Source organism: Coregonus lavaretus, assembly GCF_964263955.1.
Source record: "Coregonus lavaretus genome assembly, chromosome: 2".
Lineage (NCBI taxonomy): Eukaryota > Metazoa > Chordata > Actinopteri > Salmoniformes > Salmonidae > Coregonus > Coregonus lavaretus.
In genome coordinates, this window is record NC_139989.1 from 9,910,995 (window position 1) to 9,983,083 (window position 72,089).

At 40.7% G+C, this 72,089-nt stretch overlaps 2 protein-coding genes across 9 annotated transcripts in view; both read left to right on the forward strand.

Moving 5' to 3' along the window:
• Positions 1-25,008: 25,008 nt before the first annotated feature.
• On the forward strand, positions 25,009-43,258 carry LOC311148390 (myosin-7-like; the record flags this gene model as incomplete). 4 transcript variants are annotated; one of them, XM_084185347.1, is made up of 37 exons in its annotated part: positions 25,009-25,209; positions 25,550-25,693; positions 27,355-27,511; positions 27,597-27,624; positions 27,716-27,821; positions 27,972-28,064; positions 28,648-28,711; positions 28,802-28,900; positions 29,311-29,414; positions 29,514-29,652; positions 29,758-29,876; positions 30,251-30,400; positions 30,501-30,671; positions 30,838-31,156; positions 31,255-31,328; positions 31,521-31,726; positions 31,826-31,949; positions 35,359-35,495; positions 35,585-35,840; positions 36,071-36,313; positions 36,591-36,767; positions 36,878-37,023; positions 37,099-37,189; positions 37,282-37,671; positions 37,779-37,905; positions 38,004-38,122; positions 38,211-38,407; positions 38,592-38,775; positions 39,170-39,335; positions 40,523-40,647; positions 40,735-41,043; positions 41,153-41,356; positions 41,461-41,757; positions 41,902-42,006; positions 42,118-42,213; positions 42,300-42,434; positions 43,238-43,258. In XM_084185347.1, 37 exons carry the CDS (start codon positions 25,009-25,011, stop codon positions 43,256-43,258), a joined length of 5,823 nt encoding a protein of 1,940 aa, XP_084041473.1. The 4 variants fall into 4 exon arrangements, with proteins under 4 accessions (XP_084041473.1, XP_084041474.1, XP_084041475.1 ...); XM_084185348.1 differs by having other exon boundaries at positions 30,838-31,147; XM_084185349.1 differs by having other exon boundaries at positions 30,838-31,147; positions 31,264-31,328.
• A 20,051-nt stretch (positions 43,259-63,309) lies between these two features.
• The window catches only part of LOC311102013 (myosin-7-like), a gene marked incomplete at both ends in the record, with an annotated part of 20,455 nt that continues 11,675 nt past the window's right edge, over positions 63,310-72,089 (forward strand). For 2 of the 5 annotated variants that reach the window (XM_084143233.1, XM_084143234.1), the window contains 24 exons: positions 63,310-63,510; positions 63,846-63,989; positions 64,085-64,241; positions 64,327-64,354; positions 64,446-64,551; positions 64,687-64,779; positions 65,152-65,215; positions 65,305-65,403; positions 65,794-65,897; positions 65,991-66,129; positions 66,242-66,360; positions 66,509-66,658; positions 66,741-66,911; positions 67,086-67,395; positions 67,509-67,582; positions 67,775-67,980; positions 68,080-68,203; positions 69,919-70,055; positions 70,145-70,400; positions 70,612-70,854; positions 70,942-71,118; positions 71,229-71,374; positions 71,450-71,540; positions 71,621-72,010. In XM_084143233.1, the coding sequence (XP_083999359.1) occupies positions 63,310-63,510; positions 63,846-63,989; positions 64,085-64,241; positions 64,327-64,354; positions 64,446-64,551; positions 64,687-64,779; positions 65,152-65,215; positions 65,305-65,403; positions 65,794-65,897; positions 65,991-66,129; positions 66,242-66,360; positions 66,509-66,658; positions 66,741-66,911; positions 67,086-67,395; positions 67,509-67,582; positions 67,775-67,980; positions 68,080-68,203; positions 69,919-70,055; positions 70,145-70,400; positions 70,612-70,854; positions 70,942-71,118; positions 71,229-71,374; positions 71,450-71,540; positions 71,621-72,010 (3,729 nt within the window). Of the gene's footprint in view, positions 63,511-63,845; positions 63,990-64,084; positions 64,242-64,326; positions 64,355-64,445; positions 64,552-64,686; positions 64,780-65,151; positions 65,216-65,304; positions 65,404-65,793; positions 65,898-65,990; positions 66,130-66,241; positions 66,361-66,508; positions 66,659-66,740; positions 66,912-67,085; positions 67,405-67,508; positions 67,583-67,774; positions 67,981-68,079; positions 68,204-69,918; positions 70,056-70,144; positions 70,401-70,611; positions 70,855-70,941; positions 71,119-71,228; positions 71,375-71,449; positions 71,541-71,620; positions 72,011-72,089 lie in introns of all 5 variants that reach the window. The other 3 variants (XM_084143232.1, XM_084143235.1, XM_084143236.1) reach the window with 3 other exon arrangements.

Below are 72,089 nucleotides of genomic sequence, written 5' to 3' on the forward strand. Positions count from 1 at the left end.
CGGTAAAGAGGTCAATCACTGCAAACAATAATGAGTCATTGGGACGTCATCAGGATGATGTGTCATGGTCCCCTGGAGGTTTTTGTCTAGTTCCTGGTTTGTTCCGGGGAGATTACCCGATGGTCGCAAATAACTGTTATCACACCCCAGGGCACACGCACCCTAGTTTCAATGCCAAGCCCATTAAGGCCCTGATTGGTGAACCACTGATCCAGTCACAGCTCTTTGTCTTTTAGCAATGCTAGGGATACCCACACACAAACAGTGCTTTTAACATACTTGACACACTTTGACATATATGTTTACGTTGTGTATGTTTATTCATACAGTAATTATTATTGAACATGTCCTCATCTGGGATTTGAACTCACAACCCCTTGGTTCACAGCATTCCAATCTTCCTGCTTCATATGATTCATATGAGGGGTTCATGGCTCTGTTCAAATGCATCTTCGATCATCCCCCGGAGGGCAGAGAGGGGGGTGAGCGCTTCCTACAATTACGGCAGGGGGACAAGACAGCTGCCGAGTACGCGCTCACCTTCCGGACAGTAGCAGCATCCAGCGGATGGAACAAGCCGGTGCTTCGTACACTATTCAGAAGAGGTCTGCGAGAGGAGGTCCAGACGGAATTGGCCTGTCAAGATGACAACCTCTCCTTGGACGCACTCATTGCGATGGCCATCCATCTGGATAACCTACTTCGGGAGCGTCGGTACTCTCATCGCTTCTCTCCCTCCCTCAGTGAACACTCTGGATCAGAGCCTGAACCCATGGAGGTAGGGGTCACACGCCTCCCCGAGGCGGAACGACGCAGACAGCTGGGGCTCTGTCTGTATTGTGGTCAAGGAAGGCACCAGCTCCAGCTGTGTCAAGCACTTCCTAATCCGGGATCCACAAAAGCAGAAGGACGATCACGTGATCTTCCACCTCCTAGGGCAGGAGTGAGTATTCCATCTTCATCACTTTCTGCTAAACTCTTTTTGGTGTCCATCACACTAGTTTACTGTCCCTCATGTACTGTATCTACAGCGTTAGTGGATTCTGGTGCCGCTGGGAACTTTATTGACCAGACCCTTGCCTCCTCTCTTAACCTCATCTCATACCCGCTCTCCTCTCCTTTCCCGGTTCAAGCCCTCGATAATCGGCAACTAGGCTCGGGAACCATCACACACATCACCCAACCACTCACCCTCACGTGGAGTCCGTTCATCAGGAGAACATCCCCTTCTTCATCACCAGTGCACCAGGTCACAAGATCATCCTCGGCCTCCCTTGGCTTCAACGCCATAATCCCACCATCTCATGGCCGAGGATGAGAATCACAGACTGGTCACCAGAATGCCGGAGGACCTGCTTCCCCATCCCCTGTGGTTCCACGTCGGTTGAGAGTCCTGTGGTTGCCCTTCAGCCCAACATCCCGGAGGTATACTAGGACCTACTGGAGGTATTCTCCAAGACCCGCGCCACCTGTCTTCCTCCTCATCGCCCCTGGGACTGTGCCATCAACCTGCTGGCAGGGTCTGCTCCTCCACGCAGACGCATCTACCCTCTGTCAGTGGCTGAGACCCAGGCCATGGAGGATTACATCCAAGAGGCGCTCCAACAAGGTTTCATCCGCACATCCACTTCTCCTGCATCGGCTGGTTTCTTCTTCGTGGCCAAGAAGGATGGAGGGTTACGTCCATGTATTGATTACAGAGGACTCAATGAAATCACCATGAAGTACCGTTACCCTCTCCCGAAGGTGCCGGCAGCCATCGAACTGGGGCCCGGTTCTTTACCAAACTGGACCTGCGGAGTGCATACAATCTCATCCGCATGGGATGAGTGGAAGACTGTGTTTAGCACGATGTCTGGTCACTACGAGTACTTGGTGATGCCTTTTGGTTTAGCCAATGCTCCGTCAGTGTTCCAGGCATTCGTTAACTACGTGTTCAGGGACATGCTTGGACACCAAGTGGTCGTGTATATCGATGACATCCTGGTCTACTCGGCTACCCTGGAGGATCACATCACTCACGTTCGAGCAGTCCTGGAACGGTTCCTGGCTAACCACCTGTTCGTCAAGGCTGAGAAGTGCCGATTTCATCAGAAGGCTGTTTCCTTCTTAGGCTACCAAATCAGCCCACAGGGAGTGAGGATGGACGACAAGAAGGTAGATGCAGTCAGGTCATGGCCAGTCCCGACCACCATAAACGGGTTACAATGGTTTTTGGGGTTTTCCAACTTCTACTTCCGTTTCATCAGGAACTTCAGCTCTGTCGCCGCCCCTCTCACCTCTCTCCTCAAGGGTGTTCCCCGTAGGTTGGTGTGGAGCCCAGCAGCCGACGAGGCATTCCGCCTACTGAAGGGACGTTTCACCTCCGCCCCTTTGCTCAAACACCCAGATCCCACAATATCCTTTGTGGTGGAGGTGGACGCTTCAGAGGTGGGTGTGGGGGCAGTTCTGTCTCAACGACAGGGTAATCTACAGAAATTGTATTCGTGTGCATATTACTCTAAGAAACTGTCCGCTGCAGAGAGGAATTACGACGTCGGTGATCGAGAGCTCCTGGCGGTGAAGTTGGCATCAGAGTAGTGGAGACACTGGCTGGAGGGCGCCAAGGAAACATTCGTCATCCTCACCGACCATCGGAACCTGGAGTACATACGGACAGCGAGGAGGCTGAATCCGTGCAAAGCAAGGTGGGCCCTTTTCTTCACAAGGTTCGACTTCACGCTGACCTATCGCCCACGTTCAAAGAACACCAAGGCCGATGCCCTGTCCTGTCTCAACGATTCGGGAGAGGGTCCTGTCCTAAGTGCACCTATAATCCCATCCTCCCGAGTCGTAGCTCCTGTGGTCTTGTACGTAGATGTGGACATTCGCCAGGTTCTGAAGAGGGAGCCCGCACCCACTAACTGTCCTCCCGACCGCATCTACGTTCCCAAAGGGATAAGGGATCGGCTGCTGACCTGGGCACACACAGCTGTCGTCGCTGGACATCCAGGTATTTCTCGCACTACCCAATCCATCTCTGAGAAGTACTGGTGGCCCACCTTGGCGCAGGATGTCATTCGCTATGTCAACTCCTGTTCCGTATGTGCCCAAACCAAATCCCCCCGGAACGCTCCAGCAGGGAAACTCCTTCCTCTTCCCGTACCTCAGCGTCCCTGGTCCCATCTATCCATTTACTTTGTTACTGATCTCCCCTCCTCTGACGGTTTCACCACCATTTTGGTGGTTGTGGATAGATTTTCAAAATCCTGTCGTTTAATCCCTCTTTCTGGTCTCCCTACTGCTCTCCAGGTCGCTGAGGCACTATTCCAGCAGGTCTTCCGGCATTATGGCCTTCCGGAGGACATCATCTCTAACCGTGGCCCCCTAATTCACATCACGGGTATGGAGAGCCTTTATGGAGATGCTCGGGATCACGGTCAGTCTCACTTCCGGGTATAGGCCTCAGTCCAACGGGCAGGTGGAGAGGATGACCCAGGAGCTGGGGAGCTTCCTGAGGAGTCACTGTCAGGACCGGCAGGGAGAGTGGGCTCGATTCCTTCCATGGGCGGAGTACACACAGAACTCGTTACGTCACTCCTCCACTGGGTTGACCCCCTTCCAGTGTGTTCTGGGTTTTCAGCCGGCCCTGGCTCCGTGGACCCCAGGCCAGACCAAAGCTCCTGTGGTTGATGAGTGGTTTAGGCAACAGAAGAAGTGTGGAGCGATGCCCATGTGAGACTCCAGCGCTCCGTCCACCGCCAAAAGGAGCTGGCAGACCACAACCGCAGTGTGACCCCCGTGTACCACCCTGGGGATCATGTCTGGCTCTCTACCAGGAACCACCCACTCCGCCTGCCCTGCAAGAAGCGGAGTCCCCGGTTTGTGGGGCTGTTCAAAGTTCTCCGGAGGGTCAACAAGGTGACGTATAGGTTACAGCTTCCCAATGACTACCGTATCTCACCTTCTTTTCATGTCTCCCTTCTCAGGCCGGTGGTTCCTGGTCACCTAGCTGATGCTGTCCCCCACGACACCCCTCGGGCCTATTACATTTACATTTTAGTCATTTAGCAGACGCTCTTATCCAGAGCGACTTACAGTTAGTGAGTGCATACATTATTTTATTTATTTTTTCATACTGGCCCCCCATGGGAATCGAACCCACAACCCTGGCATTGCAAACACCATCCCTGCCGGCCATTCCTTCCCCTACCCTGGACGAATTGTGCGCCGCCCCATGGGTCTCCCGGTCGCGGCCGGCTACGACAGAGCCTGGATTCGAACCAGGATCTCTAGTGGCACAGTTAGCACTGCGATACAGTGCCTTAGACCACTGCGCCACTAGCCTATGCCGTCAGATCTCTACTGGACTCCCGACGTTGTGGGAGTCGGCTCCAGTACCTGGTGGACCGGTATGGCCCAGAGGAGCGGTGAAAGGTTTTGGTGGAGGACATTCTGTATCCCAACATCATCCGTGATTTCCACCTTCGCCGCCTGGACCGGCCCACTCCTCGTCCTCGGGGCCGCCCTGCGGCTAGAGCTGCGCGTCGGGGGGGGGGGGGGGGGTACTGTCACGTCTACTCCCGCTCCTCCCCTCCGGCGTTCGACGTCGTCGGTATACTAACCACCGGTCCTGGGATCCATCATTATGCATACCTGGCTTCAGTCATTACGCGCCCCAGCACGTCATCATGAGGCACATCTGGACTCCATTATCTCACTTATTACCTCCCCTATATCTGGCACTCTCTTAGGTTCTTTCCCCAGTCAGTATTATTCCTGTGGTTATGCATAGACTGCTATGTTGTCTCGTTCCATGTTTGTTGTTTTATTAAACATTGCACCTGCTTCTCGACTCACAGCGTCTTCGTTACGAAATAGCTGAAATAAGTAAATTAAATCAATGAGAGAATATTCAGATTAACTGATAACTAAAATAGCAGTGTAGATGGCACTCTTTTGCTAAGTCAGAGATGTATTATAGATAATGTGTAGGGGACTTCTGAAATCTACAGACTTTGTGGTACAGCAGAACAATCAGCATAGCCCAAATCCAGAGGTTGTGAATTCAAATCCCAGATGGGGTCATGTTGAAAAATAAGATGTTTTATTGTCATATACATCGGATAGGTGCAGTGAAATGTGTCATTTTGCAGGGTCAGCCATAGTAGTACAGCGGCCCTGGAGCAAATAAGGGTTTTACTGCTCAAGTGCACATCAACACATTTGTCACCTTGTCAGCTCGGGTATTCAAACCAGTGACTTTTCGGTTACTGGCCCGCCCTTAAGTGATAAGTGATCATGTCAAATGTAATCATATTGTCATTGATTAATTATTTTGACATTACTTTAGCTGAACAGCGTACAACTTACCTTAAAACCCCCATACCATTTAATTTATTTACTTATAATGGTTTGGGATACCTGGGACCATCATGTGACAAAAACCTCCAGGGGACCAAGACATAATGTCCCAAGAACGTACAGGGGACCTTCAGGGGACCATGACACAACGTGCCAAGAACATCCTAAAAACTTCCTCGGGGACATCAACAAGACAAACAGGGAACTAGACAAAACCTCCAGGGGATCATGACACAAAGTCCCAAGAACGTTCAGGGGACCATGACACAACGTCCCAAGAACATCCTAAAAACGACCTTGGGGACGTCTCCGGGACAAACCGGGAACTAGACAAAACCTCTAGGGGACCATGACACAACATCCCAAGAACATTCAGGGGACCTTCAGGAGACCATGACACAGCGTCCGAAGAACGTCTTACAAAAGTCCCTGAGACAAACTGGGAACTGTAAAAAGGTACCCCCAGAGAACGTTCCCTTGGGACCATCACGCGACATCCTAAGGACTAGTAAAATGAACGTCCTAAAAAGGTCCTGACATGGTCCTCAGTGACGTCCTGGGAACTTACAGGGAACTAGAAAAAGGTCCCCAAGAGAACGTTCCCTTAGGACCATCACACATCGTCCTAAGGACTAGTAAAATGAAAGTCCTGAGAACGTTCTAAAAAGGTCCTGACATGGTCCCTCAGTGACATTCTGGGAATTTACAGGGAACCAGGCAAAGGTCCCCCAGAGAACGTTCCCTTGGGACCATCACACAACATTCTTAAAACGTTCTCAGAATGTCAGTGGGATAACGTACTGCCGAAATCCTTAAGGGACCTAATGGGAAAGTCGCCAAATGTCCTCAGGACGTCCCCTGTTGGGATGAAACTCGACACAAACAATGGAAATGCCATAGAAACGCATGGGGGAAAGATGCCGTGGGGGAAAGATCCTGAATCTCCTCATTGTCGCCCAGCAAAATTATCCTACATTTAGGCTATTGTTTATATGTGTATTTCACACTATGTTGAGGTAAATATCAGAGTATAATGCTTGTATGGATGACAACCCCAACACATGTTGACGTCGTCGTCACCAATCATCTTCATTGCAGTTAAAAACAACTTTGACTACCACCACCAATTTCTGTATGCTAGCTATGCCACCAGCTTATACGAACATGAGTTAGCTTTTAACAGTCACTTTTTCTAAACCTGAAAAGGAACAACTTCAAAATGTTATGCAGCGAAAATAGACAAATGTATCCAAATCAGACTTTAGCAACCACATTGTGGGCCTGTTACAATACATCAATCATGATGGATTTGACGAATATTCACTTTGTTAGACAGATTTGTTGAATGTGCATCAATCTGGCATCCTTCTTCTATACCCCACGGTTTGCATTCCATTGACCTCTTTACCGCATCTATAGTAAATTAAAATCCGGGACACTCAAATTTGTATGATATGTTACGTTTGGTAAGACTACATAAGACAGAAGGTTACTTAAAGCTGCAATATGTAACTTTTTGGGCGACCTGACCAAATTCACATAGAAATTTGAGTTCTAGATCTGTCATTCTCATTGAAAGCTAGTCTAAGAAGCGGTATATCTGTTCAATGTGCACTATTTCAATGCTTCCCGTGCTTAAGTGTCGTTTTTGTGTCTTTTACTTTCGGTTTCAAACAGCTGAAAATACAATATTTTTGGTTATGGAAAATATATTTCACAGCGGTTTAGATGGTGTCGTATCGGATGAGTGGTGGCAATTATTGCTGATGAACAAAAGGAGTCTGCTCATACTGAACGTTGATCATAAGGTTTATTCAGATCAGAAGCTTCAGCATGAGTGACAGGTGACATGACACCCGGAGAGCGACGCCTCAGAATGGCTGCTCGTTCTGCCTTTCTTCTTCGTTTTCCCCCCTATTTATAACCAATGATGCTCCCTCTTCTGGCCAATCCCCAGTCTCCCCTGTCTACAACACACTTCCGGTCTGTTGTATGTGACGTTACACCTAAAACATTCCCTCTTGATACTAACATAAACAACATTCCATTTCTTCATGAAAAACATTTAACACCATCATAATCTTAATACACTACATATTCCCCCCTTTCGAGACAAACTAAACGTCTCGAAAACAAACAGAATAGGATTATGACCAGTAACAATTTCTTATTGAGTATCTTTAACATTAAACCAAAAACATTCTTCTCTAGAGTGTAAATACCTTTCTATGAAATATGAATAACTGTTTATGAAGTGTGAATACATTACTATCTTTATGAAGTGTGAATACATTACTATGAAATATGAACAAATCTCTATGGAGTGTAAGAGCGAAAAACTGTCCGGCAACCTTCCATCCATCAATCAAGACAGTAAAATTCTCTCACGGTCCCTCTGCCCCAGGCAACCACCTTCGGTACTCCAGATAAACTCATAACCCATGTAAATGCATTTGAAACTATGATGCAATTAAATACACATGTAAGCCCCTGCAAACAAAATCCTATCCAAAAACATCCATTGTAAGGCTGGTCAACCCATTGGACCTTACAGTGAACCTCTCCCTGCCTAGCCTCTCTGTCCCTAAGCATTCACGAAATAAACAAAAACATCTAAGATCCTCACATGTATTCAATAACATCAAACATCATTCTACAAAAATTAATCCCTAAGAATATGACACAATTATGTATTACACATGTCTATATTTCATTGCAGACACTGGAATGTAGTCCACTACACTTCATCTCCCCGTAGTCTCCTCTTCCAATGGACTTGTTGATGATGGAATCGGCCACACCCTCCTTGTTTCATCTCCTCCAGTCATATTGTCCCTTCCCATGTTCCTGTTTGAGTATTTCACTCTCCATATGTTCCCCCAAATGCTTCTGGAAGAAAAGAAAAAGACCAAACAGTATCTTTTGCAAAACAACCCTTTCAAATTAAACATCAATATCCACTAAGAATATAAAAATGATATATAAATGATGCATGAATCACATAAACCCATTCCCCCCTTTGATTCATAAATCATACTGCAAATCACACCAATATTGGAGAAAAAAATTTGAAAAATCATCAACTCATAAAAAATGATATTTATCCATTCAGTTCTACTTGTCCATCTTCCTCCAGATCAGGAACAGTCAACACTGGCATCTGAGTGTTGTCTCCAGGCATCACTCTCCAACCTATCTCAATATTATAGCTTTCTCAAAGGTCAGTAACAAATTACAAACATCACACAGTGTTATCAAAGCTGAAACTAAAATCTGACCCATCACTGCCCCTACTGGGCCTACCTGATCTTGCAACCAAGTCTTCTCAGATCTCCCAAATGCATCCCTTATATTCTTCAATGCATATATAACACTCGTGACATTATCGAACTATCTGGACTCAAAGTATACCTAATATTATCAATATGATCTTCCCAAATGTTACACCATACCATGGAAAAAGTCCCCCCTTCTCCCTTAGATTTATCCTTCAATGATAGGCTTGAAGACTATGACATGTCTTCATGTCTCTTTCATCCCTAGATTTAGCTGTGTCCGGTGCTATCCCTCTTATAATGGTAAAAACCTCATATGGAAGCTTCAACGTTGACATGTAACAACATCCTGTCTATCCATAGTGTAAGAATATATATGCTTTATCACCACAAACCCCTCTAAATATCTCTAAAATTCCCCATAGTCACATTGTCAGGCAAAAGCTAATCTTTTAACCCTCAAAGTCCTGCTGTTCCTACTAACTGGTACATAAAAAGTTACATTATATTTGTCCTCTCTAACCTTATGTTCGTGCTTATCTAAAGTCATCATATAATCATCACAATCTGATATTCCCATAAACATACCCCTTACCTCATATGTTTTATTAGAACAAACAACTTTTAGCCCTCAATGGTTACACTTCCAATACTTCAGTTACGCTGTTACCTGATTTTCTTTACCATCCAACAAATTCACACAAGTTAATTCACTTAACCCAATTACACCTAACCCTAGGCTTAAACAAATGTTTTGACAACGACATTATTTTATCTGTTACTGATTATTGTTGCTACCACAGTCATGACAACGCATAAGATTGACACATACTTGATAGAGGTCGAACGACCGTCTCTAACATGTTTGGCTCTGGAATTCTCAACAGACATGGACCCTCAAGATTCCTCACTGATCTTACAGAATGAGCTGCTGGAACCTGCCCATCTATCTCTAATTTTCACAACAGAAGAATCAAACCACTCCCTTTAGTTTCTCTCTCCCCTAACGAGCGGTACTGATCAGATACCTCTCCTTGTCTGTCATTAAAATCAAAGACCTCATCCTGTCCTCCATGATAGTATCCTTCACTATTTCAGATGAATCTATATTGACTCTCTACCATTATCTGCTCTCCTATTTTAAGTCCTTCTTGCTACCCCCTTTAATTTCAGAAAAGTTGTTGTCGGTGTCATACTTCCTACATCTGCTATTGCCATCGTATCATTAATCCCTTCCAAAGTTACCATTAAAGTAGTTGATTTAGCTGATGTATCAACACTCTTCACTACCGATATCCTATGTGTATTATTCACTGTTGGAGTGACTACTGTAACCTATTCTTCCTGAACTCCCTCAATGACTGTGGAAACGTCAACAGACCTCAAATCTTCCATTATAAGCATCACTTTACGAATTACATAGCCTTTTAATCAATAATTCTTAACCGGAACAAATTCTAATGCTTGCACTAGATAAGTATACTTCTTCTCCATAATTATCTCTCCATGTGAAAGAAACGTCCCCATCCTAACCCCAAAAACAGCGTTCCCCTAAAATGGGTGCTGGAGCTATTGATTCCCTTATAATCAAATGCGATATATTTATGGCTTTAATAACTATCAATGTTGAAAAAGTTAAATTGCTTCTCGCTGTTGTTATAATAGACTGAAGTGTTAATGTCCTTATTGTTACTTCATCCATTTTCCCCCAAAGAAAAGTTGTCTTTGCTTGTACTTCCATCTATCACCACTAGTGTCACTTTTTCCCCACTCTCAGTCCTTTCTCTAATCCCTGACTTTCAAACTTTTGATTACACAAAATACACCTATAATTACCTTGATCTTCCTACTCTAAAGTGTCATTCACCATTGTTCTCTCTCTTACTACTAACTTTGAAACTTAGCTTACTGTCTTAGAGTTCCTTCAACCTAGTCCTCCTAACTTATTTTAATCTAATCTTTTCCTCCTAACCTTTTAAAAACATTTTCCACTAATTTATTCACAAAATCCCTTTACCACCAATTTTCAGAATACGTGATTGGGAAAGTTCCCACCTGTTTCTGACTTCTTCACACACAGACTTGGCAAAACGACTAAACACCTTTTAGCCTAGCCTGAAATCTCTTGGTGTAAGAATGTAACCCAGAATAAACAATGCATCTCTTTCCAATACTGCAACAGATTTATGTCCTAATATTAGTATGTCTATTTTAAATTTCTCTTTGAGTTCTTATAGCATAGCTCAATTGGTTCCCTAAGAGTAATTAACTGTTTACTACCTCAAATCCCTATCCTAATTAGTTAATTTTACATAGTGAGATGTTTAACCTCTTTAGGCTGAACACATAAGTTTTTCCACTATTCACCATTACTTCTAATGGTCGGTTGTTTTTACTTCAATTGTTGGATATTTTCTCTTCTTCTCTAATCGGTGCTATCAGCTGACAACCCCCTTCCGGATCTTCTAGGCACTCTAGAATCTCTAGGGTTCACCTGGAGAACAGGTGATCTTGAATTGCCCCTGTATCTTCCTTAAAAATGTTCTCTGTTTTCCCTCCTGACGCATTTCCATCACAGGTAAAGTACCCAATCTGTCCACAATTATAACAGTCTTCTGAAAGTTGCTGGAAGTGTAGCTGAAATCTTCCTCCTCCTTCTATTTCTTCTCGTCCTCTTCCTCTCCAATTCTGTGTCTGTCCAGAAACTGGCTGTGGATATGGAACATTTGGTACCCCCCTTGGCTGGTACAATTGCATTTGATATTGTTCAGTTGAAGCTGTAACAGTGATTGTTGATTTGGTTCACTCTGATTCTTCATAACCAAAGCTTCTCTTCTCCACCTTCTCCAATTCTTGGGATCCTCTCAGCAGTTTCTCCTCTTCTGTATCTTCAGCTGTGTTACTTCTTCTAAACGATTTGCTTTATCCAGGCATGATAAACATCGGTCTATATCTCTATTTCTTCTGTGCCAGTCCTTGTAGGACAAACTCCTCTTGAACATAAAGCACCTTTAATCTCCAAATCTTCATCTGAACTCGAACCTCATTCTTCTCTTAGTTTCCAGACATCTCGGTTTTTCTTCCTTCTGGAGTTTTGGATTCATCTTTCTGGTCGTTTCTGCTTGTCCTCTATCTATTATTCGTCCATCTTCATCTCTGATGCAATAATCACCCTGCTGGATGATCACTGGAAGCTTCCTTCTCATAAGGTGGGTGTCTTTTTGCTGAATCCGTATGTGAGAAAGGTGTACTAACTTCTGCCATTAGTTTTTCTAACACTACTTTAGTTAAAGGATTACTATTTTTTCCCCTATATCAACCCTTTTATATTCCTTTATTGTGAACTATTTTATTTTAGACTGTATAGCCTATGGCTTCCCCCTGTAATTATTTTTTAAATAAATCAATTAAAAATCATGAATAATTAAAACCAATTTGTATTCCTATATCACCAATTTATCAATTAGTGTTGGCTATCTTACCACAACCCATCAAATGCAAGTAAGTTAGTCAACTTCAAAGCAATCCCAAAAACAAAGCCTCTAACCCTTCAATACTACAATTCCCATAAACCCCCTTGCTCTATAGGCACCTAATTATCTTAAATTTACAGAATAATGTCAGTCCTTGATTCCCAACACAACTCCCATCAAACCCCAGTGATACAGAGCCTCCAAAATGCAATTTTTAATGAATCATTTGCCAAGCCTATGTAAAATTGTCATAACATCACATATTTTGTTAGGATGATCTTGTGAACTAGCCTGATCTGATCCTCTGCCTCGTCACACCTTGTCACGTGACGCACGTCAGTCACACGTTAGCCCCTCCTCTCTCCTGTCGTATCGTATTGCTCCTCTCATATGACAGAAAAACAGAGACACAGAATCACATTTTAGTAGTTAATGCAATCACTGACTTATTTCAACCATATTCAATATTCCTTCGTTCACCCATTATTCACTCTAAGACTAACCCAGAACTAAATAGATCGCTCAAAAACATTTTTATTTTATTTTAATCCGTCATTTAATTCAATTCATTATACTCCGTCACCATATATCTAATTTATAAATTCAATAGGTCACAAAACAAGTTTCATCTTTAACCATCGCCGATGTAACAACTAGAATACTCGTGTCCAAATATCTCTTTGTCTGTGTGTTTCTCTGTCTCCCCCTGCAGCCCCCAGATGGGACCTATGACCTTTACCCATAATGCAGTGTTTTGTAGGCTTAGCACAACCGCATGTCGTAGTTTTAGCCCCGTAAAATCAAGCGCATGCGCACATCCATTTAACCCCATGCTTTTTCACCATAGAACGATAGCATTACGCTACAGCTTCACTATTTTATACCTTATACTCACACAATTACACATAACAGAGCTCACATTTGCGTAGAACTTTGACTTACACACACATATTTTAAGACTTTAATCCATCGCAATGGGGTCTCTAAGGATACGTTAGCATGTAGCACGCAACACAATTAGCATTTAGCATTAGCATTAGCCTCTATGTACCACGTAGCATGAAACCCAATTCAGCATTTAGCATTAACATTAGCCTTAGCCTTTAGCTAACTGCGGCCTACCCAGCCCTAAGTAACCTGCACCGTGGCCAAATCATTGTCCATCATTATCCATATCTCCGCCTAACTTTATGCTGCCGTAAGTTCTGGATAATCATAGAGAGGTTACCCCACACATATACTTCGTCAACTATAAAATGAGCATAACATACATATAATCCGTCCAGCTTATAATTCCCAGAATCAACCTTACCACACCGAACGCGTTGCAAGGATTTCATGGCCCATTCCTAAAGAATCGCCTCGCTTCGAGGTCTTTACCAGATTCACGGTGCCCTAAATATGCATACGTATCCCAGCCTTTATTCTCTACCAATCCATTTGTTCTAGACTTTACCGTTTACACATCAACCAAATTTAGAATATTTTTCAGACTCCCAGTCAACAACAATAACGCCACCCGAGACACGGTCGTAATGGTACATTCCTCCAGTGTACACAAGCAGTATCAAAACTAACAATCTCACAAAGCTTGTGAGGAAAAACTCACCCTGGTCTGGTCATGACTCCAGACCGAGTTAGCTTGAGTTAGCCTGGCGGCTACAAATGCAGCAGAGGAGGATTGCAGACCCCTCCTGGCAAGCTCGCCATTTGTCGTATCGGATGAGTGGTGGCAATTATTGCTGATGAACAAAAGGAGTCTGCTCATACTGAACGTTGATCATAAGGTTTATTCAGATCAGAAGCTTCAGCATGAGTGACAGGTGACATGACACCCGGAGAGCGACGCCTCAGAATGGCTGCTCGTTCTGCCTTTCTTCTTCGTTTTCCCCCCTATTTATAACCAATGATGCTCCCTCTTCTGGCCAATCCCCAGTCTCCCCTGTCTACAACACACTTCCGGTCTGTTGTATGTGACGTTACACCTAAAACATTCCCTCTTGATACTAACATAAACAACATTCCATTTCTTCATGAAAAACATTTAACACCATCATAATCTTAATACACTACAATGGTACAATGATTCTCTACACTATGTTTGCTTGTTTTGTCACAAACTGAAATTAGGCAAACTATTAGAATTTCTGCAACCAGGAAATGACGGGGCAATTTCTGCATAGTACATCTTTAAGGCAAAAATTAAAGGAGGGTGGTTGGTTGAGGTGGGTGGGTGGGTGGGCGTATAACACGAGCGTCTAGCAACCCAAAGGTTGCGTGTTTGAATCTCATCACGGACAACTTTAGCTAATTAGCGACTTTGCAACTACTTACTACTTTTAGTTACTTTGCAACTACTTAGCATGTTAGCTAACCCTTCCCCTAACCCTTTAACCTAACTCCTAACCCTAACCTTAACCCTTAGCCTAGCTAACGTTAGCCACCTAGCTAACGTTAGCCACAACAAATTGTAATTCGTTACATATCATATGAAATGGATGATGGACATGCACAAATTAATACATACCATACCAAACTTAACATATCATACTAATTTGAGTGTCCCGGATTTTCATTTACTATGTTACGTCTACCCGAGTCCAGGTTGGAAAGTATTGTGAGGGCATGTGTTGAGCATTGAAGATTGCAGTCTCTCTAGCTTGAGACCAACTTGTTATTCAGAACACCAATTGAGAATCCTAGACTATAGGGTAACACTTAACGTGATCATAATGCATTATAAGAGTTGTCATAAGTGACTATGAACTGCTTATAATGAGTAAGTATCATTTTACAATAAGCCAGAGTTATTATCAGTCATTTGGAGCCTATTGAAAAATTATCACATAGAAAGACATAACATAAAAGTTATACATTTATTTATAAAAGGGCTGTAATTGCGCCTACATGCTTTATAGCAAGTAATAATACATGATAACTGTACACCCTAATGTGTTACCACAAAACAAACCATGGAAGCATCTGTGAAAAGACAGCTCATATAAATCTGAAGTTAAGCTAATTCAATTAGCTTTTTCAGTATTAATTATAACCTAATGATTCTAAGACTGAATGTCCAATTCCCATGAAGTAAAAAGTAACTTATTTTGATTCATGTACTCAACAAACAATGCATTCAATGTGAAACAAAATGAATGGAACATCAAACTGCTTATCATTTCCGACTGCACAGGATAAATATTATTTAAACAGTGTCGATGAAACCCTGTTTTCACTTGAGGTTCTACAGAACATTTTCAGATGTACTCACTTATGTCAGAAAGTGATATTTTGAATGAAACTGTAGATGTACTGTATGTGTAGATATTCCCTGTTCCTCCCTGCACAGATTTCAGGATGGGGGGGCACATTGAGTTTGGGGCGGCAGCTTCCTTTCTGCGTAAATCAGACAAGGAGCGTATGGAAGCCCAGACTCGAGCCTTTGACATAAAGAAGGAGTGCTATGTGCTATGTAAGTCAAGGCCTCAATCACCAACAAAAAATAGGGATCAAGTCACTGTTGACACTGAGTTTGGGAAGGTAAATATTTTAATAAAAGGTTTTAACATGGATATACAATGGAAACAAAATGTACAACTCGATATAATGAATTATGCACTTTTCCTTTTACTGATATTGAATAAAATACCCCTGTACTTTGAAACAAAACACTGATTCATTGATTTCATTTATCTAATAAATTAAAATAGTAGGCTGCTCCAGCCAGAGCCAACATAAACTGTGAAAACTTATTTTACTCTTGTTTTAGGCTGTTACGGTGAAGGAGATTGACTGCCACCCCCAGAATCTGCCACAGTTTTATAAAATTGAGGACATGGTGAGTGTTACACAACCTGGAAGATCTACGTAAGTAATTACCTTACTGCTGATATCGCCATTAAATCAAACATTGATTCGAAAACCTTCCATCATATAACTCAGTGGTTCCCTTGATTTGAGGGGTAAAAAATATCAATATTTTTTCACAGGAGGAACAAGCCAATTCCAATTTGGGCAAGATTCAGCATTTTAAATTTTTAGTCATTTAGCAGACACTCTTATCCAGAGCGACTTACAGTTAGTGAGTGCATACATTTTTCATACTGGCCCCCCGTGGGAAGCGAACCCACAACCCTGGCGTTGCAAGCGCCATGCTCTACCAACTGAGCTACAGGAGGACTAAAGGATGAACTGGATGAGGCAGAGCAGAGGGCTGATATCACTGTCTCGGGTCAACAAGATGAGAGCCAAGATGATGCCGGTTCCAAGGTCAGTAGTTGCTGTTTCAATTTTCTATTAATTATAATTAGTAGAATCCCCCATGTAATGTATAGCTGAAGACTTATCGTTGAAAACTTTTAAGGCATATGATATCCAACAGCCATTATATCGTTATATTCATTATTTTGCTAGCACCCATTGTGTTCTTAAACTATACAAAACAGGATACATTTTCTCACTAAAAAAGATCTCACTTTACATTAAATGTATTTACACGGTAGTTTAATAAGAAGGTAGAGTGTAATACAACTAAGTAAAAGTGTATACTTATACCTGTTACAGTTTATTTTATTTTATATTCATTAGTTGGATAAACAAGTTCAAATTAAGAGAACTTCAATATTTTCAACCTTGTGTCTACCATGGCCTTTAGTATTAATTTCCCCCGTAGCAAAGCACTACAGCTTAGGATGTCACAGACACAGGGTAATTGCCCATTTAAGTGATAATGCCAGAGAAGCCGGTGTTTGGAGGATATATTGGCACGGGTGTTTTTCGTCACGTGCCGGCAAACCGTGCCAATATATCCTCCAAACACCGGCTTTGAGGGCATTATCACTTTTATACAACGGGTTACCAACATATTCAAATAATGATAAACACATTTTTGAATGATGAATTTATTCATACTATTTCATCCTTCTACAAGATATAGTCCCGATACAAATCTAGGGTTCATACCCAAGCCGGCTGGTCGTTCGTTCTATCGGTTCGGATGCCAGAGACACGACCCAGTCGTTAAGTCTTTTTGTTCTGTATCTATGGACGCGACCCAGTCATTAGTTCTAAATGTTCCATTGCCATGCTGGCTGGCAACGTTCTTATCCTTTGCTTGCCAGCTAGCCAACTAACAGTCACGTCAAATAGTGTAGCCAGAATACCAACAGAGTAGCTGCATTTGCATTTTTTAAAAGCTGTTTTCTAGTGACATTTATTTGGATACATCCATAACAATGAGCTAATGATGCGCGATTTCACCTGGCATAGAAAATGTGCTCTCTCGTCAGGACACTGTTGTTCGAGATCTAGCCAACAGCACAGCTAACGCAATCACTTTAAACGGAAGCTGGAAAGACTGCAAACTAGCTGCATTTCGTTTCTTTGTACCCATTTTCCATTGATAGTTATTCGTATATATCCATAAAAATGATGCCGATTCATGATTTCGACAGGATTGAGAAAAGCTGCCTGCCTGTCTGTCTCATCCCGACATGTAATTTACTATGGGACAGCTGGAGATCTAATTTTTATATTGAAACAATGTTGCAAATGTCGTTGAGCCAGACAGCAAGGTTTATACAAATCTCCGCTGTTGAAAACTGTTAGTCTAAAAGAAATGTGAGATAATGTCTAGATGCTTTTTATAGCAGAGATCAAGTTTATAATAATAATAATAATAATAATAAGCCATTTAGCAGACGCCTTTATCCAAAGCGACTTACAGTTATATAAATTGCCTGGCTGGGCTGATGAGACAGTGAATTGCATGGTCAGTTGGAACAAAGTAAATAGTCATTTTAATGTCATAGATTTAGCTGGTGGTAACTTGTGGAATAGACACCGGCTGGAATGAGGTTTTAACCAATCAGCATTCAGGATTATAATTCGTAATAAACACTTATTGGAGTTGCCCCATTAAAATGTGAAAATCCACAGTATACAGTGCATTCGGAAAGTATTCAGACAAGTATTCTGAAGTATTTTACTGTAAGCGCTACCAAAGCTGCTTCAACAAAGTACTGAGTAAAGGGTCTGAATACTTATGTAAATGTCATATTTCAGTTTTTGCTTTGTCATTATGGGGTATTGTTTGTAGATTGATGAGGGGAAAAAACAATTTAATCAATTTTAGAATAAGGCTGTAACATAACAAAATGTGGAAAAAGTAAAGGGGTCTTAATACTTTCCGAAGGCACTGTATAATACATGTTTTCTCAGAATATACAGTAGTTAATCGCAACCTTTATCCATCTTCTGTCACAGAAAGGACACAAAGAGTGAAGCTCTCAGATGGATCTTTCAGAAAATCTCCTGACTGTATTACTTTAGTTTTTCTCCATGTTACTGAGCAGAATAAATAATAAAGTACATTTAAATTGCATCTCTGTGTATTGCTTGTAATATGTTACCTTTTGTGCCAAAGGATTTTTCATGTCTGGTATAGACATCAGGGTTGGTGTTGATGCCATTATGAATAGGAATTCTAGACATTTTGGAAGAATAAAATGCACTATTATTTTACACAATTATATAAAAAACACTGGTTTTAATTAAAAAAATACCGATAAGTTACGTAAATGGTATCATAGAAAAAGACAAACATTTAACCCCTCTCTCAAGTTTTGATAAAATTGTGAGTAATAGTTACAGTATGTCTCAAATCTAAATTATATACAAAACAAAGATGACACTATGAATATGAGGGAGAGAAAATCCGTATGCTTACCATCAACAATGGTAAAGGTCTGACCGTATCTATACATTGTCTTGAACAGTTGTGTCATTACAATGTAGCCTCCATATCTGCATCATCCGAAATGTACATACATTTTAGACCACTGTATTCAAACAGTGTCTTGTTAACAGCCTTGAATACATATTACAGCATCATTCTATGACAATATTCTGTTGAAATCCATTTGAGTAATGTTAACCAGTCAGAGAACTCAATAATAATAATAATAATAATAATAATAATAATAATAATAATATAGTGAAGGCAGTGTACATTCAGAACAAGAGGTGCACTTGCTTAGCAATGCTACACTAGATACTAAATGTTTTTCTATATCAAATAAAAGTGCATTTTGATGTTTTGGCCTTAAAACCATGTAACAAGAAGTCCATTCAACGCAAAAATTCTACACAGTAAAGAGCTGGGTGCAGAATCTGTTATTGACTGGAGGTTGGGGCAACTCCAAGAATGACCTAGAATAGTGAATTGGCCATCAAAGTGAAAAGTATCAGATTGTCTTCCTTCTTAATGATTTGATTCTTGAAATATTTTTCAAGTGAGCTAAAATATACCTTTCAGAATGAAGATACATCACCTGTTATGTTATCCTGCTCAGATGCTTCTGTGGTCCCTGTGGAAAGAAAACACTATCCAGAGACTACATTGAAGGTGATCTACAAGTGTACACTGGCGTACCACAACCCCCGCATTTTTGTATTATTTGTTGGTTGGAGCCTCCTGGTTGGGGCTGATGTGCAGATGTTGAGGGAAGAAGGAAGTTGAAAGCAAAAGGAATCAACTGAAAGAGAAGAAAAGTGAAATGTAAGATAAAATGGAGAAAAAAGCTAAGGGAATCATACAGATCTGCTGGTTTAAAAGTTACCCTTTGTCCCGATGCTAATTCAATAAATATCTGGCGTTCTACGGTCAATTCTATTAAAAAAATTCAAAACTAGCTTGCAACTTTATATGAAAATAAAACGTGCAATTGTGCTTGCTGCCGAAGCGTGACACAAGCAAAAAAGGTAACTTGTTAACCAACACATCTGTTCATGGTATCAAAAGACAGAAATTAAAGACATAACAAATCTAATTAGAAGTAAATAAAACAATGGACACTATAATAGTGTTTAATCTAATGCTAACAAATACAGTTCACTTCGTACCATCTCTTGTGTGTGGTCATGCTTGCTGTGCCTGACAGGAATTCTCCCAATGCAAGAGGCTGGACCTGCATCAGTGATTCACATGCAGGAGAGATTGATGATTGATACAAATAAGGTAAATACCACACAGTAACTGCCTGCGTCCAAACAGAACACTCCTGTCATCCTGTTAATTGTTAGTAAGCCATAGTGCAGCGTTTTCCAACAGCCAGTAACTCCATAGGGAGAGCAAAAATATTTTTCAGTTACCCCACAAATAAAAAGATTCTTAAAGTAGATTGCATGTTTGTTTCCCCACTAAACTAACACAGTGTGACAAAATTCGGCATAACTGTCTAATATCCAGTATCTGCGGATATCAGCGTGACAGAGTAAAACATTTTGCCTGTCAATTAACAAATGCAGAAATCAGCAGATGAAACAATAACAAAGTGTTGCCCCCGCCTCCGTTTCAGTAAAAAGCTAAGGGATGGGGCTGGAGAAATGTAACCACTCCCAAATTCATAGATAGAGCTATGGATGCAAGGACTGTACATCCATGATATCCAAATTATGGTTTTAACCATGTTTTGAGGCTATATACTGTAGTGTGTGTTTACATTTACTTTGTTTACAAACATTGGAGTAAAACACACTTATATTTTGGGTTCTGATGGGGTACGACAGTTTAACTAAGCTTATGAGGCATTTAAAATCTTCAAGAATCAATGGGTACATATAATTAATGTATAAGTCCAAAAAGAATGTAGCAACTGCAGATTGGCCCTTTAAGCTCAACTTTCAAAATAATGATAAAACCAACACCGACCATCAGTTAGTTACATTGAGTCCAACACATTTCGATGACAGTTTTATGTTAACGTATCTACAGTATGTGAATAACACAAGTCATAGCATCAGAGTGTGAACGGCAATGCAAGGACAAAGACAACACTGAGAAGTGAGGCGAGTTCTCCATGACCTTTGAGTCACAACAGACGCATGGACATCCTAATTATAGTGCAGTCTTTGAAATACAAAGGAGGGTCAGGTTACACGTTTCAACAGCAGAACAGTGGTAAGGTGTCCAGCCATCATTCCTTCAGTCTGACAGACAGTTCTCATAACACAAGCAGACTGGACAGCTGAGTATGAGGCGTAAAAAGGAAGGTCGAGCCAAGAATAGACTGTTCAAATATTGAGACTAAGTAAGGAGCTTAATGGGGGGGGGGGGGGGGGTAGAACATTTGAGGGTCAAATCAAACAGTGCAATGAAATGCTTCCTTGCAAGCTTCCTCAACAGTGCAATGTAAAAAAACTTTTTTTTTTTTTTAAGTTAAATAATAGAGCATTGGGCAATAGTATGTAAGAGGCACTAATGCAAAATACAAGTGAATACAAATACTAATGTCAATATGTTGTGGATCATGGCAGATTTTAGAGGCTTGAAATATATTGGCTGATGGGTGGGGGGTGTGACATGTACAGCGGGGTCCGAAATGATTGACACGCTTGATAAAGATGAACATTAATGACTGTACAAAATGTCTAAATCAAATCCGGAGCTATATTGTATGCTCCAAAAAAATATATTATTTTATACTAAAACGATTCTACCACGATTACGGATAATTTATACCATGATTACGGATAATCCTGAATGAATCGTGAATAATGATTAGTGATAAAGTTACAGAGGGTCAAAGATCATACCCACAAGACATGCTAACCTCCCCTGTTATTGGTAGTGGTGAGAGGTTAGCATGTCTTGGGGGTATGACCTTTGACCCTCTGTAACTTTCTCACTCATCATTATTCCCGATTCATTCAGGATTATCGGTAATCATGGTAGTTTCCACATTAATATAAAAGTGTTTAGAAAAATATTTTATTGTTATTTATAAAAGTGACTCCAAAATGACACAATACATTATTTACCATTCATTTCTATTGGTCACATAATAATCTGAAACACGAACAAAACGAACTGCGAATGCATCCAACAAGTTTGTAGAGTCATGATCAGTATGCATTTCCTCCTGTAGTGACAGGAATTCATTTCTCGGCAGCTGGGAATTGGACACCTAACAGTGTCATTGAGGAGTAGCATGTGGAAGCTAATTAGGAAACCTTGAGGCTGAAAGCCCAAGGTGTGAAAGCTGTAGGAGTCAAAGGTCCTCCTCTATGTCTATGTCTAAGGAGGGAACTCTCTCTGGCGATGACAACCACTATATTGTCACCTTGTAGACAGCTTGTAGACAGCTTCACACTAATGCATTGACAGCTATCTTGACCTTTTACAGCGTGTTACTACAAATCAAAGACCTGATGCCCCTTGGGTCAGCACCTATATATAGTATTTTACCCAGGCTTTTCTAACCTGATTAGCCAGCACCTTACACAGGTTATTATAACAAAAAAAGGTTGAAGGTAGAAGTGACATCCTAACATTTATAATATAAGTGTTTTTTTCTTAACCTTTAATTTTAAAACAGGAATATTCCTAACATACATTGAGTCCCTCTAGCGTGACTTTCTTGAGGAAAATGACATGTATTACTCCATGTGTGGCTTTAATTCATTTACTTATGTGCACTTCATATACTGTACACCAAAAGAACAATTTCACAGGGTTATTTTTGTCCTCAAGGACAAAGGGAAGGAAACAATGCCACGTCAACAAGATGAGGTCTAGTGTTATACTTACAATAGCTGTTACTCTTGGTGACAATAGATGTGTGAGTGACCTTGTCTTGGTGAACAAAAGACAGCTGCACTTGTCTACATCATAAGAACTCTATCATGCAATTAATTTACACAACAACAACACTTTCTCATGTCAGGTATAAATCTTAACAAAAATTGACATTTATTACTTCAAACTGTTTTTGGAGCTAACTTACTTTGTGTCATTGCACATTAAAATACATAATTTGATGAATTCCCATTGGTCAAACATACATGCTTGTCATTTTTAGATGACTACAGTGCCTGAGACTGCCCTTTGATCAAGTGGGCTTTCAATGCAGCCAATTTCTCCCCTCCTCTGTCCGCCCTGGAATAGCCTGTTGTTACAACCAGCCTGATAGGTCAAAGAGGTATACACCTCTAGCCCCAAATACAGATCTTTTGAAATAATCAGTGTAATTTATGTCATGACATGACCCATCTCCATATAGGGCTGAGCAACTCTCTTTATAAAGAGTGATGGAGACCAGGGGAGTCAGACCAGGGGAGACAGAAGGCACCGGACATCCTGAAGGTAAGCATATAGAGGCAGTCTGCTGAGGCCAAAGATAATCATTCTGGACCTGATAACTGTCATTACCGCATAAAACTGGCCACTCCATTGATATTTGTCTTTGTATTTGTCTATTTCATTCTCAGTAGAGATCTTTTCCACCAAACGTATCCAAGGGGTGATCAACAACAGGTAAGAATCATAATCTTCTAAAATAGAGGTTCTACAACATGCCTCCTAGTGGTTTGCGTGAAGTCTTTAAATGTGTTTCATAAAAAGTATAACAGCTTGCCAAATTTGTATACTAATGCAAAAAGAAAGATATATATATATATATATAGTTTTATTTTCTTGTCTGTACTCATTAATCTAGTCAACTTGTTTATGTTGCATTATACATCTTTCCTATATAGTAATTACATGTTGTCAGTGTCATCACTAACATAAGCTGTATATTTCAGCTACAGTGGACCCAGCTACTTGTGGTCTGCTGTGAACCTTATTTGTTTTGGTTTATATTCAATGTGCTTTTGGTTTACTGACCTTCATATTGTTCAGATAAACTCTTATTAATATATGACTCTAAATCTGGTAGCCTACTGGTGTTCTGCTTATATTTTAAAGCTTTATTGGTCTGCCATGACCATTATGCCATGGCTGGTACAGTATACTACTCATATACAGTATATACAGGTAACTGCCAAAATAATGGAAACACTTGAGTAAATAAGGGATATAAAGTGTATTGAAAGCAGGTGCTTCCACACAGGTATGGTTCCTGAGTTAAGTCATTAACATCCCATCATGCTTAGTGTCATGTATAAAAATAATGGGCAGGCCATTATTTTGGCTACCATGGCTATGCCCCCATTTGCAGGGCACGAGTGGTCACTGAATGGTTTGATGAGCATGAAAACGATGTAAACCATATGCCATGGCTGTCTCAGTCACCGGATCTCAACCCAATTGAACACTTATGGGAGATTCTGGAGTGGCGCCTGAGACAGCATTTTCCACCACCATCAACAAAACACAAAATTATGTAATTTTGCATAGAATAATGGTGTCGTATCCTTCCAATAGAGTTCCAGACACTTGTAGAATCTATGCCAAGGTGCATTGAAGCTGTTCTGGCTTGTGGTGGCCCAACGCCCTATTAAGACTATTAAGTGTGTCCTTTATTTTGGCAGTTACCTGTACATACATTCATACTAATATCTAATGTTCCAATTCATTTAGGTCTTCAGGGTAATATTTATGGAACCATTATTTTTGTTGTATTAAGGCAAAATCAGGACAAAGTTACACTGCATTCCAAAACTGGCTGCAGAGAACAGCAAAATACAGCCCAGGAGCCCTAAAGTTGTTTATGTATTTAATATTATTTAATATTAGTGCTTTACACTGATATTAGATTATTACCTATGCATGGTTCCCTTTGTCATTAACAGAATAAAATGTAAAACTGTCAAAATATGGTTGATATTGTAAAAAAATCCTGTAAAGTATGAATATCTAAATGGTTGTAGTTTCTTAAGTTTGAGAAATGTTTGTTATGAGAATCCTGGGATACAACAAACCATGGCATCAGTGAGAAGACAGCCACATGTCAATCTGAAGTTTAGCAAATTGAACCTAATAATTGACAGACAGACAGACAGACAGACAGACAGACACTATACAGTACATACATACACTTTCCACAACAACAAATACATGGTATTATTCCAACTCAAACCTGGTGCTGTATGTAATTTGTATTCAATGCTCTGATCCTGCCTTTACAGGTTTAAGAATGGGGGACGCATTGATGGCAGAGTTTGGCGGTGCAGCTTCCTTTCTGCGTAAATCTGACAAGGAGCGTATGGAATGCCAGACTAGACCCTTTGACATAAAGAGACAGTGCTATGTGCCTGACCCTGAGGTTGAGTACGTCAAGGCCATAATCACCAGCAGAGATGGGGCTAAAGTCACCGCTGATACTGAGTTTGGAAAGGTAAATATTTTGTTGAAAAGCATTTCTAAAAATATATGACCTGGAAAATCATAAAATAAGAAATGTTTCTACTAAGATAACTCTATGATTGATGGACAATGATTTATAAACTGAATTGAGTTATGCACTTTACTGTTTTGTATTTTTTTTTTATCTTACAAGAGATACTAAAGCAGAATCCTTTAAATCTTTAACTTTCATGTAAATTAGACATTACATATTAATGGGTGATTTGTGAAAATTCTATGTTGTGTGTAATCTCAAGTTAGGGTTTGTCTCAAACTGAATAGCTCTGCACCTTGAAAATTACACAAAACAATTTAATTTGCTCTTCTTTCAGACTGTTACTGTGAAGGAGGATGACGTCCACCCCCAGAACCCGCCAAAGTTTGATAAAATTGAGGACATGGCGATGTTCACCTTCCTGCACGAGCCCGCTGTGCTGTTTAACCTCAAAGAGCGTTACGCAGCCTGGATGATCTACGTAAGTAATGACCTGTCTGCTAATATCTCCATTAAATCAATCATTCATTCAAATGAATTAAACTACAGTGGGGAAAAAAAGTATTTAGTCAGCCACCAATTGTGCAAGTTCTCCCACTTAAAAAGATGAGAGAGGCCTGTAATTTTCATCATAGGTACACGTCAACTATGACAGACAAATTGAGATTTTCTTTTCCAGAAAATCACATTGTAGGATTTTTTATGAATTTATTTGCAAATTATGGTGGAAAATAAGTATTTGGTCAATAACAAAAGTTTCTCAATACTTTGTTATATACTCTTTGTTGGCAATGACACAGGTCAAATGTTTTCTGTAAGTCTTCACAAGGTTTTCACACACTGTTGCTGGTATTTTGGCCCATTCCTCCATGCAGATCTCCTCTAGAGCAGTGATGTTTTGGGGCTGTCGCTGGGCAACACAGACTTTCAACTCGATTTTATATGGGGTTGAGATCTGGAGACTGGCTAGGCCACTCCAGGACCTTGAAATGCTTCTTACGAAGCCACTCCTTCGTTGCCCGGGCGGTGTGTTTGGGATCATTGTCATGCTGAAAGACCCAGCCACGTTTAATCTTCAATGCCCTTGCTGATGGAAGGAGGTTTTCACTCAAAATCTCACAATACATGGCCCCATTCATTCTTTCCTTTACACGGATCAGTTGTCCTGGTCCCTTTGCAGAAAAACAGCCCCAAAGCATGATGTTTCCACCCCCATGCTTCACAGTAGGTATGGTGTTCTTTGAATGCAACTCAGCATTCTTTGTCCTCCAAACACTACGAGTTGAGTTTTTACCAAAAAGTTATATTTTGGTTTCATCTGACCATATGACATTCTCCCAATCCTCTTCTGGATCATCCAAATGCACTCTAGCAAACTTCAGACGGGCCTGGACATGTACTGGCTTAAGCAGGGGGACAGGATTTGAGTCCCTGGCGGCGTAGTGTGTTACTGATGGTAGGCTTTGTTACTTTGGTCCCAGCTCTCTGCAGGTCATTCACTAGGTCCCCCCGTGTGGTTCTGGGATTTTTGCTCACCGTTCTTGTGATCATTTTGACCCCACGGGGTGAGATCTTGCGTGGACCCCCAGATTGAGGGAGATTATCAGTGGTCTTGTATGTCTTCCATTTCCTAATAATTGCTCCCACAGTTGATTTCTTCAAACCAAGCTGCTTACCTATTGCAGATTCAGTCTTCCCAGCCTGGTGCAGGTCTACAATTTTGTTTCTGGTGTCCTTTGACAGCTCTTTGGTCTTGGCCATAGTGGAGTTTGGAGTGTGACTGTTTGAGGTTGTGGACAGGTGTCTTTTATACTGATAACAAGTTCAAACAGGTGCCATTAATACAGGTAACGAGTGGAGGACAGAGGAGCCTCTTAAAGAAGAAGTTACAGGTCTGTGAGAGCCAGAAATCTTGCTAGTTTGTAGGTGACCAAATACTTATTTTCCACCATAATTTGCAAATAAATTCATAAAAAATCCAACAATTTTTTTCTCTCAATTTGTCTGTCATAGTTGACGTGTACCTATGATGAAAATTACAGGCCTCTCTCATCTTTTTAAGTGGGAGAACTTGCACAATTGGTGGCTGACTAAATACTTTTTTTCCCCACTGTAAATATGCTTCCCCCTTGTCGTCGACAGACCTACTCAGGGCTGTTCTGTGTTACTGTCAACCCATACAAGTGGCTGCCAGTGTACGATCAGTCTGTTGTCAATGCATACAGAGGCAAGAAGAGGACAGAAGCTCCTCCTCACATTTTCTCCATCTCTGACAATGCCTACCAGTACATGTTGTCAGGTAAAATATAACATTTCCTTTTCATCTACAGAAATCAAATGATATTTGGATAATTACACATTTACTGATACTTCTCTTCCAACAGACAGGGAAAATCAGTCTGTCCTTATCACGTAAGTACATCAACAAAAGGTTATATCCATTTGAGGCTATTTCAGATTAAGAGGAATTCTGAGATATCAACATTTGTATTTTCAATCCCAGTGGAGAATCCGGTGCTGGAAAGACTGTTAACACCAAGAGAGTCATCCAGTACTTCGCCAGCATTGCTGCTGTTGCCGGAAAGAAAAGTGCAGCAGAAGAAAAAAAGGTCAAGTAGAATGCAAATGTTCATTATTATCGATCCTAAATTAAACATTCTTCATGGCTGGATGAACATTTGTTGACAAAATGTAATTTTATTCATAGAGTATTGATTTTCGTTGCAGCATTTTAATACTGTATGGTTGTTGGTTTGTAGGGGACCCTGGAGGATCAAATCATCCAGGCCAATCCTGCCCTGGAGGCTTTTGGTAATGCCAAGACCATCAGGAATGACAACTCCTCCCGATTTGTACGTTTGGTCTTTGTTTGTCAAATATCATTTAAATCTTATTATACATGTTCAGTGTTTCCCATATATGGACCACCACTGTAAAAAATATGTAATTTAATATATATATATTTCTGCCGAGACACGCTTTTAAATGGAAAGTCATTAGCTCAATGACTGGGAACAGCTAGCATTTCATTACACTAATGCTAGTAGCAATGCACTTGAATGAGCCTATTTACAGTATAATACACAAGGTGCAATTTCAAAATTGTGTAGAGAAAAGGTTGCAGTTTTAAAGCAAGTTTGCTGCCAATCTACACATTTTGGAAGATTGAGCCATTTCATAACTAATTTTCAGTTTTAACAGCTAATATCCTGCAATTCTACACATTTTGCCATAGGGTGGAGAGAAATGTTTGCAGTTTTTAATATGATATTTGAGTGAGAGTGACTGGCCTCCATCCCCATCAAAGTTGTCCATCCCTGCATTACACCATGCAAGCTCAATCAAGTGCACCTAAAGTATTCAAAAAGAAAACAAATACTACTTGAACCAAGATCTGGTGTGCTCAATAATTTCTGCTTTAACAATCATTTACAGGGTAAATTCATCCGAATTCATTTTGGAGTCACTGGGAAGCTTTCGTCTGCTGACATTGAGACTTGTGAGTACAATACTCAATTTGTTCAGGCTTGAACAGATCTATTTGACAGGAAACACATTAATACCAAAATAACTTTTCCATACTTATCAGATCTTCTGGAGAAGTCACGTGTAACTTTCCAGCTCAAGGCTGAGAGAGACTATCACATCTTCTACCAGATCCTGTCCCAAAAGAAACCAGAACTGCTGGGTGAGTATTGAATCATCAAACTGAGTAGGGTTGAGGTCAATTCTGGATTAAACTGAAGATTTCTGATGAAATCAAATTAAATTCTTATGATGTAGCCAGCCCAGGCAGTGTGCTACCCCCATCCCTCCACTGTAAAACTCACAACACAATATAGCGTGATTTATGTTGGAACATTTCCTTTGTCCATAAAAAGTTGCAATTATTAAAAAGTCATTTAAGCACACAACACTAAAACTGTATAACAATCTCCAACAGTTTATTTTAAACGATCCTGTCTATTTATAATATTACTGTTTTCTTATTGCACAAATCATTTTTAATTGACCCCAACCCTAATACTGAGTAGATTATGTTATGACCTATACCACAGCACGAACACAGATTAAAGTGTGCTGTTCAATTCTTTTCAGAGATGCTACTCATCACTAGCAATCCCTATGACTATGCCTTCATCTCCCAAGGAGAGATTGCTGTAACTTCCATTAATGATGCAGATGAACTAATGGCTACTGATGTGAGTAAAATATGTACATATACTGTATATGCAATAACATTTCACTTGTATCCAACTCTCTCTCCAATACAAATCAATGGCCTTTTGTTTCGGAACTAGGATGCCTTTAATGTGCTTGGCTTTGCCCAAGAAGAGATTAATGGCATTTATAAGTTGACTGGTGCCATCATGCACTACGGCAACATGAAGTTCAAGAATAAGCAGCGGGAGGAGCAAGCAGAGGCAGATGGCACTGAGGGTGAGTGCTGAGGATTTAAAACCTCCCTTCAATATACAGTCATCTTTTAAAAATCTGACAATCAATCAGAGTGCCTCTTCCAATCATAAAACGTTGCCTTTCCAGATATTGACAAAGCTGCATATCTGATGTGCCTGAACTCTGCTGACGTGGTCAAGGGGCTGTGTAACCCAAGGGTCAAAGTTGGAAATGAGTGGGTCACCAAAGGTCAGAATGTCAACCAGGTGAGTCTACAATTTTTTAAAATAATATTAAGCATAAAACGTGTCTATAAAGTTGCTAGCTAAGATGTTCCTACGTGTCATTCCCCATTGAGCATGCTTTTTAGTCCAGGACTAGGCCTAATCTGTGTCTAGGAAACTGTCCCTATGTGTTTATGTTGAGGCTATGTTTTGGTATTTTATTTTACATTTACATTTACATCATTTAGCAGACACTCTTATCCAGAGCGACTTACAAATTGGTGCATTCAACTTATGATAGCCAGTGGGACAACCACTTTAAAAAATATATATATATGTTTATTGGGGGTGGGGGAAGAAGGATTACTTTATACTATTCCAGGTACTCCTTAATATATTTTCTCAATATTTTGTAGGTGTACTACTCTGTTGGTGCACTGGCAAAGAAAATTTACGAGAACATGTTCCTCTGGATGGTGATAAGAATCAACCTTACTCTGGACACTAAGAACGCTCGTCAGCACTACATTGGTGTGCTGGACATTGCTGGCTTTGAGATCTTTGATGTGAGTGTTTGATGTATATTTGATAAAAAGGACATCATAAAATGATTTATCTAAAACATCACAGCTGACAAAATAAAGTACCTGTGAACTTCTATTTCAGTTCAACACCTTTGAGCAGCTGTGCATCAACTTCACTAATGAGAAGCTGCAGCAGTTCTTCAACCACCACATGTTTGTGCTGGAGCAGGAAGAGTATAAGAAAGAGGGCATCGTCTGGGAGTTCATTGACTTTGGCATGGACTTGGCTGCCTGCATTGACCTCATTGAAAGGGTTGGTGTCTTCAGTTGTGCAGTAGTTTATATGATGTGTACAGAGTATTCTTTGAGATTTTAAAGGCAATCTTTATAAAATGTGCTTCCATGACAAATTATTCTGATATTTATTCACAATGCTTTTCCCTTAGCATTAATTTATTTTAATGAATTCCTTCCACTAGCCCATGGGTATCATGTCCATCCTTGAAGAGGAGTGCATGTTCCCCAAGGCCAGTGATTCTACATTCAAAGCTAAGCTGTATGAAAACCATCTGGGCAAAAATGCATGCTTCCAGAAGCCTAGAATGATTAAGGGTAGGCCAGAGGCCCATTTCTCCCTGGTTCACTATGCTGGCATTGTTGACTACAACATTGGTAACTGGCTGGTGAAGAACAAGGACCCACTGAATGAGACTGTGGTCGGACTGTTCCAGAAGTCAAGTCTTAAGTTCCTGGCCAACCTCTTTGCAACCTATGCTGGTGCAGAAGCAGGTACTATGTGTTTCTATCTGCAAAAAATCCCTAAAATAAATAGCAATCCACAGCATATGATAGTAGCAATAATAGTATATTTGAATTGTTATTTTATTATCATACAGCTGCTGAAGAAAAAGCGGCTGGAGGAAAAAAGAAGAAAGGCTCTTCCTTCCAGACTGTGTCTGCATTGCACAGGGTAAATCTGAGCTTAGATCAATATATTTAGGATGTTTTCACATGGAAGATTATTAACAAATGTATTATATTTGCGCAAAATTTTAGATAACATGTGGTGGATTGGCATGTTAGCATTAAATGCCGTTATGACTCGTGAGGTGATTGGAAACTCATTCACTGATGGAAAATTCTACATTTGTCATACTCACAGGAGAACTTGGGTAAACTCATGACCAACTTGAGGTCTACTCACCCTCACTTTGTACGTTGCATCATCCCCAACGAGACCAAGACTCCTGGGGCCATGGAGAATCCTCTGGTCATGCACCAGCTGCGCTGTAACGGTGTTCTGGAAGGCATCAGGATCTGCAGAAAGGGCTTCCCCAACAGGATCCTGTATGCTGACTTCAAACAAAGGTAAAAATAATTATTCATTTCCTTTCCAAAATAAATTAAACTGTTTAACTATTCAGGTCTTCCATTATTGAAGATAATTGCTTTCTGATTTAAATTCAGATACCGCATCCTCAATCCAAATGCTATCCCTGAGGGTCAATTCATTGACAATATGAAGGCAGCTGAAAAACTCCTGGGCTCTCTGGACATTGACCACACCCAGTACAGATTAGGACACACTAAGGTAAGTTATTTAAATAGATGAAAAGCAATAAGACCTGTTGGACCAGGATGGAAAAATAGCAGCAATTATCGGGGCCAAGCAGTATATTACCAATACACCACCATCCAGCCAACCTGAGCAATGCCTCTTGAAAGAATTGCTGCTATATGACTGATCATGCTTATCTCATGTCATCTGTCTCTAGGGCAAATGGGTCAAGTCAACATATACACATTTATACTTGGTATAGCGCCACCATGTAGTAGATCCAGATCTACAGTAGCAATTAAAAGCCTAGTGGCCATGATGTTTGAGATAGACTTCAGTGTTAATTTTGTCCCCTATTTTTTAATTTAGTTTTAGTCTTAGTTTTTATGACTAAAATACGTTTTAGTCTTAGTCCCATTTTAGTAATTTCACCCTTCTTAGTTTTAGTTATTATCAGTCGACTAAAATTCTGGACAATTTTTTTCTTAGTCACAGTCATTTAAGTCACATATTTTTCAGTGCATTCTTTTTCCATGAAATAATGAATATTTACCTCTAACTTCCATCACATGCAAATTCAGATAGCCTTGTCCAACTAGTCCTACTATCCCATCATATACAGTGGCTCGCGAAAGTATTCACCCCCTTTGGCATTTTTCCTATTTTGTTGCCTTAAAACCTGGAATTAAAATTGATTTTTTGGGGGGTTGTATCATTTGATTTACACAACATGCCTACCACTTTGAAGATGCAAAATATTTGTTATTGTGAAACAAACAAAAAATAAGACAAAAAAACTGAAAACTTGAGCGTGCATAACTATTCACCCCCCCAAAGTCAATATTTTGTAGAGCCACGTTTTGCAGCAATTACAGCTGCAAGTCTCTTGGAGTATGTCTCTATAAGCTTGGCAAATCTAGCCACTGGGATTTTTGCCCATTCTTCAATGCAAAACTGCTCCAACTTGTACAAGTTGGATGGGTTCCACTGGTGTACAGCAATCTTTAAGTCATACCACAGATTCTCAATTGGATTGAGGTCTGGGATTTGACTAGGCCATTCCAAGACATTTAAATGTTTCCCCTTAAACCACTCAAGTGTTGCTTTAGCAGTATGCTTAGGGTCATTGTCCTGCTGGAAGGTGAACCTCCGTCCCAGTCTCACATCTCTGGAAGACTGAAACAAGTTTCCCCTCAATAATTTCCCTGTATTTAGTGCCATCCAGCATTTCTTCAATTCTGACCAGTTCCCAGTCCCTGCCGATGAACAACATCCCCACAGCATGATGCTGCCACCACCATGATTCACTGTGGGGATGGTAATCTCGGGGTGATGAGAGGTGTTGGGTTTGCGCCAGACATAGCGTTTTCCTTGATGGCCAAAAAGCTCAATTTTAGTCTCATCTGACCAGAGTACCTTCTTCCATATGTTTGGGGAGTCTCCCACATGGCTTTTGGCGAACACCAAACATGTTTGCTTATTTTTTTTCTTTAAGCAAAGGCTTTTTTCTGGCCACTCTTCCGTAAAGCCCAGCTCTGTGGAGTGCACGGCTTAAAGTGGTCCTATGGACAGATACTCCAATCTCCGCTGTGGAGCTTTGCAGCTCCTTCAGGGTTATCTTTGGTCTCTTTGTTGCCTCTCTGATTAATGCCCTCCTTGCCTGGTCCGTGAGTTTTGGTTGGCGGCCCTCTCTTGGCAGGTTTGTTGTGGTGCCATATTATTTCCATTTGTTAATAATGGAGTTAATGGTGCTCCGTAGGATGTTCAAAGTTTCAGATATATTTTTTTAACCCAACCCTGATCTGTACTTCTCCACAACTTTGTCCATGACCTGTTTGGAGAGCATCTTGTTCTTCATGGTGCCTCTTGCTTGGTGGTGCCCCTTGCTTAGTGGTGTTGCAGACTCTGGGGCCTTTCAGAACAGGTTTATATATACTGAGATCATGTGACAGATCATGTGACACTTAGTTAAATAAAGTCCACCTGTGTGCAATCTAACTATGTGACTTCTGAAAGTAATTGGTTGCACCAGATCTTATTTAGGGGCTTCATAGCAAAGGGGGTGAATACATATGCACGCACCACTTTTCCTTTATTTATTTTTTTGAATTTTTTTAACAAGTAATTTTTTTCATTTCACTTCACCAATTTGGACTATTTTGTGTATGTCCATTACATGAAATCTAAATAAAAATCAATTTAAATTACAGGTTGTAATGCAACAAAATGGAAAAACTCCAAGGGGGATGAATACTTTTGCAAGACACTGTAGCTGGCACATTGTTATTGTGGCAGATTGTAACCAATGCCAGCCATGATTTACCATATAGCCTAGGCTACAAAGTCTTGGCTACATTAAACAAGATAGGTATACAGATATTTTCTTCCCATAATACATTTAGGATGGTAGTGAATTAACAGTGATTCCTATAAAAAGGGGAAAAATCTTTACTTTCCAACAATGCCAGAAATATTACTGCACTGCTAATATTCAGCAAATAGGACTAATATTTCTAATAAAAAATTTAAAAAACTACACTCACATTTGCGGAAAGCAAGAGCGGCAACACAGATGTTTATGAGTGCACAGCCTTCATGAAAGTAAGAGAGGTTAAACATTATTGTTTCTAGTTTAGGTTAGTTACAATTGAAGTGTCGTCGCAGTCTATCAGTTCAAAAGATTGAGGAGTGACTGAAATGACTGCCGAGAGCTGTGTGGGAGAGCCGGGCAGATTAGCTCAATCAGACCGCGCAATCAGTCCGCGCAAATTTAATGCCCATTAGTCTCACGTGAAATTCAAGTCTCGTCACATTTTCAACTAAAATGAATCCTCATTTGTTACAGTTTTATCGTCTTTTGTTTTCTTCAGGGAAAATAGGTAATTGACAAATATTTTTTGTCATAGTTATTGTTAACAGAAATGAACACGGTTAGACTTTCTGTACATGTTTTCAAAGACCTTGCCAAATTTTGTAACTCTCGGGTCAACATAATGGGACTGAAGTTATAAAATCAATTGCACATGACAGGGCCAACTTGTGGTCAATTTGTGACATTTTTGTACAGAGACAAGAAATCAGCAATCTAAACATGACTACCAAGTTTTGTAAATCTGGGGGATTCCACATTCAAGTTATTTATGGTCAACTGAGTGGTGCAGCGGTCTAAGACACTGCATCTCAGTGCTTGAGGCGTCACTACAAACACCCTGGTTTGATTCCAGGCTGTATCACAACCGGCCGTGATTGGGAGTCCCTTTGGGCGGCGCACAATTGGCCCAGCGTCGTCAGGGTTTGGCCGGTGTAGGCCGTCATTGTAAATAAGAATTTGTTCTTAACTGACTTGCCTAGTTAAATAAAGGTAAAAAAAAAAAAGAAAAATACAATCCTACCAAATACGAGACAATCCAAGCACCACATTATGGCCTTTGTGTATCTTTAGGTGTTCTTCAAGGCTGGTCTCCTGGGTCTACTTGAGGAGATGAGAGACGATCGTCTTGCTCTTATCATCACTGGCCTCCAGGCCCGATCACGTGGTCTAATTGCCAGAATTGAGTTCCAGAAAATGGTTGACCGCAGGTTGGAATAAGAATAAACAAAACTTCTGCAGACAATATGGTGAAGGTGGAAAAGGTTGTATAACAAGCTAATTATATTCAATTTCACAGGGATGCCTTGCTTGTGATCCAATGGAACATTCGTGCCTTCATGGGTGTCAAGAATTGGCCCTGGATGAAGATGTTCTTCAAGATCAAACCTCTGCTGAAGTCAGCAGAGACTGAGAAGGAGATGGCCAACATGAAGGAAGAATTCCTGAAGCTTAAAGAGGCTTATGCTAAAAGTGAAACCCGTAGAAAGGAGCTGGAAGAAAAGATGGTGTCCCTTCTCCAAGAGAAGAATGACCTGCAGCTCGCTGTCCAAACTGTGAGTAACTTTAACTGCATTGCAGTTGGTGCATTCACATCCTTTGTCAAAATGGCCTTTCCTAGTTAGCTTTTTACTAGAGAAATTGAAAAAGAAGAGACATGATTTGCTAAATAGATACGTACAATCAGCATTTGTCGATCATTTGTAGTGTCCAAATATTTTGCCACCAAACTAACTTTGGAGCTTTGGAGAATTTTATGTACTTACAATATATGACACATCGACAGTCAGAAGACACTATTGGTGATGCTGAAGAGAGATGTGAGGGTCTGATCAAGAGCAAAATCCAGCTTGAGGCCAAAGCCAAAGAGCTGACAGAAAGACTGGAGGATGAGGAGGAGATGAATTCTGAGCTAACTGCTAAGAAGAGGAAGCTGGAGGATGAGTGCTCAGAACTCAAGAAGGACATTGATGACCTGGAGCTCACTCTGGCTAAAGTGGAGAAGGAAAAGCATGCCACAGAGAACAAGGTAAACGTTTATCTTTATTATTGTGTTGTTACAGAGTCTGGTGTAGCGGTTTAAGATCCGGACCACACATGCCCCCTTGGTTCGAGCCCCAGCTTGGTCAACTGTCTTTGCCCTTAACTTTCTGCACCCCTCTCTATGTCTATCTCTCACTCTGTATTTATATCTGTCCTGTCAATAAACACTCAAATACGTAAGATCGGATTTCTTATCTCCTAAAAATAAAAATCGAATTAAGTGGCTTGGAGGAAAGTGTAAGGACACTGTTCTGTTTCCTTAGGTTAAAAACCTGACTGAGGAAATGGCAGCTCTGGATGAAATCATTGCCAAGCTGACCAAGGAGAAGAAGGCTCTGCAGGAGGCTCATCAGCAAACGCTGGATGACTTGCAAAGTGAGGAGGACAAAGTCAACACGCTGACCAAGGCCAAAGCCAAACTGGAACAGCAAGTTGATGATGTGAGTATCAAATAGTAATTCATAAAAATTACAACAAAATTAGTAATATCCTAAATATAGACTACAGTAAATTGCTTACTCAGAATATTGTTTAATATATCCTTTATCAGCTTGAAGGGTCTCTGGAGCAAGAGAAGAAGGTGAGAATGGACCTTGAGAGAGCCAAGAGAAAGCTGGAGGGAGACTTGAAGTTGACCCAGGAGAGTCTAATGGACCTGGAGAATGACAAGCAGCAGCTGGAGGAGAGAATGAAGAAGTAAGATCACAACCCACAAAATCTCATGAATAGTTATTGTACAGAAAGTGCTAAAATCTTTGCTTTACTTATCAGGAAGGACTTTGAGATGAGCCAACTCAACAGCAAGATTGAGGATGAGCAGGCCATGAGTGCCCAGCTTCAGAAGAAACTGAAGGAGCTGCAGGTATTTCAATAGCATTGTTGAAAAGGGAATATTTCTGTTACAACTGTTTATGTTCTGATCTTACCAGAAAATTTGAATTCCTACCATTTCAGGCCCGCATTGAGGAGCTGGAGGAAGAGCTGGAGGCTGAGAGGGCTGCCCGTGCCAAGGTGGAGAAACAGAGGGCAGATTTGTCCAGAGAGCTAGAAGAGATCAGTGAGAGGTTGGAGGAGGCTGGTGGTGCTACTGCTGCCCAGATTGAGATGAACAAGAAGAGGGAGGCTGAGTTCCAGAAGGTGCGCAGAGACCTTGAAGAAGCTACTCTGCAGCATGAGGCTACAGCTGCAACTCTGAGGAAGAAAAATGCTGACAGTGTAGCTGACCTGGGAGAACAGATTGACAACCTTCAGAGAGTGAAGCAGAAGCTGGAGAAAGAGAAGAGTGAGCTCAGGCTGGAGCTGGATGATGTGGTCTCCAACATGGAGCAGATTGTCAAGTCCAAAGTATGTGGTATCATTGGTAAATCTAAATAAAATGTTTTCTATACATGCTTTTTAAAGATGCAATCTAGTGACGCTGTTCTGTCATTCAAAACCAAATCTGTTTTTAGACAAACTTGGAGAAAATGTGCCGCACTCTAGAGGACCAGATGAGTGAATACAGGACGAAAGCTGAGGAAGGACAGCGATCCATCAATGATTTCACCATGCAGAAAGCAAAGCTTCAAACTGAGAATGGTATATTAAAAACAAACCTGGACATTCACATGAACAGCCACAATAAATAACCAGATTAAGTAATATAATTTAAAATAATTTGAATTGCATGAAAACAGGTGAATTTGCCAGACAGTTGGAGGAGAAGGACTCTCTAGTCTCCCAATTGACCAGAGGTAAGCAGTCCAACGTTCAGCAGATTGAAGACCTCAAGAGACAACTGGAGGAGGAAGTCAAGGTATTGATACAAAGAATGCAGTGTCCTTTATCCAACTACATCTATCCTCAGGCATAATTACAGATCCTTTCTCAAATGTCCTTACCAGGCAAAGAACGCACTTGCCCATGCAGTGCAGTCTGCTCGCCATGACTCAGATCTGCTGAGGGAGCAGTATGAGGAGGAGCAGGAGGCCAAGGCTGAGCTGCAGCGTGGCATGTCCAAGGCTAATGCTGAGGTGGCTCAGTGGAGAACCAAGTATGAAACTGATGCCATCCAGAAGACTGAAGAGCTTGAGGACGCAAAGTAAGGAAGTTTTCTTACTTTCTCTTACTTTTCAGGCTATTGAACCTTGGCTGATAGGGCGATACACAAATGTACATGATGAATAAATAATACATTGATTACCTGTTAAACAACCATTATACTTTATTTCAGACAGAAAAAAGGTAGCTGTTCTGAAATGTGTTTCTCATCTATGCCAATCTAGGAAGAAGCTGGCTCAGCGTCTGCAGGATGCAGAGGAAGCTGTGGAAGCTGTTAATGCTAAATGTTCATCCCTGGAAAAGACTAAACACAGACTCCAGAATGAGATTGAAGATCTCATGGTGGATGTGGAGAGATCCAATGCAGCTGCTGCCTCTCTGGACAAGAAGCAAAGGAACTTTGACAAGGTAAGAAAAAAACATATGTAATATGTAATAACATATGTAATACACAAGTCCTATTAGCCTTCATTATAGTACATGAGGGGCGACAGGTAGCCTAGTGGTTCAAGAAGCATCTGAATCCCAGCTCAGATGAGAAAATGTGGTGTTGAGTGAGCTAGCAACCAGAATGTTTCTGGCATCATCTTACATACTACCATCGCCTGCCATTGTGCAATTGAACAAGGCACTTAACCCCTATAATTGCTCCAGCTGCACTGCGGCTGACCCATTGCTTCAGACCCTGTGTGTCTCGGGGGGTTGGGTTGTGAGTTCTCGTTAAGTTAATGGACAATAAAGAACATCTTATCTTAATCATATACTGCATTCTAACTACCTAAAATACCTGTATAACTTCCAGGTCCTGGCTGACTGGAAGCAGAAGTTTGAGGAGTCTCAGACTGAGCTGGAGAGCTCCCAGAAAGAGGCCAGATCTCTCAGCACTGAGCTCTTCAAACTCAAGAACTCTTATGAGGAGTCTCTGGATCATCTGGAGACCATGAAGAGGGAGAACAAGAACCTCCAAGGTCAGAGCATGAGCATTATTAGCCTATATAACTAAGTCAACGAAAGATCGATATGTAATAGAGATTATGGATGTGAATGTTTAAAACGGAATTGAGATCGTTTACGTTAAGTTAAGAAAAAAACAACAAAACGAAAAACAAGGTTTGTGTTTTTTTCCACAAAATGTAAATCACAGTGCAGTTATCACAAAACATATTATTTGCCGTGTTATAGCCAAACTAGACAATAAGCTATAAAAGGCCTGGGGTTCGTTGTGTAATTTAAATAAAACCAGAGAGGAAGAAGCAAACTTTAGGTCAATTTACAGATTACCAAGACATATGAGAAAGGTTATTTCTACCTGCCCCGTCCTCTCCCTCGCGCTGGCTCGCTTACTGTTTCTCTTTGCGAATGTGTCAGTCTTCGGTCTGTTGCATGTAGAATATCCTAGCCTATTCATTGATAGGCCCTGCTTTACTGAAGTTTCAAGACATTGCAAGCCAAGAAATTGCGAGATACAGCATTCCATTGAGAGATCCAGCTTTTGATTACCCAATAGATAGGCCAAGTGCACGGTTCTGACTGTCTGCCTAGTGGCGGACCTGCCTATAATGTGCCACTTCCCTCTCTCTCCGTCCCTCGCTAGCTCGCTAGTGTTCTCGGAAGTACGGTAACTGATCAGTCTCCTCCTTTCCAAAAATACTGAATTTTAGGAGTTGAGGAGTCGCGGAATCTAATCTTCACACTCAGAAATGGGAGTTGACACCGGGAGATGAAGTGCAAGGAGTCGAGGAATCAATTATTTTGGAGTCGACTCTCCTCCACTACGTCATCGTCATTAACAGTTTGAAAAATGACAAAGGCAAGCGACAGCAGTGAAGTCCTGTATGGTAATACTTTGACAAGTTAAATGAGAAGGTGGTGAAATGCAAACTTTGCGAGTTGGAATTGAGGTACAGTAATGGTAGTACTGCTGCAATGCTTAACCATCTGAAAGGGACGCACTGTGAGACCCAAACCGTTGCTGGCAGCAACACAGCTGCAGTGTGAATTCACGTGGAATTGTATGAATTTTTGTTATCGTTTTAACGGAAAACTGATACAAAATCTCTGATTAAACGTTAGCATTTTTTTCCCATTTGCCTGATCCCTAATCAAGAATAGTTATCACAAAACGATTCCGATGTACAATTATATTTTTCCACAGAGGAAATTTCTGACCTGACTGAGCAGCTTGGTGAGGGAGGAAAGAGCATCCACGAACTGGAAAAGATCCGTAAACAGCTGGAGCAGGAGAAGGCTGAGATACAGTCTGCTCTAGAGGAAGCTGAGGTGAGAATATAAAATATTTACAGATTGTGAAAGTACCAACATTTAATTTTAAGATTTTACAAACTATGGGTGGCTGTGTTCTCATAGGGCTCCCTGGAGCATGAGGAGGGCAAGATCATGAGAGCTCAGCTGGAGTTTAATCAGGTGAAAGCTGACATTGAACGGAAACTGGTGGAGAAGGATGAGGAAATGGAGATGAATAAGAGGAACCAGCAGAGAGTTGTGGATACCCTGCAAAGCTCCCTGGAGTCAGAGACTCGCAGCAGGAATGAAGCTCTCAGGCTGAAGAAGAAGATGGAGGGAGATCTCAATGAGATGGAGATCCAGCTCAGCCAGGCCAACAGGCAGGCATCCGAGGCCCAGAAGCAACTTAAGGGTCTCCATTCCCATCTGAAGGTAATACTTCCACACCATTGAATTAAAAACATTGCTTGTGCATTCAGAAAAAGCCAAACCACACTGTGAAACAATACAATAAATATAGTAAAATCTATTCTCTCTACAGGATTCTCAAATGCAGCTGGATGATGCTCTTCGTAGCAATGATGACCTGAAGGAGAACATTGCCATTGTGGAGAGACGCAACAACCTGATTCAGGCTGAACTGGATGAGCTGAGAGCCCTGGTGGAGCAGACTGAGAGAGGCCGCAAACTGGCTGAGCAGGAACTGCTGGATGTTAGTGAGAGAGTTCAGCTGCTGCACTCACAGGTAAGACAGTAATATAGAACAATTAGGGTTCTCCTTAAATATCTGCTACTTGAGGTATGTAGAGGTAATATACAAATCATTTGTCATATATACTGTATGTGTAGAACACCAGCCTACTGAGCCAGAAGAAGAAGCTAGAGGGCGACACATCCCAACTTCAGAATGAAGTGGAGGAGGCTGTGCAGGAGTGCAGAAATGCTGAGGAAAAGGCCAAGAAGGCCATTACTGATGCTGCCATGATGGCAGAGGAGCTGAAGAAGGAGCAGGACACCAGTGCTCACCTGGAGCGCATGAAAAAGAACATGGAGCAGACTATCAAGGACCTGCAGCACCGCCTGGATGAAGCTGAACAAATCGCCATGAAGGGTGGCAAGAAGCAGATCCAGAAGCTGGAGGCCAGAGTATGTGTCTAAGCTACATTCTCTTCTATTAATTCAATGTCACATTTCATATTTCTAGACATATTTCTATCTTCAATATTGAAAGTAGTGGTAACTAACAAAATAATTGGAAATGGTGTGTTAACATCGATCATGTATTTTTAGGTGAGAGAGCTAGAGAGTGAAGTGGAAATGGAGCAAAGGAGGAGCAGTGATTCTGTGAAAGGAGTCCGTAAATATGAGAGACGCATCAAGGAGCTCACATACCAGGTACATCATAAACTTTAAGTTGAAAGTGCACTATTAACATGTTCAGAATCAAATGTAAAATGTATACTGTATTCAGTATGACGCTATTTTTTCCATTATTTTTGGGTGCAGACTGAGGAAGATCGTAAGAATTTGAGCCGTCTGCAGGACCTGGTGGACAAACTGCAGCTGAAGGTCAAATCCTACAAGAGAACTTCAGAGGAGGCTGTAAGTAACCTTCTAACTGATGCATTTGTAATTCTCAAATTGTTTTGTTTACTAGAAACTTAAATCATGTTTTTTTTAATTCACAGGAGGAACAAGCCAATGCCAATTTGGGCAAGTTCCGTAAGATTCAGCATGAACTGGATGAGGCAGAAGAGAGGGCTGATATTGCTGAGTCTCAGGTCAACAAGATGAGAGCCAAGAGTCGTGATGCCGGTTCCAAGGTCAGTGAAGTTGCTGTTTCAATTGAATGTATGGCAAAAGCCTAAACTTTCTGGGATCTGGGACTCTGTTTAATGGTAATTTCGATTCTCGATATTCACCCATGTATTCCTGAAGAAAATAAGTAATAAATGCATAATTTGTTACCAAGTAACTATACATACCTGTTGAAGTTCCCCATTGTAAAATTTCAACCAGAGGACACGGTATATGGCAGTATAAAATGTTTTTCTGTATACAGTAAAATGAAAATGTTCTAATAATCAATCTATCTTCTCTGTCACAGAAAGGAAAGGATGAGGAGTGAGGTATAGAGTTGTGATGCCGGCTCCCAGGTCAGTTCTATAAATCAGAATAATATTGGTTATAATTTGCAAACTCATGTCATGTTTGACGACAGCCCCAACCTTTTGCTTTTTAAGCATTTGATGTCCAATAACCATACTATCATTCATATAACTATACATTTGAATATTGTTCCCTGTTATGGGTAAAACAATATTTTTTCAAAAGCTTTATATATTTTGGTTTCAGTGGTGAGTTACTGTGTGATGGCAAGCGACACATTTTGATTTATCGTGATAAATGCTGGACATCGTTGCTTCTTGAAATATTTTTGTCAAATCTTTCATTTACTAGTAGACACAGTTGGTGTAATTCATGATGTTTATAGTGTATTCTATTCACTCAAACAATGAGCCCCAAAGTTTAATATGTAGTTGACGACACACAGAATATTGTAAGAATGTTTTTAGTGTTTACAGTGGTTTATTACATTTTAACCTGCATCCATCTTCTGTCACAGAAAGGACATGATGAAGAGTGAAGCTCTCGGATGGACCTTTCTGAAAATCTCCTGACTGTAGTGCTTTAGTTTTTCTCTATTCTCCATGTAACATGAGCAGAATAAAGAATAAAGTACATTCAAATAGCCCCTCTGTGTATTGCTTGATTCTATTACAAACAGGAATTCTAGACTAGATTTTGGAAGAATGGAATTCACTATTATTTAACAAAATTAAGTTAACACTGGTTTTCATAGAATATACTGATAACTTACCTCACAGAGAACCATTAAAATAAACAAACATCTCTCGCTTTTGCGTCTGGAGATGCTTCTGAGCCAAATTGGGTCCCCTAAATGAACAGAAATATTGTTCAGAAATACTTAATTAGACAGAGTGTGAAACACCTACCCACACCCATGAGCAATATCATATTTTGTTGGCATAAAAGTAAGGATTTGTGTGGTTTAATTAGAAATGGTTTATTATTAGATCACAAGTGAATCAACATTACAAATCAGATTTTATTGATCACATATACATATTTAGCAGATGTTATTGGGGGTGTTGCGAAATGCTTGTGTTCCTAGCTCCAACAGTGCAATTTTCAATCAAAAATGTGACATTAGCAAATAAACTTCCATAGTTTTTATCTGCTAACAAACCTACCCTTGACTATTGTGTGATGTGGAGCCAAATAATCAATGGAATTCAGACAGTGTTGGTGGTCATTCAGGTATTAATTTTAGTTATCGCAGTGCTAGCTGTGCCACTAGAGATCCTGGTTCGAATCCAGGCTCTGTCGTAGCCGGCCGCGACCGGGAGACCCATGGGGCGGCGCATAATTGGCCCAGCATTGTCCAGGGTAGGGGAGGGAATGGCCGGCAGGGATGTAGCTCAGTTGGTAGAGCATGGCGTTTGCAACGCCAGGGTTGTGGGTTCGAGTCCCACGGCGGGCCAGTATGATTTTTTAATTTTTTTTTGGATAAGAGCGTCTGCTAAATGACTAAAATGTAAATGTAAGTAAATCAGGTGTTAAATGAGGTGAAAAGGAGACTGGAGTGCCGCTTTAGGCAGGGGAGTCCCATTGAGACCACAGTCTCTTTTTCAAGGGAGCCCTGCATTACAAGACCAAGCAATTACACAATCAAGGCAGGAGCCTAGGAAACACACAAATAACACATTTAACCATGGCAGCAATGAATGGGGTTCACAGGACGACAGAAAGGACACAATATCAGTTGGATAACAAGTAAGCGCTCTATTATGTAGGAGTTAGCTTCCTTTATGTGCAATCAGTGAAAGCATTACCATGTTTATCTCTCAATACCACAAGGATGATGAAAGTGGAGTTTAGTCTAGTGCTGTAAGTTGATTATCTTACCAAAGTTTTATCAACACATTGCCTGTAGTACTCAGGCTTCAAAAACTCTCAACCATTGTTACTCTCCCTTCCAGGATGGCTACAAGCCCTCCCCCTCCCGCCCTTCAGCAACTCATATCACGACTCCATTCTGCTCCTCCCTTCCTATAGGCAGAAACCTCTGCTAAGGTCTATTCAATGCTGGTCTGACCAATCAGAATCCATCCTTCAAGATTGTTATGATTACGCGGACTGGGATATGTTCCGGGTTGCCTCTGACAATAACATTGACGTATACACTGACACGGTGACTGAGTTCATCAGGAAGTGTATAGGGGATATTGTTCCCACTGTGACTGTTAAAACTTACCCAAACCAAAAACCGTGGATAGATGGCAGCATTCGCGCAAAACTGAAAGCGTGAACCACCACATTTAACCATGGCAAGGTGACTGGGAAGATGGTCAAATACAAACAGTGCAGTTATGCCCTCCGTAAGGAAATCAAACAGGCAAAACGTCAGTACAGAGACAAAGTGGAGTCGCAATTCAACGGCTCAGACACAAGATGTATGTGGCAGGGACTCCAGACAATCACTGATTACAAAGGGAAAACCAGCCTCGTCGTGAACACCGATGTCTTGCTCCTGGACAAGCTAAACACCTTCTTCGCCCGCTTTGAGGATAACACAGTGCCACCAACGCGGCCCGCTCCCGAGGACTGTGGGCTCCCGTTGTCCGTGGCCGACGTGATTAAGATGTTTAAGAATGTTAACCCCCACAAGGCTCCCAGCCCAGACGGCATCCCTAGCCGTGTCCTCAGAGCATGCGCAGACCAGCTGGCTGGAGTGTTTACGAACATTTTAAATCTCTCCCTATCCCAGTCTGCTGTCCCCACTTGCTTCAAGATGTCCACCATTCTTCCTGTATCCAAGAAAGCAAAGGTAACTGAACTAAATGACTATCGCCCCGTAGCACTCACTTCTGTCATCATGAAGTGCATTGAGAGGCTAGTTAAGGATCATATCACCTCCACCTTACCTGACACCCTAGACCCACTAAAATTTGCATACGGCCCCAATAGATCCACATACGATGTAATCGCCATCTGAACAAGAGGAATACCTATGTAAGAATGCTGTTCATTGACTACAGCTCAGCCTTCAACACCATAGTACCCTCCAAGCTCATCATTAAGCTTGGGGCCCTGGGTCTGAACCCCGTCCTGTGCAACTGGGTCCTGGACTTCCTGACGGGCCGCCCTAAGGTGGTGAAGGTATGAAACAACACCTCCACTACGCTGATCCTCAACACAGGGGCACCACAAGGGTGCATGCTCAGTCCCCTCCTGAGTCCCCTCCTGTACTCCTTGTTCACCCATGACCGCGTGGCCACGCATGCCTCCAACTCAATCATCAAGTTTGCAGACGACACAACAGTAGTAGGCCTGATTACCAACAATGACAAGACAGCCTACAGGGAGGAGGTGAGGGCCCTGGCGGAGTAGTGCCAGGAAAATAACCTCTCCCTCAACGTCAACAAAATGAAGGAACTGATCGTGGACTTCAGGAGACAGCAGAGGGAGCACTCCACCATCCACATCGACGGGACCGCAGCGGAGAAGGTGAAAAGCTTCAAGTTCCTCGGCGTACACATCACTGACAATCTAAAATGGTCCACCCACACAGACAGTGTGGTGAAGTAGGCACAACAGAGCCTCTTCAACCTCAGGAGGCTGAAGAAATTCGGCTTGACCCATAAGACCCTCACAAACTTTTACAGATCTCTAGGTCAAATGGGGCGACGGATATGAGGATTTAAGTGAGACTGCTTGTAACAGCGCCACCCATAGGCCAATCGGTGCCATTATTTTTGACCAAGTTACTCATGGTCTATGCTTGAGTTATTTGACCATGTGAAGGAAAAAAATTATAAGAATACAGAGAATAACAATAGGTTTCACAGCTTCGCTGTAAACCCCTAAGAAATATACAAAACAACACAAACATAAAACACAACCCACTCCTCAGTGAACAGGCTTCAACAACGTACTTTGGAGCAGTCCCTCCATGAGATGGTGTTAAAAGAAGGTTGCGTTGCAGCAATTAACCCCTGACCTAAAACTTAACCCATTGCTTGCTGTTGGAGCCTCCTTCCTTCAAGCTTAGCATCCACATTCCCATCACCAACTATGTTTCAAACAAACACACCAACTGGTTCTCATAGTGAATGCTTCTCAGAAATATTTCCTCTCTATGGCCTTCACAATCATGCATTGGTTATAGTAAACTTATACTAATTAATACATTCCCTCCAGTTAATTGGAGTGATGCTTCTGTTCAAGGACGAACATTGTTCTAATTATTATAATAATGATCTTAAATTGCTTTATGTGTGACCAAATTTCAGTGAACAGATATTTTTATAGACCACTAGATATCAATGTACCTCACAAGCTGTCCATCTCAAACAGGAAAGGCACTCAGCAGGAATTTCACTGGGTTATAGTTGTACTCAAGGACAAAGGGAGGGAAACAATGTGGCATAAACAAGACGGAGGTAAGGTTACACCCCACAAGCCAACAACTTGAGAGACAGCAACAGCTACACCCCACTTATTAGAATAGAATAGAATACAACTTTATTGTACGTTACAGTAAACTATTTACATATGTCTTCTGCTCCGTTCTAAACCCCCAAAATGTAGATTTCAAGTCAAAATTCCCTAGGCTCATGTGTATGATTTTCACACCTCCTACACATATTTAGGTTATATTTCAATCACAACCGTGTCTTGTATTCTACTTAATGTATAGGCTACTGTTGGTGCTTCTCAATAGTTTTCTTCATTGGGCTTTGGAAAGACACCAATTAAAATGTAACTATGAGTAATATAATTGTTGCATGTTTTTTGGTATTTAAGCTGGTCGTTAGACAATGCTTTCTAGCTGAAAAAGGATAAAAAACTATTATATTTTATTTTATTTGCATAAAAAACTATTTTGCCTAATCTGTTGTCTTCCTAATTGCTTACATTTTGTGCATCTTACCTTTGGATCACTCAACATCAATAACCGACACAATTGGGATTTTAATTTAATGTACCCTTACTGTGAAGTGTTACCACATTATGACTGAAATATTGTAACATGTATTTTGTATGCAAGATTTTTAAGTGTTATACTTAACTACTAATACATTAAGAAACAACACGCTAATATTCCATCTGTGTTAACTACAGGGAGGACTGTGATGTGATCCCTTGGGCTGCACACTGTACTTCCCACATTGTCCAGCTGGGAACTCACAACAAATGATCTACACCAAAAATGAGATTGAAGCGAGGTCCTATAAAATCAAGGCTATTTTCTCAGTCTTTCGTATACTGACTATGACACAAATAATATCCACACTCATTTCTCAAAAGATAATATCCCTGCACCTGCACATTGAATATTGCATGCTGACAGTCCGGTAGGAGTTAAAGATAATGTAATTATGACTTACCTTGGTCAGTGCTGATTCTGTTGCTAGAGGAAGATTTGTGGAGGCTACTCCTGCATCACTAACCTAGCCTATATCTTTCTTTCACACCCTGTCAAGGAGCCCACGTGCCTTGGTGAGGGAAGATATGGTCTTAGCCTGGGGGAGCAGTGGAAATGGCCTGGCAGTCTGTCAATCTATGGAGACAAAGGATGACAGAAGAATAGGTTAAGGTGAATCCATGTGTTCAAGTACATCAAGCACGACACACGACAGCTGGGAATGGGATCCTTAGTGAGTCATTGAAGGGCAGGGGATGGTATGTTCAGCTGTGGAAGCTAATTGCAGAACCTCAAGGCTGAAGCGAGGTGCAAGGTGTGAAGATGTAAGAGTCAAAAGGGCTCCAATATACAGTATACTATACAGGGGTCATATGCACAGGTCTTGAAGGAGGTATGTTACCAGTACATCATCACCTTGTTAACAGCTTCACACTTCCCCCACATTGTACATATGATGCCCTGACAGCTATCTTGATCTTTAACAGTGTGACACTTACAAATCCAAGACCTCATGCCCCTTGTCTCAGCACCTCATCAGATATTCACTCAGTCTAATGGAGAAATACACAGGGGTTCTGCATGTTTTTTTGTGAATACAATGTAATAAGACTGAGTTGATACAAACTTTACACAGAGGACGCTAATAAATAGCAGGGAGAAAAAACAAAAGGCTATTCACCAAGGTTTCAATAGCATATTGTCTTTGAAAGTTTTACCAGTATCTGACATGTTGGATGCACATAAGCGTCATGTACCCTTTTTTTTTAAGGAGCACTGATAGTAAATTGGATATTTGTGTTAAATTAACAATATCTTCTGTTTCCAACTCAGGCATGACACGCCTGGGTGAAAGTTTAGTTAACAACTCATGAGGTAAATGGAGTCCCCCCTTGTTAAAGGTATTCCATTTGTGGCCTGGAATTATTTATGTGAGAAGGCTGCAGCTATTACAATGTCAGATGGTGAGGCCCAGACATTCAAGCACATTGAAGTGCCTCATGGTCAGTTGAAGGAATCCAATAACAATTTCACAGGTTTATATTTGTCCTCAATGATAAAAAGGAGACAATGCCACGTCAACAAGATGGGGCCTAGGGTTATGCTTACAGTAGCTGGGACTCTTGGTGACAATAGAAAGGAAAGTGACCTTGCCTTGGTGAACAAATGAGGACAGCTGCAGTTGTCTTGCAATGATTTCACACCATGTAAGACGACTTTCTCATGTCATCTCAATTACGTTAAGCAATCACAACACAAAGACATCCTAGTTTGTTCCCAAACATTTACTAAAACACAAAACTCAAAACAAACCTTCATAAAATGTACGAGAACTCCCCCTTACTGGCATTGATGACAGACATTGCAAAAAAATACTCAATTCAAGGGATTTCCAATGCTCAAACTTACAAGATTGATATTTGTTGGATGTCCATGGAGCCTGAAACTGCCCTATAAAGGAGGGTGCTAAAATAGGCTCTGAAATGTAATAATGTCGTCATGTAGCCACCTCATCTCATGAAGTGACACTCCAAAAAAGGAATTATAGCAAAGGGTGATGCTCTACATGCACCCTGTTTTTTTGCTCCCCTCCTCCCTCCTCATTGATAGCCTGTTGTTACAACAAGCCTGATAGGTCTGAGGTACACACCTCTACTTACAAAATGGTTTCAATATTTCAAGCTTTTTTTGGAGCTAATTTACTTTCTGTCATTGCATGTCACATACATCATTTGATGAATCCCCGTTGGTCAAACATACATGTTTGTAATGTTTAGATGACTACAGTGCCTGAAACCGCCGTCTGATCAAGTGGGCTTTCAATGCAGCCAATTTCTCCCCTCCTCTGTCCGCCCTGGAATAGCCTGTTGTTATAACGAGCCTGATAGGTCAAAGAGGTATACACCTCTAGCCCCAAATACAGATCTTTTGAAATAATCAGTCTAATTTATGTCATGACATGACCCATCTCCATATAGGGCTGAGCAACTCTCTTTATAAAGAGTGATGGAGACCAGGGGGAGACAGACCAGGGGGAGACACAAGGCACCGGACATCCTGAAGGTAAGCACATAGAGGCAGTCTGCTGAGGAGGGCAAAGATAATCATTACAGGACCTAACAATATTCATAACCACACATAGCTGGTCAGTTGACTGATATTGGTATTTGTATGTCAGTTTCATTTTCAGTAGAGATCTTTTCCACCAAACGTATCCAAGGGGTGACCAACAGGTAAGGATCATAATCTTCTAAAATTAAGGTTCTACAACACGCCTCCTAGTGGTTTGCGTGAAGTCTTTAAATGTGTTTCATGAAAACTATAACAGCTTGACAAATTTGTATACTAATGCAAAAATAATCTTTTATTTTTTATATATACATATAGTTTTATTTTGTTGTCTGTACTCATTAATCTAGTCATCTTGTTTATGTTGCATAATACATATTTCCTGTACAGTAAATACATGTTGTCAGTGTCATCACTAACACAAGCGGTATATTTCAGCTACAGTGGACCTAGCTACTTTTGGTCTGCTGTGAACCTTACATGTTTTGGTTTATTTCCAATGTTCTATTGGTTGGCTGACCTTCATATTGTTCTGATAAACTCTTTATAATCTATGACTCTAAATCTGGTAGCCTACTGGTGTTCTGCTTATATTTTAAAGCTTTATTGGTCTGCCATGACCATTATGCCATGGCTGGTACAGTATACTACTCATATACAGTATATACAGTGGGGTCCAAAATTATTGACACTCTTGATAAAGTTGAGCAAAAATGACTGTATAAAAGAAATAATTTAAATACTGAGCTATATAGTATGCTAAACAAAATGGGGAAATTATGATATTTTTTACTAATACAATTGTTCAGAGAAAGAGATTTTGTTTAACAAGTAAAACATTTATTTTTTTAAATGAAGGGGTCAAAATTATTGACACGCCTGATTTCAATACTTTTAAATACCTCACCTTACATTTTTGTCATTTAGCAGACACTCTTATCCAGAGCGACTTACAGTTAGTGAGTGCATACATTTTCATACTGGCCCCCCGTGGGAAACGAACCCACAACCCTGGCATCGCAAGCGCCATGTTCTACCAACTGAGCTACAGGGGACAGTATGAATGGCACAAAGCCTTTTTCTAAAATTGAGTTGGAGAACACATTGGGGAGGACCTTCCACCATTCCTCCATACAGAATCCTTCCAGATCCTTGATATCCTTCATCTGTGCTTATGGACTTCCCTTTTCAATTCAAATCACAGGTTTTCAATTGGGTTCAAGTCCAGATACTGAGATGGGCATTGTAAAATGTTGATTTTGTGTCAAATTAACCATTTGTTTGTGGATTTTGATGTGTGCTTGGGGTTATTGTTTTCCTGAAAGATCCAGTTGCGGACAAGTTTCAGCCTCTTAGCAGAGGCAACCAGGTTTTTGGCTAAAATGTCCTGGTACTGGTAGAGTTCATAATGCGGTTGACCTTAACCAGGGCCCCAGGACCAGTGGAAGCAAAAATAGCCCCATAACACCAAAGATGCTCCACAATATTTTAAAGTAGGTATGGAGTTATTTGCTGCTTATGCATTCTCATTTCAACGACAAACCCACCACTGGTGTGCGTGGCCACAGAGCTCTATTTTCAATCCAAGTGCCAATGACGTTTAACAAACTCCAGATGACATGAAAATAGAGCTCTTTAGCCACACACACCTGTGGTGGGTTTGGCGTCGAAATGAGAATGCATAAGCAGAAAATAACCCCATACCTACTGTAAAATACGGTGGTGGATCTTTGATGTTATGGGGCTATTTCGCTTCCACTGGTCCTGGGGCCCTTGTTAAGGTCAACGGCATCATGACCTTTACCCAGTACAAGGACATTTTAGCCAAAAACCTGGTTGCCTCTGCCAGGAGGATGAAACTTGATCACAAGCGGACCTTCCAGCAAGACAATAACCCCAAGCATACATCAAAATCCACAAACAAATGGTTAATTGGCCACAAAATCAACATTTTGCAATAGCCATCTCAGTCTTCAGACTTGAAACCTATTGAAAACCTGTGGTTTGAATTGAAGAAGGCAGTCCATAAGCACAGACGAAGGATATCAAGGCTCTGGAAGGATTCTGTATGGAGGAATGGTCTAAGATCCCTCCCAATGTGTTCTCCAACTCGTGATATAAAAAAAAAGGCTCAGTGCCGTTTGCCTCGCAAGGTGAGATATTGAAAACAGGGTGTCAATAATTTTTACCCTGTACCTTTTGGAGAAAAAAAGTACTACTTGTTAAAATAAATCTCTTTCTCTGAGCAATTGTATTACTATAAAATAAGATCATTTTCCAAATTTTTTGAGCATACAATATAGCTCAGTATTTGAATATTTTATTTTATACAGTCATTTTTGCTAATCTTTATCAAAGGTGTCAATAATTTTGGATCCCACTGTACAAACAGTAATACTAACATCACATTCTACCATTTATTTAGGTCTTTGGGGTAACATTTTTGGGACCAATGTTTTTAATAATATATATTTTTAAAGTATTACGCGTCGCCATTTCCTGATTGCTAAAATTCTAATAGGTCGCCTAATTTCCGTTTATGTGACAAAACAAGCAAGTACAGTGTAGAGAATCAATGTACCATCTAAACCGCTGTGAAATATATTTTCAATAACCCAAAATATTGTATTTTCAACTGTTTGAAGCTGGTGTACAAAACAGAAAGTAAAAGGCGCAAAAACGAAACTTAAGAAAGGGAAGCATAGAAATAGCACAAATAGAACAGATCTGCCACTTCTTAAGCCCTATTCGCACGGGACTAGTATTACTATAGAACGTTGGTTATGTTATTATTATCCCAGCATGTCCGTTTTTCCAGTGGACGAGTCGGACGGGATTAGTTTTACCAAACTACCCCTGTAATTCATTTTTTTCCTCATTTAAAATTGACCATTATGACAGAAGCCTGGAGGCTCTTCCAGGTGTGAAGATATTTCAGATGTCTAGGGATAGCCTAATATTGGCCAAATGGCCAGTTCTGATAAAGTTACAATAATAATGCATATCAGTAAGAACCATGAGCTGTAACCCATGCAGACTTTTAATTAACTGACGTATTTGGCAATTCATCAATTCATTGGCACAGTATCGTCCACTTCATCTTTTAAAAGAGAAGTATGGCACTAGGAAAGTTGATATGTGACAAAACAGATCATTCATCTGTAGGCTACGTGCATAGCACTTTGTTTTAAGCATCAATTTGTTCCCATGTTCTTACCCAAACTGGGTGCAGCACCTGTTAAACTCTGTAATGTCACTCAAAACACAGGGATGACGATTCGCATGGGATAAGTATCAGAGGACCTGGGAGTTTGCCGAAAAACAGTAGGTTTTTAGGGCTGGGATAAAAACCTTCCTGCCAAGTAAAAATTACTGACATGGCAGATTTGGACGGAACTAAAATTACAGATGTGGTGATTTGTGCTCTTGCACATAATTACATTACCTGAGCTCCCCCGGTAAAACTTATCCCGTCCGAATAGGGCTTTAGACTTGCTTTCAATGATAATGACAGATCTATAACTCACATTTCTATGTGAATTTGGTCGGGTCGCCTAAAAGGTTACATATTTCAGCTTTAAGTATTAAAAGTTATATTGGTCTGCTATGACCATTATGCCACGGATGGTACAGTATATTTTGTGAAGTATTAAGGAATAATCCAAGAGCTAATTTACACTATGCATTCCAAAACTGGTTCCAGAGAACAACGAAATACAGCCCTGAAGCCCTGAAGTTGTTGATGTATTTAATATTATTTAATATTAGTGCTTTACACTGAAATTAGATTATTACAACAATAATGCATGGTTGCCTTTGTTATTTACACAATAAAATGTACAACTATCAAAATATGGTTGATAATGTAAAAAAAATACTGTAAAGTTGTTGTTTCTTACGTTTGAGAATTGTTTGTTTTGAGAATCCTGGCATTCAACAAACCATGTCAACAGTGAGAAACCAGCCACAAGTATTCAGACCCCTTTACTTTTTCTACATTTTGTTACGTTACAGCCTTATTCTAAAATGGATTAAATAAATAGAAATACTCAGCCATCTACGCACAATAACTCATAATGACAAAGTGAAGAGGTTTTTAGAGATTTTTGCAAATGTATTAAAAATAAAAACAGAAATACCTTATTTACATAAGTATTCAGACCATTTGCTATGAGACTCGAAATTGAGCTCAGGTGCATCTTGTTTCCATTGATCATCCTTGAGATGTTTCTACAATTTGTTTGGAGTCCACCTGTGGTAAATTCAATTGATTGGACATGATTTGGAAAGGCACACACCTGTCTATATAAGGTCGCACAGTTGACAGTGCATGTCAGAGCAAAAACCAAGCCATGAGGTCGAAGGAATTGTCCGTAGAGCTCAGAGACAGGATTGTGTCGAGGCAAAGACCTGGGGAAAGGTGCACAAAAATTATTCAGCATTGAAGGTCCCTAAGAACATATTGGTCTCCATCATTCTTAAATAGAAGAAGTTTGGAACCACCAAGACTCTTCCTAGAGCTGGCTGCCCGGCCAAACTGAGCAATCGGGGGAGAAGGGCGCGATAGTCACTCTGACAGAGCTCTAGAGTTCCTCTGTGGAGATGGGAGAACCTTCCAGAAGGACAACCATCTCTGCAGCACTCCACCAATCAGGCATTTATGGTAGAGTGGCCAGACCGAAGGCACATGACAGCCCGCTTGGAGTTTGCCAAAAGGCACCTAGACTCTCAGACCATGAGAAACAAGATTCTCTGGTCTGATGAAACCAAGATTGAACTCTTTGGCCTGAATGACAAGCGTCACGTCTGGAGGAAACATGGCACCATCCCTACGGTGAAGCATGGTGGTGGCAGCATCATGCTGTGGGGATGTTTTTCAGCGGCAGGGACTGAGAGACTAGTCAGGATCGAGGGAAAGATGAACGGAGCAAAGTACAGAGAGATCCTTGATGAAAACCTGCTCCAGAGCGCTCAGGACCTCAGAATGGGGCAAAGGTTCACCTTCCAATGGGACAACGACCCTAAGCACACAACCAAGACAATGCAGGAGTGGCTTCGGGACAAGTCTCTGAATGTCCTTGAGTGGCCCAGACAGAGCCCGGATTTGAACCCAATTGAACATCTCTGGAGAGACCGGAAAATAGCTGGGCAGCGATGCTCCCCATCAAACCTGACAGAGCTTGAAAGAATGGGAGAAACTCAACAAATATAGGTGTTCCAAGCTTGTAGTGTCATACCCAAGAAGAGTCGATGCTGTAATCGCTGCCAAAGGTGCTTCAACAAAGTACTGAGCAAAAAAATACAATTTAACATAACAAAATGTGGGAAAATTCAAGGGGTCTGGATACTTTCCGAAAGCACTGTAAATCTGAAGTTTAGCTAATTTCATATACATACATACACTCGTATTTATTTGGCTCTTTACTCTAGAATTTTGGATTTGAGATCAAATGTTTCATATGAGGCGACGGAACAGAATCTCACTTTTTATTGGACGGTTTTTCATTCATGTCTGTTTTACCGTTTAGAAATTAAAGCACTTTATGTATCTAGTCTCCCTATTTGAAGGTGTCATAAGTATTTGAACAAATTCACTTATATGTGTATTGAAGTAGTCAAAAGTTCAGAATTTGGTCCCATATTCCTAGTACGCAATGACTACATCTGTCATGGTCGTATACAGACGGGACGGACCAAGGCGCAGCGTGATATGCATACATGTTTATTAACGAATAAACACAACGACAAAACAATAAACAAACGATACGTGAAGTCCAAGGCAGTGCAACACAACATACCTTAACACGGAACAAGATCCCACCACTAACTAGTGCCAAAAGGCTGCCTAAGTATGGTACCCAATCAGAGACAACGAGCGACAGCTGCCTCTGATTGGGAACCACACCGGCCAACATAGAAATAGACATACTAGAACATCAACATAGAAATATACAACCTAGAACCTACACACCCTGACTCAACATATACGAGTCCCTTGAGTCAGGGTGTGACAACATCAAGCTTGTGACTCTACAAACTTGTTGGATGCATTTACAGTTTGTTTTGGTTGTGCTTCAGATTATGTTGTGCCCAATATAAATTAGTGGTAAATAATGTATATTGTCATTTTGGAGTCCGTTTAATATTAAATAAGAATAGAATGTTTCTGAATACTTCTACATTAATGTGGATGCTACCATGATTACAGATAATAATTAATTAATCGTGAATAATGATGAGTGAGAAAGTTACAGAGGAACAAAGATCATACCCCCAAGACATGCTAACCTCTCACCACTACCAATAACAGGGGCATTTTGGGGGGGGGGGTATGATCTTTGTGCCTCTGTAACTTTCTCACTCATCATTATTCACGATTCATTAATGATTATCTGTAATCATGGTAGCATCCACATTAATGTAGAAGTATTCAGAAACATTATATTCTTATTTAATATTAAACTGACTCCAAAATGACATTATACATTATTTACTCATCATTATTCACTATTTATTCATGATTATTTATTATCCATCCAAGTGTTCAGAAAACATATTGTATTCTTATTAACAATAAAAGTGACTCCAAAATGACACAATACATTATTCACAATTCAGTTCCTATTGGGCAAAACATAACCAAAACAAACTGCAAACGCATCCAACAAGTTTGTAGAGTTACAAGCTTGTTGTAGTCATTGCGTGCTAGGAATATGGGACCAAATTCTCAACTTTTGACTACTTTAAGACACTACAGTATAATTGAATTTGTCCAAATACTTATGAAAAAAAAGGTATTCAAATGGGGTGACTTGATACATAAAGTGCTTTAAAACAGATGTCTATGAATATACCCTCAAATAAAAGGTGACAGTACTTTCGCCTCATGTAAAACATTTGATCTCAAATCCAAAATGCTTGAGTAAAGAGCCAAATTAAAAGTTTTAGCTTCACTCTCCAAATAAATATGAGTGTATGTATGTATATGAAATTTGCTGAACTTAAGATTTACATGTGGCTGGTTTTCTCAAAGAGTATTATTATTTTTTACACATTTTAGCTTCACTGTCCAAATAACTACAGAGTGGAGTGTACATACATACATACATACCCACTGTGCACAGATGTCAATTCAATGTCTATTCCACATTGGTTCAACGTAATTTCACTGAAATGACGTGGAAACAATGTTGATTCAACCAGTGTGTGCCCAGTGGGCAGAGTGCATATACAGTACCAGTCAAAAGTTTGGACACACCTACTCATTCAAGGGTTTTTCTTTATTCTTTCTATTTTTTACATTGTAGAATAATAGTGAAGACATCAAAACTATGAAATAACACATATGGAATCATGTAGTAACCAAAAAAGTGTTAAACAAATCAAAATATATTTTATATTTGAGATTCTTCAAATAGCCACCCTTTGCCTTGATGACGGTGTTGCACACTCTTGGCATTCTCTCAACCAGGTTCACCTGGAATGCTTTTCCAACAGTCTGGAAGGAGTTCCCACATATGCTGAGCACTTGTTGGCTGCTTTTCCTTCATTCCGCCGTCCGACTCATCCCAAACTATCTCAATTGGGTTGAGGTCGGGGGATTGTATTTTCTGTATACTCCCCCCCCCCCCACCTTGTCACAACACAACTGATTGGCTCAAATGCATTAAGAAGGAAAGAAATTCCACAAATTAACTTTGAAGAAGGCACACATGTTAATTGAAATGCATTCCAAGTGACTACCTCATGAAGCTGGTAGAGAGAATGCCAAGAGTGTGCAAAGCTGTCATCAAGGCAAAGGGTGGCTATTTAAAGAATCTAAAATATATTTTGATTTGTTTAACACTTTATTGGTAACTACATGATTCCATATGTGTTATTTCATAGTTTTGATGTCTTCACTATTATTCTACAATGTAGATAATAGTACAAATAAAGAAAAACCCTTGAATGAGCAAGTGTGTCCAAACTTCTGACTGGTAGTGTACATTAACACTATCCAAAACAATGCATACATTGTATTATTCCAACTCAAACCTGGTACTTTGTGTAAATTTATGTACCTTCAGAAAGGATTCACACTCCTTTACTTTTTCCAACATTTTGTTGTGTTACTGAATTTAAAATGATTCCAATTGCGATTTTGTGTCACTGGCCTGCACACAATACCCTATAATGTCAAAGTGGAATTATGCTTTTAGACATTTTTACAAATTAATTAAAAATGAAAAGCTGAAATGTCTTGAGTCAATAAGTATTCAACCACTTTGTTATGGCAAGCCTAAATGAGTTCAGGAATAAAAAGTTGCTTAACAAGTTACATAATAATTTGCATGGACTAATAGTGTTCAACATGATTTATAAATTACTACCTTATCTCTGTACCCCACACATACAGTGGCTTGCAAAAGTATTCAACCCCTTGGCATTTTTCCTACTTTGTTGCCTTACAACCTGGAATTAAAATGGATTTTTGGGGGGTTTGTATCATTTGATTTACACAACATGCCTACCACTTTGAAGATGCAAAATATTTTTTCTTGTGAAACAAACAAGAAAACTTGAGCGTGTATAACTATTCACCCCCCCCCCCCCCCCCCCACACACCTTTTGCAGCAAATTACAGCTGCAAGTCTCTTGGGGTATGTCTCTATAAGCTTGGCACATCTAGCCACTGGGATTTTTGCCAATTCTTTAAGGCAAAACTGCTCCAGCTCCTTCAAGTTGGATGGGTTCCGCTGGTGTACAACAATCTTTAAGTCATACCACAGATTCTCAATTGGATTGAGGTCTGGGCTTTGACTAGGCCATTCCAAGACATTTAAATGTTTCCCCTTAAAACACTCAAGTGTTGCTTTAGCAGTATGCTTAGGGTCACTGTCCTGCTCAAATCTCTGGAAGACTGAAACAGGTTTCCCTCAAGAATTTCCCTGTATTTAGCGGCATCCATTATTCCTTAAATTCTGACCAGTTCCCAGTCCCTGCTGATGAAAAACATCCCCACAGCATGATGCTGCCACCACCATGATTCACTGTGGGGATGGTGTTCTCGGGGTGATGAGAGGTGTTGGGTTTGCGCCAGACATAGCATTTCATTGATGGCCAAAAAGCTACATTTTAGTCTCATCTGACCAGAGTACCTTCTTCCATATGTTTGGGGAGTCTCCCACATGCCTTTTGGCGAACACCAAACGTGTTTGCTTATTTATTTCTTTAAGCAATGGCTTTTTTCTGGCTACTCTTCCGTAAAGCCCAGCTCTGTTGAGTGTACGGCTTAAAGTGGTCCTATGGACAGATACTCCAATCTCCGCTGTGGAGCTTTGCAGCTCCTTCAGGGTTATCTTTGGTCTCTTGGTTGCCTCTCTGATTAATGCCCTCCTTGCCTGGTCCGTGGGTTTTGGTGGGCGGCCCTCTCTTGGCAGATTTGTTGTGGTGCCATATTCTTTCCATTTTTTAATAATGGATTTAAATGGTGCTCCGTGGGATGTTCAAAGTTTCTGATATTTTTTTATAACCCAACCCTGATCTGTACTTCTCCACAACTTTGTCCCTGACCTGTTTGGAGAGCTCCTTGGTCTTCATGGTGCCGGTTGCTTGGTGGTGCCCCTTGCTTAGAGGTGTTGCAGACTCTGGGGCCTTTCAGAACAGGTGTAAATATACTGAGATTATGTGACAGATAATGTGACACTTAGATTGCACACAGGTGGACTTTATTTAACTAATTATGTGACTTCTGCAAAAGTATTCATCCCCCTTGGCGTTTTTGCAATTTGTTGCATTACAACCTGTAATTTAAATTGATTTTTATTTGGATTTCATGAAATGGACAAACACAAAATAGTCCAAATTGGTGAAGTGAAATGAAAAATTTAACTTGTTCCAAAAAATTCAGAAAAATAAATAACGGAAAAGTGGTGCGTGCATATGTATTGACCCCCTTTGCTATTAAGCCCCTAAAAAAGATCTGGTGCAACCAATTACAGTGGCTTGCAAAAGTATTCACCCCCCTTGGCATTTTTCCTATTTTGGGTTACCTGTTTTGCATGTTATTTTGGCATTAATACGTGTCACATATCAGTTTGCAAACAATGCAAAATTAAATAAAAAATCATTGATTTAATAAAGCCTCCATACAAACATGGTCTCTTTTTTGCTTTCTTGAGTAAGGCAGCTCCAAAATGCAGGTGTTTCAGCCTATCTCAGAGCGTAAGGGTTGGTAATATACTCTAGTTGCGCCGTGATTGGCTCAGTGTTCTGTCACTCATGGGGACACTACGTCACTGCCAAATCTAAAGGTAGAGCTCGAAAATTCAAGCCCCTTGGGTGCTGCCATAGAGTTACATTAGAAGTGCCCATCCAAGAAGGCTCAAGGTCACTGGCCACAGATAAAATGACGTCAAATCACGTTAGATCTACAGTAGCTTTGATTGGACTGATCATGTCAACATCATATTTTCAAAATCTTAGCTAGCAGTCATCCTCATGAATCAAGTTGACAATCTACTGGCAAATCCTTTTTAATCCTTGTCAAATGAAGAGTATTAATAAATAGAAATGATAGATAAAACGTATCAGTGCTCATAGGCCATTGGACATAAACATTACACAAGAAGTTGGAAATCGCAAATTCAACAATGAGTGGTTTGGAAGGAATCAGTGGCTAACTGCAAGCATTGCAAAGTAATCACTAGCCTGCTATTCAGTGGAGTGGGTGTATGTTCCCAATTCTGGGTTTAAGGGTCTCTTTTCCAAGCTTAAAATTATAAACATTCAACATTGGCCATGCTGTCAATCCAGCATGATTTCTGCCGCGCTCAAAACAACTGTTCTCGGAACTGGGAAATCTGAATTTAAGACAACTGGGAACTCGGGGAAAAAACTAGCTCCGACTGGGAAAATACTTTTTGAACGGTCATCCAACTCAGAATTGTAAGTCGGGAACACAGGCCTCTTTCTAGAGCTACAACCTGAAGATCACTGACATCATCATGATTCAACCTTGTTTTTTTCCGAGTTCCCAGTTGTCTTGAAAGCACCATAAATCCAGAGAATGTCAGACTTTGATGACAAAGTTTGATGACAAAATTTGCCCACGAAGGACCGCCGCGCCACCGTCCTGTTCAAGTAAGCACAGCACAACAAGCTGAGTCCAAAAATGTATTGTATGCTGCTGCATAAATGATGTACTATGCCAGGGAGATATGTGTACTGTAGCTAAGAAAGTAATACTAAGTGTATGTTGTGTAGTAAGCTGTTAGTAGCCCATGTGCCTCACCCTAATAATTTGGTATATTTTCCCCTCTTAATTTCGCCTACTGTTCTTACTCGGTGGTGCACATGTAGCCTAAAACCTGTTTTAGAGAAATGTAATCATCCAATATTGTAAGAGATTTCATTGTCTGCTTATATGCCCCCTTTATTTCTTCTACGGTTCTGACTTGGTGTACAGAGAAAACACTGTAAGAACGGTCCATGTTCTGAATTCTGTCGCTGTACATTTCAAAAGTGCTGAATAAATAGTTATATTGACTACGTCCGTCCTAACTCTCTCATTAATATCTTCATCAAAATTACGGCTTGCCTCTTATCCGCTTGTCGTCCCCTTATGCCATAGTTTGTACATCTCAATTGTCAGTAGAAACCACATTTGTTTAAGCAAGATCAGCTATGTTTTTTTAAAAGGCAGTAAATGAGGCTGAATGAACTGTTTCGCTGCCAGACAAGGCTCCGCTGATAGCCAGGTGTAGCAGTGGTAAGGTGTTGGGACTGCTGTTGGGACTCTGCTGTTGGGACAGCTTTATGTAGGCCCTAACAGTTTTTTTAAATCGCCACTGATTAATACACCCAGTCACTACAAAGATACAGGCATCCTTCCTAACTCAGTTCCCAGAGAGGAAGGAAACAGCTCAGGGATTTCACCATGAGGCCAATGGTAACTTTAAAACAGTTACAGAGTTTAATTGCTGTGATAGGAGAACTGAGGATAGAGCAACAACATTGTAGTCAATCCACAATACTAACCTAAATGACAGATTGAAAAGAAGGAAGCCTATACAGAATAAAAAATATTCCAAAACATGCATCCTGTTTGCAAAATAAGGGACTAAAGTAAAACTGCAAGAAATTTGGCAAATAAATTAACTTTATGTCCTGAATTTGCCCCAAACAAGCGTTATGTTTGGGGCAAATCCAACATAACACATCACTGAGTACCACTCTTCATATTTTAAAGCATGGAGGTAGCTGCATCATGTTATGGGTATGCTTGTCATCGGCAAGGACTAAGGAGTTTTAGAGGATAAAAATAAACTCAATAGAATTAAGTACAGGCAAAATCCTAGAGGAAAACCTGGTTCAGTATGCTTTCCAACAGACACTGGGAGAAAAATGCACCTTTCAGCAGGACAAAAACCTAAAACAAAAGGCCAAATCTACTGGATTTGCGTACCAAGAAGACAGTGAATGTTCCTGAGTGGCCGAGTTACAGTTTTGACTTAAATCTACTTGAAAATCTATGGCAAGACCAGAAAATGGTTGTGTAGCAATGATCAACAACAATTTTGACAGAGCTTGAAGAATTTAGACAATAATAATGGGCAAATGTTGCACAATCCAGGTGTGGAAAGCTCTTAAGAGACTGTGGTCCTCTGTAGCTCAGCTGGTAGAGCATGGCGCTTGTAACGCCAAGGTAGTGGGTTCGATCCCCGGGACCACCCATACACAAAAATGTATGCACGCACGACTGTAAGTCGCTTTGGATAAAAGCGTCTGCTAAATGGCATATTATTATTATTATTACTCAGAAAGACTCACAGCTGAAAATGCTACTCAAGGTGCTTCTACAAAGTATTGACTCAGGTGTGTGAACACTTATGTAAATGAAATACAGTATTTTCGGATTTCATTTTCAATACATTTGCAAACATTTATAAAAACATGTTTTCACTTTGTCATTATGGGGTATTGTGTGTAGATGGGTGAGAGAAAAAAAAACAATTTAATCCATTTTGAATTCCGGCTGTAAAACAACAACATGTGGAATAAGTCTAGGGATATGAATACTTTCAGAAGGCACTGTATGTATTCAATGCTCTGTTCATGCCTGCACAGATATAAGAATGGGGGACAGTTTGATGGCTGAGTTTGGCGCCGCAGCTTCCTTTCTGCGTAAATCAGACAAGGAGCGTATGGAATGCCAGACTAGACCCTTTGACATAAAGAGAGAGTGCTATGTGCCTGACCCTGAGGTTGAGTACATCAAGGCCACAATCACCAGCAGAGATGGGGCTAAAGTCACTGCTGAGACTGAGTTTGGAAAGGTAAATATTTTGTTGAAAAGCATTTCTGAAAATAAATGACCTGGAAAATCATAAGATAATACATGTTTATACTAGGATAACTCTATGATTGATGAAAAATGTGTTATAAACTTAATTGAGTTATGCGCTTTACTGATTACTATTAAAAAAAATATCCCAAGAGACGACAAAAATAAGAATCCTAACTTGAGAGCTCTAATGTTAATGTAAATCAGGCATTACATGTAAATGGGTGATTTGTGAAAATTCTATGTTGTGTGTCATCTCAAATTAGGATGAGAACACCTCTGCACCTTGAAAATGAAACAATACCATTTAATTTGCTCGTCTTTCAGACTATTACTGTGAAGGAGGACGACGTCCACCCCCAGAACCCGCCAAAGTTTGATAAAATTGAGGACATGGCGATGTTCACCTTCCTGCATGAGCCCGCTGTGCTGTTTAACCTCAAAGAGCGTTACGCAGCCTGGATGATCTACGTAAGTAATGACCTGTCTGCTAATATCTCCATTAAATCAAACCTTCATTCAATGAATGAAACTAAATCTGCGGCATTCCCTCTCGTCTTCCACAGACCTACTCAGGGCTGTTCTGTGTCACTGTCAACCCATACAAATGGCTGCCAGTGTACGATCAGTCTGTTGTCAATGCATACAGAGGCAAGAAGAGGAGTGAAGCTCCACCTCACATCTTCTCCATCTCTGACAATGCCTACCAGTACATGTTGTCTGGTAAAATATAACTTTTCCTTTTCATCTACAGAAATCAAATGATATTTGGATAATTACACATTTACTGATACTTCTCTTTCAACAGACAGGGAAAATCAGTCTGTCCTTATCACGTAAGTACATCAACCAAAGGTTATATTCATTTGAGAGGATTTCACATTAAGAGGAATTCTGATACGTCAACATTTGTATTTTCAATCCCAGTGGAGAATCCGGTGCTGGAAAGACTGTTAACACCAAGAGAGTCATCCAGTACTTCGCCAGCATTGCTGCTGTTAGTGGAAAGAAAAGTGCAGCAGAAGAAAAAAAGGTCAAATAGAATGCAAATGTTCATTATTATCGATCCTAAATTAAACATTCTTCATGGCTGGATGGGCATATGTTGACAAAATCAGTACAGATTTTTATTGCATCATTTTAACACTATATGGTTGTTGGCTTGCAGGGGACCCTGGAGGATCAAATCATCCAGGCCAATCCTGCCCTGGAGGCTTTTGGTAATGCCAAGACTATCAGGAATGACAACTCCTCCCGATTCGTAAGTTTGGTCTTGTTTGTTTGTCAAATATCATTCAAATCTTATGTTATCTTCTGGATTTGAATTGTATCCCCATTAGTTGATGTCATGACGTTAGCCAATTTTCCTCAGGTCCATCAGCTAATCTTCTCTTTTGGGACTGTCTGTGCACCAGACCTGGGTTTAAAAAGTATTTGTTTAATTTCAAATACTTTCAGTGTTTGATTGAGCCTACCAGATAGGTGGGATTTAAACTTTTAGGAATATTCCATCAGTTCCATTACACCATGCAAGCTCAATCAAGCGCACCTAAGGTATTCAAAAAGAAAACAAATACTACTTGAACCCAGATCTCGTGTGCTCATTAATTTATGCTATGACAATCATTTACAGGGTAAATTCATCCGCATTCATTTTGGAGTCAGTGGGAAGCTTTCGTCTGCTGACATTGAGACTTGTGAGTAGAATACTCAATTTGCTCGGGATTGAACAGATCTCTTTGACAGGAAACACATTAATACCAAAAGCACTTTCCATACTGATCAGATCTTCTGGAGAAGTCACGTGTAACTTTCCAGCTCAAGGCTGAGAGAGACTATCACATCTTCTACCAGATCCTGTCCCAAAAGAAACCAGAACTGCTGGGTGAGTATTGAATCATCAAACTGAGTAGGGTTGAGGTCAATTCTGGATTAAACTGAAGATTTCTGATGAAATCAAATTAAATTCTTATGATGTAACCAGCCGCGTAGCGTTATTTATGTTGTAATGTTTACTTTTTTCATGAGACAATTGAAATGATTTAAATTCCATGAAAGTACGCAACACTGAAATTGGATGCACACAAATCAATCTCCAGCTGCAGTTTTTCGAAACTTGATTAGGACTAATTTGCCTTCCTGTCTACTTATAATATAACACAATGCCAATTTTCTAATTTTCTAATTGACCCCAACCCTAATACTGAGTAGATTATGTTATGAGCTATACCACAGCATGAACACAAATTAAACTGTGCTGTTCAATTCTTTTCAGAGATGCTACTCATCACCAGCAATCCCTATGACTATGCCTTCATCTCCCAAGGAGAGATTGCTGTAACTTCCATTAATGATGCAGATGAGCTAATGGCTACTGATGTGAGTAAAATATGTACATACTGTACTTACGATAATATTCCACTTGTATCCAACTCTTTCTCCAATACAAAACAATGGCCTTTTTGGAACTAGGATGCTTTTGATGTGCTGGGCTTCTCCCAAGAGGAGAAGAATGGCATTTATAAGCTGACTGGTGCCATCATGCACTACGGCAACCTGAAGTTCAAGAATAAGCAGCGGGAGGAGCAAGCAGAGGCAGATGGCACTGAGGGTGAGTGCTGAGGATTTAAAACCTCTCACTTCATCATAAAGTAGTATCTGACAAATCTGAAAATCAAAAATCAGTCAGAGTGCCTTCCAATCACAAAACTTTTCCTTTCCAGATATTGACAAAGCTGCATATCTGATGGGCCTGAACTCTGCTGACCTAGTCAAGGGGCTGTGTCACCCAAGGGTCAAAGTAGGAAATGAGTGGGTCACCAAAGGTCAGAATGTCGACCAGGTGAGTCTCAAAATTGTTTTACATTTCAATGAGCTAATAATATTTTGCATAACACTTCTGTATAGGGTTGCTAATATTTACATACCTGTAATTCCCGCATTTATGTTGAGGCTATGTTTTGGTAATTTATTTTCTTAATATTTTGTAGGTGTACTACTCTATTGGTGCACTGTCAAAGAAAGTTTACGAGAACATGTTCCTCTGGATGGTGATAAGAATCAACCTTACATTGGACACTAAGAACGCTCGTCAGCACTACATTGGTGTGCTGGACATTGCTGGCTTTGAGATCTTTGATGTGAGTGTTTGATGTAAATTTGATAACATGTCATCTAGAACATTACAGCTGACAAATTAAAGCAACTGAACTTCCCTTCCAGTTCAACACCTTTGAGCAGCTGTGCATCAACTTCACTAATGAGAAGCTGCAGCAGTTCTTCAACCACCACATGTTTGTGCTGGAGCAGGAAGAGTATAAGAAAGAGGGCATCGTCTGGGAGTTCATTGACTTTGGCATGGACTTGGCTGCCTGCATTGACCTCATTGAAAGGGTTGGTGTCTTCAGTTGTGCAGTAGTTTATATGATGTGTACAGAGTATTCTTTGAGATTTCAAACATTACAAGGGCAATCTTTATAAATGTGCTTCAATGACAAATTATTCTGATATTTATTCACAATGCTTTTCCCTTAGTATTAATTTATTTTCATTCATTCCTTCCACTAGCCCATGGGTATCATGTCCATCCTTGAAGAGGAGTGCATGTTCCCCAAGGCCAGTGATAATACATTCAAAGCTAAGCTGTATGACACCCATCTGGGCAAAAATGCATGCTTCCAGAAGCCTAGGATTGTTAAGGGTAGACCAGAGGCCCATTTCTCCCTGGTTCACTATGCTGGCATTGTTGACTACAACATTGGTAATTGGCTGGTGAAGAACAAGGACCCGCTGAATGAGACTGTGGTCGGACTGTTCCAGAAGTCAAGTCTTAAGTTCCTGGCCAACCTCTTTGTGAACTATGCTGGTGCAGAAGGAGGTACTATGTGTTTCTATCTGCAAAGACTACAACATACTAAAATAAATAGCAATCCACAGTATATGATAGTAGTAATAATAGTATATTTGAATTGTTATTTCATTATCATACAGCTGCTGAAGAAAAAGCGGCTGGAGGAAAAAAGAAGAAAGGCTCTTCCTTCCAGACTGTGTCTGCATTGCACAGGGTAAATCTGAGCTTAAATCAATATATTTCGGATGTTTTCACATGGAAGATTATTAACAAATGTATTATATTTGCACTAAATTTTAGATAACATGTGGTGGATTGGCATGTTAGCATTAAATGCCGTTATGACTCGTGAGGTGATTGGAAACTCATTCACTGATGGAAAATTCTACATTTGTCATACTCACAGGAGAACTTGGGTAAACTCATGACCAACTTGAGGTCTACTCACCCTCACTTTGTGCGTTGCATCATCCCCAACGAGACCAAGACTCCTGGGGCCATGGAGAATCCTCTGGTCATGCACCAGCTACGCTGCAACGGTGTTCTGGAAGGCATCAGGATCTGCAGAAAGGGCTTCCCCAACAGGATCCTGTATGCTGACTTCAAACAAAGGTAAAAATAATTATGTGTTTCCTTTCCAAAATAAATTAAACTGTTTAACTATTCAGGCGTTCCCTTTTTTAAGATAATTGCTTTCTGATTTAAATTCAGATACCGCATCCTCAATCCAAATGCTATCCCTGAGGGTCAGTTCATGGACAACATGAAGGCAGCTGAAAAACTCCTGGGCTCTCTGGACATTGACCACACCCAGTACAGATTAGGACACACTAAGGTAAGTTATTTAAATAGATGAAAAGCAATAAGACCTGTTGGACCAGGATGGAAAAATTGCAGCAATATTACCTATACACCTCTATCAGGTTAACCTGAGCAATGCCTCTGATATACCACTGATAATGCTTACCTCATGTCATCTGTCTCTAGGGAAAATGGGTCAAGTCAAGATAAAAACTGAGTTGACAAAACATTAAGAATAAATGGGTCAAGTTTTAACACCTGCTCCAGGTGAAAGCTATGATCCCTTATTGATGTCACTTGTTAAATCCACTTCAATCAGTGCAGATGAAGGGGAGGAGACAGGTTAAAGGAGGTTAAGCTTTAAGACAATTGAGACATGGATTGTGTATGTGTGCCATTCAGAGGGTTAATGGGAAAAACAAAAATGGAAGTGCCTTTGAACTGGATGTGGTAGTAGGTGCCAGGCGCACTGGTTTGTTTCAAGAACTGCAACGTTGCTGGGTATTTCATGGTTAACAGAATGTTCCACCACCCAAAGGAAATCCAGCCAACTTGATACAACTGCGTTGGAGTCAACATAGGCCAGCATCCTTGTGGAACGCTTTTGGCACTTTGTAGAGTCCATGCCCCAACGAATTGAGGCTATTCTGAGGGCAGAAGGGGAGGTGCAAGTCAATATTAGGAAGGTGTTCCTAATGTTTGGTATACTCAGTGTATACTTGGTATAGTGCCACCATGTGGTAGATCCAGATCTAAAGTAGCTACTTATAAGCAATTCAAAGCATTGTGGCCATACTGTTTGAGATAGACTTTCTGTCCATGTTTTTAAAGACCTTGCCAAATTGTGTAGCTCTTGGTCAACATGCTGGGACTGAAGTTCTAAAATCAACAAAGTGGCTGTAGACCCGACTTTTCTGGACCCTTCTTCCCGAGGATAAAATGTCCCGAAGGTCTCTGCTCTACTCGTAGAGAACAGGCTACTCTGGCAAATTGTGCTTGTTTAATAAAGTTAAATCAAAGCTGAATCAATGTCTGTAAGATCACAATGACAGTATTGAACATAACAGAACTGACTATAATAGCATAGTATAACGTTACTGTAAGAAAAAAAACATTTCTTATGAGATTTTAGGAGGATTGTGCAAATGGTCGCATTGGCCAGAACTCATCAGCGCGCACCACTAAGCAAAATATGTACTTTAATTGAAACAAAACACAGGTATGCTACAGGTTGTTAACATCATCTGCTATAAAATAGCTCACTCTACAGAAGATCAAAATGCATATTCCCATTTAACTGATTAAGATCAAATGGTTGGCATGCAGATCTTGCAAAGATGTTTCACCGGTAATACTTGAAGAATTATCATTCACAACTGACAGTGAGAAATGTGAAGGGAGGGGGACAACAAAACTGTGTGCGTGAAGTAGGCCTGAAGGTAAAGAGAAACAGAACATGATACCGATCTTTCCAGCGGGATCCAGGGGGGCGATACGGGGGCAGAACGGGACGGTTACCTACGGATCCACAGCCTTGGCCCAATATCATTCGCTCATTAGAGGGCCAACTTGTGGTCAATTTGTGTCATTTTCGTAAATAGGCATGAAATCAGAAATCTAAACATGACTAAGTTTTGTACATCTAGGGGATACCACATTCAAGTTATATATGGTCAACTGGCATAAAAATACAATCCTGCCAAATACAAGACAATCCAAGCACCACATTATGAACTTGTGTATCTTTAGGTGTTCTTCAAGGCTGGTCTCCTGGGTACCCTTGAGGAGATGAGAGACGATCGTCTCGCTCTAATCATAACTGGCCTCCAGGCCCGATCACGTGGTCTACTTGCCAGAATTGAGTTCCAGAAAATTGTTGACCGCAGGTTGGAATAAGAATAGATACAACTTCTGCAGACAATATGGTGGAGGAAGAAAAGGTTGTATAATAAGCTAATTCTATTCAATTTCACAGGGATGCCTTGCTTGTGATCCAATGGAACATTCGTGCCTTCATGGGCGTCAAGAATTGGCCTTGGATGAAGATGTACTTCAAGATCAAACCTCTGCTGAAGACAGCAGAGACTGAGAAGGAGATGGCCAACATGAAGGAAGAATTCTTGAAGCTTAAAGAGGCGTATGCTAAATCTGAAGCCCGTAAAAAGGAGCTGGAAGAAAAGATGGTGTCCCTTCTCCAAGAGAAGAATGACCTGCAGCTCGCTGTCCAAACTGTGAGTAACTTTAACTGCACTACAGTTGTTGCATTCACATCCTTTGTCAAAATGGCCTTTCCTAGAGAAATTGAAAAACAGAGAGAGGAGAAACATTATTTGCTAAATAGATACATACAATCAGTGGAGCATTTGTCGATCATTTGTACTGTCCAAATATTTTGCCACCAAACAAACTTCATATACTTACAATATATTGACTCATTGACAGCAAGAAGACACTATTGGTGATGCTGAAGAGAGATGTGAGGGTCTGATCAAAAGCAAAATCCAGCTTGAGGCCAAAGCCAAAGAGCTGACAGAAAGACTGGAGGATGAGGAGGAGATGAATTCTGAGCTAACTGCTAAGAAGAGGAAGCTGGAGGATGAGTGCTCAGAACTCAAGAAGGACATTGATGATCTGGAGCTCACTCTGGCTAAAGTGGAGAAGGAAAAGCATGCTACAGAGAACAAGGTAAAATACATTCTCCATTCTTGTGATGTAAAAATTCTAATTAAGTGGTTTGGATAAAAGTGTAATGACGCTGTTCTGTTTCTGTAGGTTAAAAACCTTACTGAGGAGATGGCAGCTCTGGACGAAATCATTGCCAAGCTGACCAAGGAGAAGAAGGCTCTGCAGGAGGCTCATCAGCAAACGCTGGATGACTTGCAAAGTGAGGAGGACAAAGTCAACACGCTGACCAAAGCCAAAGCCAAACTGGAACAGCAAGTTGATGATGTGAGTATGAAATAGGAATTCATAAAAATTACAACAAAATTAGTAATATCCTAAAAATAGGCTACAGTAAATTGCTTACTCCGAATATTGTTTAATCTATCCTTTATCAGCTTGAAGGGTCTCTGGAGCAAGAGAAGAAAGTGAGAATGGACCTTGAGAGAGCCAAGAGAAAGCTGGAGGGAGACTTGAAGTTGACCCAGGAGAGCCTAATGGACCTGGAGAATGACAAGCAGCAGCTGGAGGAGAGAATGAAGAAGTGAGATCACAACCCACAAAATCGCATGAAAAGTTATTTTACAGACAGCGCTAAAATGTTTGCTTTACTTATCAGGAAGGACTTTGAGATGAGCCAACTCAACAGCAAGATTGAGGATGAGCAGGCCTTGGGTGCCCAGCTTCAGAAGAAACTGAAGGAACTGCAGGTAATTCAAGAAAATTGTTGAAAAGCTTTACTTGTTAAAGTAAAATTTTTAGTAGATAAATTGAATTCCTACCATTTCAGGCCCGCATTGAGGAATTAGAGGAAGAGCTGGAGGCTGAGAGAGCTGCCCGTGCCAAGGTGGAGAAACAGAGGGCAGACTTGGCCAGAGAACTAGAAGAGATCAGTGAGAGGTTGGAGGAGGCTGGTGGTGCTACTGCTGCCCAGATTGAGATGAACAAGAAGAGGGAGGCTGAGTTCCAGAAGGTGCGCAGAGACCTTGAAGAAGCTACTCTGCAGCATGAGGCTACAGCTGCAACTCTGAGGAAGAAAAATGCTGACAGTGTAGCTGACCTGGGAGAGCAGATTGACAACCTTCAGAGAGTGAAGCAGAAGCTGGAGAAAGAGAAGAGTGAGCTCAGGCTGGAGCTGGATGATGTGGTCTCCAACATGGAGCAGATTGTCAAGGCTAAGGTCAGTGGATTCATAATGACAAAATACAGATCAGAGAGATATAGCAAATGGAACTGTACATGCTCTTAGGTTAGTAGAC